Source organism: Gossypium arboreum, chromosome 7 (genome assembly GCF_025698485.1).
Source record: "Gossypium arboreum isolate Shixiya-1 chromosome 7, ASM2569848v2, whole genome shotgun sequence".
Taxonomy (NCBI): domain Eukaryota; kingdom Viridiplantae; phylum Streptophyta; class Magnoliopsida; order Malvales; family Malvaceae; genus Gossypium; species Gossypium arboreum.
Genome location: NC_069076.1, coordinates 1,469,861 through 1,527,040, shown reverse-complemented (window position 1 = coordinate 1,527,040; position 57,180 = coordinate 1,469,861). Strand labels below are relative to the sequence as shown.

At 31.9% G+C, this 57,180-nt stretch overlaps 7 protein-coding genes and 2 long non-coding RNA genes across 12 annotated transcripts; 4 read left to right on the top strand and 5 right to left on the bottom strand.

Moving 5' to 3' along the window:
* The first annotated feature begins 4,919 nt into the window (after positions 1–4,919).
* On the top strand, positions 4,920–5,831 carry LOC128295497 (uncharacterized). Its single transcript, XR_008285951.1, has 2 exons — positions 4,920–5,478; positions 5,564–5,831. It is a non-coding gene; the product is annotated as an uncharacterized LOC128295497 (long non-coding RNA).
* A 2,604-nt stretch (positions 5,832–8,435) lies between these two features.
* On the bottom strand, positions 8,436–11,812 carry LOC108483198 (pentatricopeptide repeat-containing protein At2g13600-like). The gene has a single exon (XM_017786467.2). The coding sequence runs from the start codon at positions 11,574–11,576 to the stop codon at positions 9,390–9,392; it is 2,187 nt and encodes a 728-aa protein (XP_017641956.1). The 5' UTR covers positions 11,577–11,812; the 3' UTR covers positions 8,436–9,389.
* Positions 11,813–16,764: 4,952 nt separating this feature from the next.
* Positions 16,765–23,560, top strand: LOC108485118 (high affinity nitrate transporter 2.7). The gene is made up of 4 exons (XM_053031143.1): positions 16,765–17,545; positions 20,002–20,005; positions 22,287–22,725; positions 23,192–23,560. The coding sequence occupies exons 1-4, from the start codon at positions 16,853–16,855 to the stop codon at positions 23,430–23,432; spliced, it is 1,377 nt and encodes a 458-aa protein (XP_052887103.1). The 5' UTR covers positions 16,765–16,852; the 3' UTR covers positions 23,433–23,560.
* Positions 23,561–24,441: 881 nt separating this feature from the next.
* LOC108481280 (sirohydrochlorin ferrochelatase, chloroplastic) lies at positions 24,442–27,056 on the bottom strand. Its single transcript, XM_017784441.2, has 6 exons — positions 26,855–27,056; positions 26,560–26,777; positions 26,395–26,456; positions 25,771–25,881; positions 25,569–25,661; positions 24,442–24,820 (listed from the first exon to the last, which is right to left on the bottom strand). The coding sequence occupies exons 1-6, from the start codon at positions 26,902–26,904 to the stop codon at positions 24,695–24,697; spliced, it is 660 nt and encodes a 219-aa protein (XP_017639930.1). The 5' UTR covers positions 26,905–27,056; the 3' UTR covers positions 24,442–24,694.
* Positions 27,057–28,971: 1,915 nt separating this feature from the next.
* Positions 28,972–30,136, bottom strand: LOC108483020 (uncharacterized). Its single transcript, XR_001870992.2, has 2 exons — positions 29,733–30,136; positions 28,972–29,174 (listed from the first exon to the last, which is right to left on the bottom strand). It is a non-coding gene; the product is annotated as an uncharacterized LOC108483020 (long non-coding RNA).
* A 4,314-nt stretch (positions 30,137–34,450) lies between these two features.
* On the top strand, positions 34,451–40,039 carry LOC108450549 (glycosyltransferase BC10). 3 transcript variants are annotated; one of them, XM_017748341.2, is made up of 12 exons: positions 34,451–35,085; positions 35,756–35,869; positions 36,528–36,628; positions 36,768–36,839; positions 37,449–37,530; positions 37,670–37,750; positions 38,064–38,102; positions 38,227–38,292; positions 38,561–38,710; positions 39,014–39,142; positions 39,792–39,844; positions 39,913–40,039. In XM_017748341.2, exons 1-11 carry the CDS (start codon positions 34,843–34,845, stop codon positions 39,831–39,833), a joined length of 1,119 nt encoding a protein of 372 aa, XP_017603830.1. In that variant the 5' UTR covers positions 34,451–34,842; the 3' UTR covers positions 39,834–39,844; positions 39,913–40,039. The 3 variants fall into 3 exon arrangements, with proteins under 3 accessions (XP_017603830.1, XP_017603752.1, XP_017603910.1); XM_017748263.2 differs by having other exon boundaries at positions 39,792–40,039; XM_017748421.2 differs by lacking the exon at positions 36,768–36,839 and having other exon boundaries at positions 39,792–40,039.
* Positions 40,040–42,042: 2,003 nt separating this feature from the next.
* LOC108457290 (zinc finger CCCH domain-containing protein 41-like) lies at positions 42,043–49,142 on the top strand. 2 transcript variants are annotated; one of them, XM_017756274.2, is made up of 5 exons: positions 42,043–42,431; positions 43,775–44,578; positions 45,710–46,885; positions 47,220–47,534; positions 48,519–49,142. In XM_017756274.2, exons 2-5 carry the CDS (start codon positions 43,835–43,837, stop codon positions 48,897–48,899), a joined length of 2,616 nt encoding a protein of 871 aa, XP_017611763.1. In that variant the 5' UTR covers positions 42,043–42,431; positions 43,775–43,834; the 3' UTR covers positions 48,900–49,142. The 2 variants fall into 2 exon arrangements, with proteins under 2 accessions (XP_017611763.1, XP_052886609.1); XM_053030649.1 differs by having other exon boundaries at positions 42,111–42,431; positions 43,151–44,578.
* Positions 49,143–49,457: 315 nt separating this feature from the next.
* On the bottom strand, positions 49,458–50,282 carry LOC108466902 (oleosin 18.2 kDa). The gene has a single exon (XM_017767262.2). It carries the CDS (start codon positions 50,179–50,181, stop codon positions 49,675–49,677), a length of 507 nt encoding a protein of 168 aa, XP_017622751.2. The 5' UTR covers positions 50,182–50,282; the 3' UTR covers positions 49,458–49,674.
* Positions 50,283–51,846: 1,564 nt separating this feature from the next.
* On the bottom strand, positions 51,847–56,881 carry LOC108466899 (uncharacterized). Its single transcript, XM_017767257.2, has 16 exons — positions 56,642–56,881; positions 56,445–56,557; positions 56,105–56,213; positions 55,917–55,981; positions 55,186–55,224; positions 54,884–54,980; positions 54,715–54,811; positions 54,529–54,592; positions 54,387–54,463; positions 54,200–54,281; positions 53,730–53,794; positions 53,529–53,613; positions 53,181–53,249; positions 53,034–53,101; positions 52,888–52,936; positions 51,847–52,337 (listed from the first exon to the last, which is right to left on the bottom strand). The coding sequence occupies exons 1-16, from the start codon at positions 56,706–56,708 to the stop codon at positions 51,951–51,953; spliced, it is 1,533 nt and encodes a 510-aa protein (XP_017622746.1). The 5' UTR covers positions 56,709–56,881; the 3' UTR covers positions 51,847–51,950.
* Positions 56,882–57,180: the final 299 nt, after the last annotated feature.

The following is a 57,180-nucleotide window of genomic DNA, read 5'->3' as shown; positions in this document are numbered from 1 at the left end:
CTAGCAAGAATCTCATTTTTAATTGTTTGTTGTTCTTCACATGCTGTGTAGAAACAGAACATTAAACCGCTGAAACCGCTCGAGGGAGGACAGAAGGTTAAAAGGCAAATACCAAATCTAGTGTGCTGTCTATTCCACTAAAAACCTTATATTAAATCCTCCGGGTTGTTCCAACCGGACATCACCATCCAATTGAATCCGAAATTTTGGACAAACAACTTAAATAATTGATTCATAAATTGGTACATATAGATTAAATTGAATTAAAAAATTATTTGAATTAAGTTTTTATTTTTAATATTTTAATATAATTTATTACTTTTAATAATTTATTTAATTAAATTGGATCAACCGATCAAACAATTGAATTGAGAGAATTAATCATTTAATTGGTTAGATTACAAAATAATTTTAAATAACCCAATAAAAATATGCTTAAAATAATTTATTTATAGTTTGTTGAAAGTTACAAAATTATTGTTAATTCATTTATAACATCTTAGTTACTCATCTATTTTACTTGATAGTGATGATATGACATATTTTGTACAGGGTTAATACTTGATTTGACCATTGAACTATAGTGAAAATATACGTTTGGTCCTTTTAAAAATAACAATAAATTCAAAAAAATTTAAAAATATCATAAAATTCTAAAATAAAATATGAAAATTCAATATTGTCAGAGAGTAAAGAAACAAAAAAAAATGGGAGAGCAAAAGAGAGTGTATTTTATTGATCAATCGAAATATTTATAAAACTTCTCCAAAGTCTCTATTTATAGGCATAAGAATTATAAATGAAATAGAGATCTACTTTTAATGACTATTTGAATTTTAAGTACATCAAACTTTATCTTGATCTTAATGGACATCCGCTTAATAACATATTCATAACACTCCCTCTTGGATGTTCATTGGTAGATAATGTGTCTCGTTAAAACCTTACTAAGACAAAAAACTCTGTGGGAAAAAAATTTCCTAGTGAAGGAAATAGAGTACACATATCTATAATACGTATAATATGTTGTCTTATTAAAAGCCTTACTAGAAAACTCAATAGGACAAAACCTCGGTTAAAGAAAAAAAAGTACAACGTGTATTTACTCCCTCTTTTGAAAACATCACATATTTTCTCATATTCTACATATTCAATCTTGAATACTAGTTTTTCAAATGACTATTTGAATGTATTTGCTAAGCATTTATCACCATTTTTTTGAAAGTCATGAGTGAGAGAAAATTTGGAGAAAAATATATTTTGATATCTTCAGAAGTTTCAATAATAATCATAGCAAACTTTAATCATGATTCTTCTATAAAAATACAAATAGGTATTTTGGATCATTTTATAATCCTCTTTCAACTATTATTGACTAAGTCAAATTTACCACATATGTTCAATTATTTCAATTCATATAAATGAACAATTTCCCAATAATTTCAATATATACGGAATTTTAAATCCTTCAAGGATTTAGAATATAAACTTTACTATATAATAATTAATAAAATGTTGTAACAACAACCATTAGACATAAGTTAAATCTTTTATGAACTGTCAGTTTAATAATATATCTAAAGGTTATTACATTCACCACAAAAGAATATTATATCTTTTCATAATCAATATCAGGACTTAGCAAAAATTTCATATTTTTATTTCATTTTGTGAAACTAATTCATTTGTATCCTCACTGGCTTTATACCTTTGGATATTTAGACTGCTGGTCCAAAAACTCCAAGAATTTTGAGTTGCATTTTTCTATTTTAACCAATCTATTCTCAATAGATTTATTCAAGATTCTCTTTTCATTTCAACAATAATATTGCATGCAAAACCATTGTCGACCACTTTTATTATTCAGTTCTACATTTTCTCAAATTGATATAACTTATCAAGATCTCTTATTTTCACTATTTTAACTTTCAGTTTCAGGTACCTGAACTTGGGTCTCTTTTGGAACACCCGCCTCTATTATATAACCATTTAGAAGAATTTTCATCTTGGACACTGATCAATCTATCATTTATTCTAACTAATTGTCCTACTGGGACTTTGATTCAAATTAAAATATTAGATAGTATAAAACACTTGGTTATTTTCATTAAGTTTGTAAATACATCGATAGTTAACTTGTAATAAAGTGAGTTATCCTTTTGAACTTCTGGTTCAAATTACTCTCTATAAGGATCTAGATAATGATAAATAATTACAAGTAGTGATTTCATTCAGTTATTATTTTTCTCCCCATAATATCAAGAAAACTATCAAATCAAAATAGTAATCAGAAATTTAATTGAATCTCCAATACATGTAAAACATTTAACAATACAAGAAGACTTGTAATTAATATATATTCTCAACTTTCTTTGAGTATTCACTAATCTTTGTTGTGGTGGAGCAATTGGAACATATACACACATTCAAAAGTTCAAAGATGAGAAATATTTAACTCTTGACCAAAAATCAATTGTAATGGGGAATATTTATAACTTATTGGTTTGATGCATACAACACCTAAATCAACATAATCTCATGTTGAAATAGGAAGTTTAGTTCTCATAAGTAATGATTTAAATATTAATCAAATGCATTCAATCAATAATTTCTCTAAACCATTATGCGCATAAATAACAAGTTTTTATAAAAGTTTTTCAAACTCAATCGATAAAAGACTGAAATATAAACCCATCAACTTTAACAATATGGTTTGTCTTAATTGTATAATCTGAAATTAATTATTTAGAAAAGCAATCTTGCAAACGACAGGTTGCAAATTGATAACACATATGTGATTATTTTGTAGATGCATCTACCAAAATCATATAATATCAAAACCATCCACAGAGTGGATGAATGGGCTCATATTCATTTCAGAAATGTAAGAAATTAAATCTCTTTAGCTAGTAAGTTTCTCATAAGCAATTTTCATTGAGAACAAGCAACAAACAAGAATTTTTAAATTAAAGAATCTTCTGATTTTTTAATGAATGTCCGTATGAATTCTTAATTAATTTTCGCATCATATATGATCCAGGATGGTCTAACTGGTCACGCCAAGTAGTAAATGCATTTGTATCAGTAAATTTCTGATTTATTTTAACATGCATTTTAATTGTACTAATAATGTCAATATAAATTGTGACAAATTAATAATTTTACTGTCATTCCTTTTACTTTGTATCCACATATAAGTACTATTGTGACATTTACTACTGGAAATGTCTAAATTAATATGAAGTTTATAATGCCACTAAGTCAACAAAATAAATATAATTTTCAAACAGTTATATGCAATATTCGATTTAGGGAATATGCCATAATCTTCAAATATCCAAAAAAATGATGATATAATGAGAATATTATATAATCTTTTCCTCATTCACAATCTCAATATGATATCCATTATAATGAATTTTTTTAAAACCAATGCATTAACCATCACAAATTTTGTGCTTTTTAGATATTTTATATTAACTCTTCTAGAAGTAATTTATACTAGCAAATATTAGAATAATATTTGTTTGTTTCAATATCAAAATATAAGATAAATATTTTCTATTTGTAATGATAAAATTTATTTCTATATTCTCATATCCTTCCTCAAAGAATATTAATTGAAACAAAATATTTGGACATATGCCACATATGTATCAATAATCTTTCATATCATATTGATAACATAAGTTATCTTTAACCCTTAAAGAGTTATTTTGAGAACTCTCATTGTTCTCTTATTTATTACTATGTTCTTACTTTTAATAATCCATGATTATATCTTTTACTTTTTATGTTTGCATTCACTTCAGGGAATACAACATATTTAGTAGGAGAGACTTATAAACATCTCAATAGATTCTTTATTTCATAATCACCATCGCAAACATTCTTAGATTTCAAATCAGAATCTATCTATTCATGTTGTTGTGATTAGTCTCCAATTACAATAAACATGATATAATAAATAAATCATAGTAAAATATACCTGAAGATCTGAGTAGTTAAAGACTCTAATGATTACCCATAGTGCACAAGCCTCAATTGAAGACTGAAATTGCAATAGCTCTAGAAGGCAATCAACAACAACTTGAGCAACAGATTTAGAGTGGCCGTATTATAAAATAAAAAAGAATCGTGCTGATAACGTGTTATAAAATAAATAGATAGAAAGTAAAGAAACAAAGAAAATTGGAGAGCAAAAAGAGAGAATGTATTTTATTGATCAATCAGAATATTTACAAAACTTCTCCAAGGTCTCTATTTATAGACATAAGAAGTATAAATGAAGCGGAGATCTACTTCTAATTACTATTAGAATTAAAAGTACATCAAAACTTATCATGACCTTGATGAACATCTATTTAATAAAATATTCATAACAATTTTTTTGAAATTGTAAAATTATTTTTAAATTATAATTATTCACAAAATTTAAAAATTTATAAAAAAAAATTAGACCAGAAAGAAGTTAAAATGACGTTTTAAAATTGTTAGTTTTAAATGATGTAAATGCATAAAATATTAAAAATTCTAAAACAACCCTTATACTATGAAATTATCCAAAAAAATCTTTAAAAATGATTTCATAAAAATTTTAAAAATATTAAAATTTTTGGAATACCCAAAACCAAACAATATGTATCCAAAATCCAAATCAAAAGAAACATTCATAGTTTTTTTTTTACTGAGAAAACCAATTTCTCAAAAAATGTAGTAGAAAAAAAAAACTGTCCACTTGAAAGGAAGAAAAGTACATGGGATGAATTATAAATAAAATATGATCCAGATTTAGTTTGTTGTTTAGCTAGTGTAGTTCCTTTTTCTTTGATAAAAAAATAATAATTTTTTTTAATGTAAATTGGCATGCTCTTATTTGTAAAGAAAGAGAAAAGTAACGATCATAAAGTAAAGACAATACACGATTTCGGGCAAATAAAGAAAATAAAAAATTAAAGAAAACCATATCCTTTCTTTTCTCTGTCCTAGGGACCTCTCTATACCGATACGAAATCTCAGATCACAAATTAAAACGGTGAACCAGATCAAATATGAGACAACCACTCCTCTTCTAGAGAATGAATAATACATTTTCTCCTTAAGACATCTATTTCGTGACACTCAACTAGGATGATAGATGTTCTACCTCTCTGTCTTAGTAACCTCCTGAACCACCGTCGAAGCTTTTTCAATCCACCAAACATCTCGTTTTCACCGAAATCCTTCCTTGACTAGTAGGTGAGCTACTCAATTTTCCCCTCTCTTTATATGTTGGAACTTGATACTTTTAGAGCCCACAGAAATTTATTTTGCTTCCCAAATAAAATTATTAATCATCAATCTGTCAATGGACATCGCTTTAAACTTCTTTTATCACCACCGAGGAGTCGCCTTCTACTTCCACAGACCGGAAACTCATCTCCTGAGTGAATTTGATTGCTTGGGTGCTTGCTAAGGTCTCTACAGTTAAAACATCAGGTATATAACCATTTCATAAGCAAACTGTGCCCATGATAAATCCTTCACTGTTTCTGATGATAATACTTGCACTTGACACTTCCAGATCTTTATAGAAGCCGGCATCGAAGTTTACCCAAATAAAAGGCTCCAAAAGAGGTCGTCACCCCACTGACTCTATTAGCTTAAGCTTTAATTGTTCCCCTGCCAGTATTTCCAAAAATATCAACAATATTACATTTGCCAATGTATACTCAATGAGCATGAATTTGCCTCTACTTTTATTATTTACCTAACATCAACAGATGATTGTCTACATCCCAACAGCTAAAAGAAACTTTATATATCAAATAAAGCAGAGTTTTGGAGCAAAATAGGTAACTTTTATTCAAAATTTCCAATCACTAATTACTCCATAATTACGCTTTGGCTCTACTTTTATTCTACATGACATACTGTTTATAATTGGAACAAAAAATGTTTTATGTGTATAAAATTTGTATTTACATTTCACCCTATTTATTTTATATTTTGTGATTGATTACGTTCATGATAAACAAAATACTAATTAATAAATTTTAGACAAATATACAAAGCCCAAAAAAGAGACTTGAACAAAAATACAAGTCTACTTCTAATCAAATCAGGCATTAGGTAAAGTTTTTAAAGCCTGAACTCACACTCGCTCAATTGCATATAAAAGATATATTATATATTATAGGCATAATGATAAATTTAGTTCTTACTATATATATTTTCTGTCAATTTGATCCTTATTCTTTTTTTAGCTAAATTCGACTCTTAACCTTTTAAAAAAATAGTTAAATTGTTTTTTTTTAATGAAAATGATGACTAAAACGTTAGTTTTTAACATTTTTAGCATGGTAACTCACATAGCAGTCTATGTACACATTATGCTAATATAATTTCATTTTTCTTTTATGTCATGTCAACAAATAATTCAAAAATTATAAAAAAAAATTCATGCAGGCTGTTGTGTTTAAAATTTTAACATTTTAATTAGTATTCTCGTTAAAAAAAATCATTTTGACTCTATTTCAAAATGTTCATAGTCAAATTTGACTCTTTTCAAAAAGCTGAGGACAAAATTTAGCTCAAAAAAAAAGAATAATGACCAAATTGATAAAATATATAAACATCAAAGACTAAATTTGACATTATGCCTATATTATATTTATAAATTTTTAATATATAAAAATCAAATCAAATCCAAATATTTTTAATCTAAAGTGGGAACCTATCTTAAACAAAACCTAAAACCCAAACCCAAACAACTCCTAAAAGTCCAACGTGGAATATAGAAATCTAAAACACTTGTCAAGATCCCATTCATTTAGGAAAAAAAAAATCAAAACTATAAAACTAGCCAGGTCAAGGGCATGTTTTTCTTTACTTATCAATATTATGATATCTCTATTCTAATTTTAACTTTCTGTTTACAACACAAAAAAAAAAAACCACACAAATTGAATCACATTTACAACAAAATGTTACAAAACATAACGTACTTAATAATACTATTAAATGAATTAAAAAATAAAATATTACTTCATGATATTTAATTATTAAATTATTAAATATTATTTATAAATCTTTATTCTCTATTAAATTAATATTATTTATTTATTTTACTGTAAATTGGTATTCATTTTTTTTTTTTTTTACGTTCTCATTTCTCCACATTTTTTTCCTCTCCCAGGCTTCAACCCACTCATACTTTTGTCTTCTCCAATTAAATTCTTGAAGAGAAATTTATATTCTTAAAGTTCCCCATTGAAGTAATTAGACAAGTCTCTAGACAATTAGATTAAGGAGCAAAAAGAAACTAAAATACCGATTTACTATTTACTGGGAAAAAAAAAAAGAGAGAGAGATTGAAAATAATTATATTAGAATATAATAACTAGACCAAGTCTGTGGCATTTTACATGAACTAGTTATTATGGAACACCCTTTTTGCTTTTAATTTTTTGGGGTGAACCCCCTTTTTTTTTATCATATCATTTTCAAATGGAGACTTGAATCCTATTTCCATGGAAGATTTCGAGAATATAAATTTTATTTTCAGAATTTTAAATAGAGAAGGCAGAAACATGAGAGGGAAAACATAAAACCAAGTCTAGTTATTTATTTTAAAATAATTTAATTAGCTTTAAATTGAATTAAAGAAGAGGTTGTGTATGTTTGTGTATAGTAATATTTATACATCTTTAAAATTTGATAATGTGAATTATAAAAATAGGATAAAGCTTGAAACAACAAACATGACTAGCACGACTTGAATCCAAGCCAATGTATTATTATTTTATTAGTGTCTAAAATAAATATTTTAAAATCATCCTAAAAACCCAATCATTGTTGAAAAGAATCAAAGTTTTGGAGTTTTGATTTTCATTAAATTATTTTTAATTAAGAAAACTAAATATATATATATATATATATATATATATATATATGAGAAAGGCTAATATTTGGTGCACCAACATTGTACTCTCTTTTTGTCACAAATAATTTTAAAATATTACCATGTGTTTCTCTATTTCAAATATTTATTTTTTTTAATATTTCACAAATGTTCTATAGGACACTTGTCAACTCCTAATCCTACTTATGAATCGATTCCATTGTTCCAATTATTCATTCTCCAATTAAAAAAAAAAAAGTCTTTGGAAAATGTATTCCATGATTACTTCGTCCTCAACCTTCCTGAGCAAAGAGATTTAAGCAATCTCAAGACAAAGCATTAGTCGGAATCACAACATTTTGAATAAAAAACACATTGACAATCTATATGGAAGTCAAAGAAACAAGTTCACTTTTCTGATTATTGTTTATTCTGTCCGTAAACCGGTGTGGGAATATGACATTACAAAGATCCTTCAAATAAACGTAAAAAAGAATGAACAAGCCCAAGCTGGACATATATTGTATCCAATACTTATCATGTCCAAATAACATTTAAAGTACTACTTTTTTCTTAAATAACATAAATGTTCCAAAAAAATCATGTGTATCTTTCAAATGTAAAACTTAAAAGAATACATAAATAGGTTAAACATCCCAACTGCCTTTCAATAATGTCACAAAATAACTAGCATGCATTATCCAAGCAGATTTCTAGCTAGACTTGCAGGGTACTATAGAAAAGGAGTATAAAGAGCTCAACAGGTAGGTAATGAAAAGCAATTTGATTTATGCATTGCTAATATGTTGGAAAGACTAGAAATTGCAAAATTTCTTTTTCTTTGTTTCAAGTTCAACTTTTGGCACACCCTAGTTTTTAAGTTATATAAATCTATGTGCTGGACGGCCTTATGATTAGGATTCAGATTATTTTTACCTGTATTGGTTGCAATTGTTGAAGGTGCAGCAACTTCAAAGAGAACTACAAGTTCCCCAGTATGAAGATACAGATGCTATTGCCAGAGTCAGATCACCGGAGTTTTACAAGAATAATTATCAAAATGGGTAGATTCTCGATTCTAAGAGGGGGAAAATCTCCTCCTGTCAGTGATTACGGTTTTTTTCCATGGTCTTCTTCAACTTGTGCAACCCTCCACCTGCTTACTCAGACCGTTCAACCTTGCTTTCTATAATTGAAACCTGGACTCTATTTCCTTTATAAACAAAATTCTGATTACTTCGTAGCTGAGATGAGCCTAAACTTAGACAGTTTTGAGTTTGGAAGGTTTGAGTAGAGAGGCTAGAAATCAAGATATAATGCTCTGATATTGAATCAAGAACTGTCAACCCTTCTTTCTCTCTGATGTTTACGTTGCAGTTGCAACCACCATATATTATGCACCCTTATATACTGCCTTTTAACTGCCTGTACAGCATATAATGCCCATGAAATCCCAGATCATTTCCACAAGCAAGAAAGGGTAAGACTGTAAGTTAAAGAAGTTACTTTAAGAAGCCATCATTTCAGATCTCAAGAGCTCCAAGATATCATAAATCTCAGCTAATTTTGAGTGTGTTCCATCTTCCGAATAAAAAGAATATAGATGGTTTCTCACCTCAACCCAACTGCAGCCACCACTCTTTTTCAATCCCTTCTCCCTCATTAATTTCCTAACATTTGAAACATCAACCCATCTTCCGGCTGAAGCATATATGTTTGACAACAAGACTAATCCAGCGGAGTTTTTCTCAGCAAATTCAACAAGTTTTCTAGCCGTTCTCTCAGCTATCTCCTCATTTTTGTATGTCTTGCAACCACTTAGTAGAGCTGCCAGTGCATTAGCTTCAGGTTGAAATGGCATGGAATTTATCAACTCTTCAGCTTCATATAAGCGTCCAGATCGAGACAGCATATCTACTACGCACGTGTAATGTCTTTCTTTTGGCTTTAGACCATATACTGACTCCATTGCACCAAAGAACTCAAGTCCTTTATCAACTAACCCGCAATGAGAACATGCAAATAAAACTGATAAAAGCATGAACTCATTAGGAGCAACAGAGGAACTTCTTTTCATTTCTTCAAACAAGGAAAGAGAACCATCTGCAAAACCACTTTCTGCAAGGCCTTGAATCATAACAGTCCATGAAAATTCATTTCTCTCTGACATTCTATCAAAGACCTGCTTAGAGCTTTCAATATCACCAGATTTTGCATACATATCAGTTAAGGCAGTCCCCAAGTAAACATCATAATGAAACCCTAGTTTTAAGATCTTTCCATGGATATCCTTGCCTTTTTCCAACGAAGCCACACTTGCACAAGTAGAAAGCACACTTGAGAAAGTGAGCTTTGTTGGAGTTTCCCCAGACAAAAGCATTTCATTGAATACTTCAAACACCTTATCAAATTGCTTATTTTCTACATAGCCACCAATTATAATACCCCAGGAGACGTTACTTCGAGTAGGCATGTTATCAAAGAAATACTTAGCTTCATCCATTTGTCTATTCATACTATAGCCACCAAGCATAGCATTCCATGAAACCACATTCTTCTTTTTGATGGAATTAAAAATGAATCGCCCATCTTTAGTATCTCCACATTTACAGTACAAATCAACAAGAGAACTACTGATGAAAATGTCTCCCTCGATCCCAATTTTCTTAACATGAGCATGGATGTTCCTCCCTGCTTGTAAATTCTTAACGTTAGACAATGTACTAAGAATGCAAGAAAAACAAGAGATAGTCGGCCTAAGGCCTTCTTGAACCATTTGTCGAAAGAGTTTCAAGGCCTCTAGATGATCACCACTCTGACTATACCTAGCAATAACTGCACTCCAAGAAACTTCATTTCTTTCTGGCATCTCATCAAAAATCCTCCTTGCCTCTCCCAAGTCCCCCATCTCCACATACATGTCCAAAATCGCTGTCCAAGAGATGACATCTCTTGTTTCCATGCGATCAAACACCCTCCTTGCCAAATCAAATTCATGCATCCTTAAACAAAATGTTATCAAAGAGTTACAAACCGAGACATTATCCTCAAACCCGGTTTTCACTATCAGTCCCAAAACACTCATTCCCAAATCAAAGTCCCCAGTTTCTATACACGCGCTAATCACAGAAGTAAAAGTAACTTGATTAGGCTTAACCCCAGATTCAAGCAACCTTAAAAAAAGTTTCAAACCACGAAAACTGAACCCGTTTTTCAAGAACCCACTTATCCCAGCGGTCCAGGAAACCACATTCTTGAATGGGTTCATTTCAAAATACCACATTGATTCTTCCCATCTTCCATATTTCATGAAACCTGAAATCAACGTAGTCCACGTAACCTCGTTTCTTTCAGGCATTTGATCGAACAGTTTTCGAGCTTCAACCAAATTTCCCCATTCTGTATTAGCTTTAATCAAACAGTTTTGGACAACTAAATCAAACCCATTAAACTCTTTCACTATCTGATTAGCTTCAGCTAATTTCCTAAAATCAAGGTACATTATTAACATCTTGATAGCTATAAATTTCTCAGAAAAAATACCCTTCTTCAGTAAATGGCTATGAAGGACAGTTCCTTCAGTGACCAAGCCTTTTTCTGAGAAATTCTTTAATAAAGAAGCACATTCTTTAATATAAGAGTTGAAGTTTTGGCTTGGGTTTGTTAAGAAAAGGGCTTTCAATGCAGTTTTCATGCTACGAAATTGGAAGGGGAAAGAGATCGGGAAGGAGAAGTATTTGACGAATTATAGGGGATGGTGGCTATAAAATACCTAAAAATTGTAGGGGAAGGATTTGATGAATATTATTTAAAAAATTACTGGATTAACCCCCCCGCGTCTCTTTTTTCTCCCTATATAATCCCCTCTCTCTTTTAAATTTCTCTCAATTCTCTATTCCATTCTCACTCAATTTTTATTTCTCTTTCAACGTTGACATCAAATCAAGAAGGTGTCCCTCGGTTTAATGTTGGACGACATATCGTTGGTGAGTCAATGTGATTAGTAATTTTCGTATTCGGTCCACTAAAAAATAAATTGACATGATCAATAAAGTGAGTAGTTGGATCTATTAAGGGAGTTGACAATCAAGTTTAAACAACTCACACAATTGAAGCTATCGATTTGACTCGGATTCTTCTAGTTTGTAAAGTTGCCAAGGAATTAAATCATAGACGTTGATTTCAAGGTTAATTTTCAAGTTGCTCCTGCAATTAATTTACAACTATGGAAGGACTGGCGTTTGAGGCTATTCCTCAATCGATATAACTGTTTAATCGACTGGAGGAGAAAATTTTATTATCTAGGATCAATTCAAAACTGGAATCAAAATTATTCCTATTTCTTCAAATGTAATTTCATTATATTTTTTTGTTGAGTTTTCATATTTATTTAATTTTTATTATTTATTTTATATTCAGATTTAACCCTCTTTCTTTTATTTCGTGAGTGAATTCGTATAAATCTTGGTAGTATGAAATCATAAAATAGGTTAGTCCAGTCTCTGTAGGATCGATCCTACTTCATATACTGAAAATTTTAAATTCAATTAATTTTAGGCATAAAATTTTATTTTTGGTGGATTCGACACCCATCAATAAGAGAACAATAATCCCACTGATAAAACTATTGATAGTTACAAAATTTACGAATTAGTAGAATTAAGGAGACCCAATTGGAAAAAAAACTAGTTATTTTTATAACTTGTTGTATACCTAATATAGTCTGATTTTGATTTAGACCTAAGGTTTCATTGTTTTTATAAGCCATAAGGATTGGAATTATGAACTCCGGCATGATAGAAGAGATGTGTAACGACTTGATTTTTATCAATGTCGGAAAAATCTATTTTGGGATTCAAATTTATTAAACCAAACCATCCAAATATTTTTATCGAGCAATTACAAAATGAGTGTAGAGTTAGAAAATTGAAATATGAATAATTAAATTAGAAATAAAATTATTCAAAAATTAATTAAATAGAATTTTTTAGTAATTAAATTGATTAAATTATTATAAATGGTACTGGGACTAAATTGTGTAGTAATTAATCAAAGCCCTTGTTAGCAGTTAAATTACCACATTATTTAAACTAACGGACATAAGTGGTCTTAGCCATGAAATTCCACTAAGAAAGTTGACATTAGATGATGACCATTAGATGAAGATAATTATAAGGATTAATTAAATTAGGAGTCCTTATGTTGTAATTAAGCCAAAAGCCTAATGAACAATTTTATCAAGCGAAGAATTTGATAGTGGATAGCCTGATATAAATAGTCACCATTGATCTTCACTTAAATTACCATTAAAATTATCATCACCATTGGATCCCACTGACAAGAATTTTTTAGCTTAATTAGTAAGGAAACGTAGATAAGAAATTGAGAAAAACTCATTGCCACCGTCTCTCTTATTCGGTTTTTGCAAGAGAAGAAAAAAAATGAAAATTTCATAGTTTCTCTTCTTCAAGCCGAGAGCTTTGCCATGGAAATTGGTAGAGAACTTTCAAGGAATTGCCAAATTTGTTGGTGGAAATTTAATTTAGAGAGGGAGCCCATTTCATCGATGTCAAAATTGTGAGGAGATTAGCTTAGTTAGCCGTGGGTTCTTGGTAGGAAGCTTGAAGGGTAGGCGAATTATTATTGGAAGGTGAGTAAGATTCCATCGCATATTTAGTTAAATTACTTTAAATGATAGCTAGACATGAACTTTCAATAAAAATGATTAATATTGTTAGTTGGAGGTCCGTAAAGTATGTTTACGAATATAGGATGGCAAGTTTTCATTTCTATTTTTGGAAATTTACATTCATTTCTTCATTTAAGAGAAACACATAATCATTCCTAAATGTTTCTCATTGCTCCTTTTCTATCCATTCTGTTCATTTCTATTCAAACATGAAATTCATTTCTGGTTTCAACGAGTTAGCTAGGGGACCGATTGGACATTTGTGGTTGAGGCTCAAATGATTTATAATTAAGTTTCAGTTTTTTACTTATTAATTATAAACTCATTTAGTTATAAAGTCATTCTATTATAATATCGTGACTGAACTCTCCTCAACTTGAGATACCATGACGAAAGCAACTATTCAATGCTCATCTAATGACCTTGTCATAAATGTGTTACCCTCATAGGATATCCTTAATCTATTTGGGATAATATTCGTTCTCTCAATATGATCTATTTTATCTTATAGCAACTATTACATCTTTCTTCATAAAAGTCAATCAACATCAAAAAACGATCAAGTCATCCATCACAGAAACGAACGACCTGCGACCACATTTACTTTCCATCAATCATGTAATGCCAATGAGAGGATATCATTTACCCATGTTTTGAGCTATGAATTTCACTATTGTGAATAACGCTACATACTGCAGAAGTCGTACACCCAATGCACCAGCTTTTGATTCCTTATCTATTTGAATTCAGGTTTTTACTTACATCAAAGTGTACGAGTATGCATGCATAATTCGCCATTCATTCAGGATTTATGTATGTTACACTATGAACGTCACAAGTGAATAAATCCATAAACGAATTTAGGATCTATTCTTCTTGGGTCTTGCCCGATGTATTGTCAGTCTAGTCAATCATATCTATGTCTCTATCTTCCAAGAGTCATTTGCTTTGATACCCAAGACAAAAAATCTCCCCAATTAGACTGATAGACGACATATTAGTCTTTCAATCTGTTTGCTCATTTCTGATTAGACTAAAACATTTTTAGGTTCATCTACTAATACAAGTTGTCTTTCTATACTACGATCTGACTACATAATATCAATTAGTATTAGTTAAACATTAAACAACCAATGAACAACATTTGTTTCCAATTTGCTTTACATGCAAAAATAATGTGAGGACAATATACAAAGTATTAATATAATTCACGAATAATTTTATTAATCAATCTATTCAAAAAAAATTACAATTGTACTTAGACAAAAATATTACACTCAGGGCACTAGATCCAACAAATTGTCCTTGAGAAGTCATTTCCCAACTATTTATAGCATTTCCTGCGTTGTTACCAACCTTATGAGAATCGTCCATAGCTAATTATTAAGTCTTCCATTAAGGAATAGGCTAGTTCCATTCTAACCAAACCAAGTTTGTTTCTTAACCATACCCAATTTGGTTTCCAACTTTCCTATTCCTTCAAATAGAGGTCACCAACTTGCGGTCTCTTTCAATTTAGTCCTCTAGTTATTTCAAATTTCTGGGTTATTAGAAATTCGGGTGTTATAAAAGAGCTGAGAGGTGGCTTTCACCTCCAAGAGAGGCCTATAAAGTAAAGTTATTAGCAGTAATAGGAATTCTGATTAGAGATCATATGAGTAAATTTATTGGTGTGTGCACTTAACGCATCGCACATATTCCATCCACTTTCACAACTTAGGCATATGTTGATTTTTGAGCTTTCCCACTAGAAATAGGTTTTCAAAAGGTTATATTAGTAGGTGATAGTTTAAGCATATAAAGTGTTGGAACATTTTCAAAATATATATAGTGTTCCAATAATTGTAAATGAAAAATTATAAATAACCAAAAGTTATGTCACTTGGTTATTAACCAAAAGTTGTCACTATTTATAGTGATGAGTTATATCTCTTAAATTTGATAGTTTTTTTCTTGATTATTAATAATTCAAGTAAATATCTATTGAATAATTATGTTTACTACTAGATATGACTATCCATATAGTAGTTATGAAGAGACATGAGGCCTCCTATAAATAGGAGTGAACTTTCGTTCGTATGACACTCCCAAAAATATAGAAACAAAGTTCTTTTCTATTCTCCCACCATTTTTTGTATTTCTAGATTGTTCTATAAAGAATCACTACAGAAATTCTTTGTAGAAATTGATATCATTACTATGCTTCGCTCAGTGCTTAGTGCACTATTTTCGTCAGTACAAAATGTAGACAACCATTGGGCACCATTGTATCCTCGAGATTCATTTGATAATAACTCTTTTGCATACCATAACATAGGTGGGGATGAATAGAACCTTAAAGAAAGCGGCATTGATACACGCCTTAAAGCCTTCATTAATTTCTCATAAGTTCATTTTTATCCCACACACCAACAATGAAGCCCTGGTGCTAGACAATTCACTTATCATCGATGGCAGACGACTCATTTTAGGCTTTAGGTATTATATTCTTCATCATGTCCACCGTGAAATCAAACAAAAAACTCATGTTCATGCTAACAAGGTTTATCTCTTATAGGTGATAAGGTTTAGATGGAGGATTACTCTAAGAGCATTTCTCAACTGATTGAAAAGGAGAAACAAGATGGGTTTATGAGTCTTTTAAGTGTAAATTTAAATGGACGGTGTATTTACCTGCAATTAATATAAAAATAATAATAATAATAAAATTAAATATTATAACATTAAATAAAAAGTAAATTAAAATTACCACACATCAAAATCTAAGTTTAGTTTGTTTTCTCACTCTTTCAGTTACCGTTACATGGGCTGAAGGGATAAGAGTTGTGTTTATTCTGTTTCTTCTTTCCCGAGGATTGATGCATTGAATGAAAGGAATAGTCCAGCTCTGTGTTTCTTTAGTACTTTCCAATTGCCTTTCATCATTCCTGGTTTTTTCAGTTGGGGTTGTAACTGTTACCTATTCTTTACTAATGAAATTTTAAATTATATTTTTAAAAGGTTAATCTACAATCATCACTCTCTACTTTATCTATCATAATCAAATAGCTAAATTTAGCAACAAAATCTCCAGTCGAGATAGTTAATTAAACCATTCCAGATTTTTTTTTATAAATTTTAAATAGAGAATCTTTTTTTATTTTTTTTCACAAAAATCCAACAAAATCCATGCCATGCATGACAGATTAGAGATTTATGCTTTATAAATTTAAATTCCATGACAAACCCAATTTACATTTCGACTTTGTGCTTTCCTTTCTTTTCGTCGTCAAGCTTCTGTAATGGAACCTTCTTCCCCAAGAAAGCCTCACTTATCTTCTCTACCTTTAGATTCTGAAAACAAAGCCACTGAATTCCACCCTTTCTCCACTTCACCACCTCACATGCTCGCCTTTCACCTCGCATGGCTCTCCTTGTTCTCTTGTTTCTTTTCCGCTTTCTCAATCCCTCCCCTCATACCTATCATGCGCCAAAACCTCAACCTTTCGGCCGCCGACATTGGCGCCGCCGGTACTGCCGCTTTCATCGGTTCCATCTTTTCCCGCCTCGCTATGGGACCTGTATGTGACCTCGTTGGCCCACGTATAGCCTCCGCCGCTCTCTCCCTCATCACCGCCCCAATAGTTTTAGCCACCGCTTTTATTTCTTCCCCGACTTCTTTCATCCTCGTTCGTTTCCTCATCGGATTTTGTTTAGCCAACTTTGTAGCTAACCAGTTCTGGATGAGTTCATTGTTCTCCACATCCGTCGTCGGCCTCGCTAACGGGTTCGCCGCCGGTTGGGCTAACATGGGAGCTGGGGTTGCTCAATTAACCATGCCCCTCTTATACTCCTTCGTCAAATCCTTTAACGTACCGGAAAACACCGCATGGCGAGTCATTTTTGTTGTTCCGGCGACTTTCCAAGCTTTAACAGCCATAATGGTCTTAATTTACGGCCAAGAACTGCCATGCAAGGACTCCATAAAGGTTTCTGTTAGAATTAAGTGACCCAAATTCTTATTTAAATAAAATACGATGGAAAATAAAATAAAAGTAAAATCCATATAGAACTAGACTTCTTTTATTTTATTTTAGAATAAGGTTTTTAAACCTTATTAAACTCCATCTATTTTATATTGATTAGGATAAGGTGTTTCAATCCTACTAGAATATGGCTTTGCAAGCCTATAAATAGACATAGTCTATTCCTCTTGTATTTGAGTAAAAATTTTTCGACATAGTGAATTTTCTTCTCCTCCGCCGTGGTTTTTTCCGAAAGGGTTTCACGTAAAATTTATGTGTTCTTTATTTTATTTATTTTATTCTATTTTATTTTTCACAAATTGGTATCGAGCTTAGGGTTATTCATCTCGATCACGGTAATGGCGTCTTTGAAGTATGAAATTCATTGTTGGATCGCAACACCGATTTGCGTTGTGGCAAATTAAGATGCAAACAGTTCTTGCAGATGGATCTAGAGGATGCCTGCTAGGATAGATAAGATGCCTTCGACATTAAGAGATGAAGAGAAGAAGCGTAAGGATCGAAAGGCATTAACACAATTACATCGCATTTGTCCAACGAAATTTTGCAGGATGTGATGAAAGAGAAAACTGCATTGCATTATGGAAGAGGCTAGAACAAATATGTATGTCGAAAACTCTAACAAGCAAGTTGCATATGAAGCGGCGTCTTTATGCTCATCGTTTGGAGGAAGGTGCGTCAGTACACGAACACTTAACGGTGTTTAAAGAAATTCTCTCAAACTTGGAGGCCATGGAGGTTCAAGATGATAAGGAAGATCTAGGGTTGATTCTATTTTGTTCGTTGCCCCGTCTTATTCAACCTTTAGAGACACGATTTTATATAGCCATGAGTCTCTCACGGTTGATGAGGTTTATGATTCTTTAACCTCGTATGATAAGATGAAGCATCTTGTGGTTAAACCCAACTCTCGGGAGAGGGTCTCATTGTTCGTGGGAGACAAGACCGGAATGTTGATGATGATCGTGGTAGAACACGAACGGAATCCTCGTGGTAAATCTAAGGGTAGATCGAAATCTTCAAGCAGAGGTAAAACTTGCAACTTCGCAAGAAGAAAGGGCACATTAAATCTGAGTGCTATAAGCTACAAAATAAGATTAAAAGGGAGGCTGCGAATCAAAAGGAAAACGACCAAAAAATTTGGTGAAGGCGATGTTGTAGAAGACTACGCGATGGTGAACTTCTAGTTGCTTCATCAATGATTCTAAAGTAAGCGAGAGTGGATACTTGATTCAGCTGCACCTTCCACATGAGTCCCAATCGGGATTGGTTTACAACTTATGAAACGAAGATCTCGAAGGTGTTGTTTTGATGGGAAATAATGCTTCATGTAAAATCGCGGTGTTGGAACAATTAAAGTTAAGATGTTTGATGGAGTTGTCGAACACTTAGTGACGTGCGGCATGTTCCGAATTGAAAAGAAATTTAATTTCGTTGAGTACTCTTGATTCAAAAGTGCAGATATACACGGTGAAAGTGGGGTTTTAAAGATTTCCAAAGGGTCCCTTGTTGTGATGAAAGGGCAAAGAAAGATTGCCAAGTTATATGTTTCTGTGGTTCTATATCATATTGGTGATGCAATTGTCGCTTCCTCTTCCTTGTCGATGATGATATTACTAAACTTTGGCATATCGCCTAGGGCATATGAGTGAGAATGGCATGGCGTAATTAAGCAAAGAGGACTTCTTAATGGGCAAGGAATTTGCAATCTGAATTTCGTGAGCACCTGTGTTTTTGGGAAGCAAAGAGAGTTCGATTCACTAGAGGAATCCATAACACGAAGGAAACGTTGGAGTATATCCATTTCGATCTGTGGGGGCGCCCAGAGTGCCTTCGAGAGGTGGAGCTAATTATATGCTAACCTTTATTGATGATTTTTCCGGAAAAGTTTGGGCATTCTTCCGAAGCGAAAAGCGATGTGTTTTCCACATTTAAGTCTTGGAAAATTATGATTGAAAACAGACGGAAAAGCAGATAAAATACCTCCGCATGCACAATGGCTTAGAGTTACATTCGATGAGTTTAATAGATTGTGCAAGTCGAAGGGATCATGAGACACTTGACGATTCGTCATACTCCACAAAAAAGCGGTGTTGTAGAACGAATGAACGAACGATCATGGAGAAGGTTCGATGTATGTTGTCAAATGCCAACTTACAAGTCATTTTGGGCGAAGCGACCTCATCTGCATGTTTTTGATCAACCGATCTCCATCCGTTGCCATTGAGAAAAAGACTCCACAAGAGGTATGGTCCGTAATCCTGCTAATTATTCGATTTAAAGATTTTTGGGTGTCTGCGTATGCTCATGTTGATAATGGAAAATTGGAACCGAGATCCATTAAATGCGTTTTCTTGGTTATAAAGCTGGTGTAAAAGGCTATAAGTTATGGTGTCTGAAAATAGAAAAGTTGTGATTAGCGAGATGTTGTTTTTGATGAAACTGCTATGCTACCTAACTTATCTCTTAAAGACTCTTCCAATAAAGAAAACCAAAAGCGGTGGAGCATCGATTAATCTGAATCAACTCCTCAAGCCGGTACAAAAATTGAGAATAGAGTTGCTTCTTCACCGCAATACTCTATCGCCAAAAACAGGACAAGAAGAGAAATTAAACCTCCAAAGAAGTATGCCGAGGTTGATCTAGTTGCTTATGCTTTAAATGTGGTGAAGATATAGATGCGAATCAAGAGCCATTTAATTATTCGAGGCGATTAGTGTGAAGACTCAAAAAGTGGATGTTTGCTATGCAAGAGGAGATGGAATCACTCCACAAAAGCAGAACATGGGATCTTGTAAAACTTCCTAAAGGTAAAAAGGCATTCGTTGTAAATGGGTGTTTAAAAAGAAAGAAGGGACTCGGGAGTTGAAGAACCCGGATATAAAGCAAGGCTTGTTGCAAAGGGTTACAGATCAAATTCGAGTGGACTTCACAGATGTGTTCTCTCCGGTTGTTAAGCATAGTTCGATTCGAGCTTTGCTTGGTATTGTTGCCATGCATGATTTGGAGCTTGAGCAGTTAGATGTAAAAGCGCATTTTGCATGGAGAACTTGAGGAAGATATTTACATGCAACAACCGGAGGGTTTTATAGTCTCGAAAAAGAGGACTATGTTTGCTTGTTGAAAAAGTCCCTTTACGGTTTGAAACGATCACCAAGACAAGTGGTACAAGAGGTTTGATTCCTTTATGACTTCTCATGATTTCAAAAGAAGTAGTTTTGACAGTTGTGTCTACTTTAAGAAAAACAGTAATGGTTCTTTTGTGTATCTACTTCTTTATGTTGATGACATGTTGATAGCGAAAGAAAAGATAAAGAGAGATAAGAAAGGTTAAAGCCCAACTAAGTGAAGAATTTGAGATGAAAGATTTAGGACCAACAAAGAAGATACTTGGTATGGAGATTCTCGAGATAGAAAAGCAAGTAAATTGTACCTAAGTCGGAAGGGTACATTGAGAAAGTTCTTTGCGAGTTCAATATGCAGAGTGCTAAGCTGTTAGTACTCCTTTAGCGACCCATTTCGGACTTTCATCGGTCTTATCTCCTCAATCGATAATGAGATTGAGTACATGTCACATGTTCCATACTCTAGTGCGAGAGGATCTCTCATGTATGCTATGGTTTGTTCACGTCCGATTTATCATATGCGGTCGGTGCGGTTAGCGAGATACATGGCGAATCTGGTAAAGAACACCGGAAAGCGATTCGGTGGATTTTAAGATACTTACGAGGCACTACTAATGTTTCCTTACAGTTTGGAAGAACTAAAGATGGAGTTATAGGGTATGTTGATCTTGATTTTCTTTGGAGACCTTGATAGAAGAAGATCTCTCATGAGTTACGTCTTTACAATCGGAGGTTGTGCAATTAGTTGGAAAGCCACTTTGCAAACTACGATCGCTTTGTCTACCACTGAAAAGTGAGTACATGGCGATTCTTGAGGCTTGTAAAGAAGCTATTTGGTTGAAGGACTATTTAGTGAACTCAATGAAGACCTTCAAATCAAGACAAGATTTTGTGACGATCAGTGCCATCTTTCTTACAAAAGATCAAATGTTTCATGAGAGAACAAAACACATTGATATTCGGTATCATTTTGTTCGTGATATTATTGCTCGTGGTGATATTGTTGTGAGCAAAATTAGCACTCATGAAAATCCTGCAGATATGATGACTAAGTCACTTCCTATAACCAAGTTTGAGCATTGCTTAGACTTGGTTGGTGTTCATTGTTGAAGTTAAACCCTTAAGGGGTTTTTGGAAGAGGTGAAGAACTTGTTTATTGAAAGTTCGCGATGAAGAACTTGTTCATTGAGAATTTGTGTCAAGGTGGAGATTGTTAGAATTAAGTGACCCAAATTCTTATTTAAATAAAATACGATGGAAAATAAAATAAAAGTAAAATCCATATAGAACTAGACTTCTTTTATTTTATTTTAGAATAAGGTTTTAAACCTTATTAAACTCCATCTATTTTATATTGATTAGGATAAGGTGTTTCAATCCTACTAGAATATGGCTTTGCAAGCCTATAAATAGACATAGTCTATTCCTCTTGTATTTGAGTAAAAATTTTTCGACATAGTGAATTTTCTTCTCCTCTGCCCGTGGTTTTTTTCCCGAAAGGGTTTCCACGTAAAATTTATGTGTTCTTTATTTTTATTTATTTTATTCTATTTTATTTTTCACAGTTTCAAACAAGCCAAAGGAGAGTTTTTTACGACTTCTATTCAATGGGTTGATGAACTATAGAGGGTGGATATTGGGTTTAATCTATGGCTGCTGTTTTGGGGTAGAAATGACAATGGATAATATAGTAGCACAGTACTTTTACTACCGATTTGGAGTGAATTTAGAGGTTGCAGGGACGATTGCGGCTTGTTTTGGGCTGACGAATTGGTTTGCACGGCCGCTGGGTGGGATTGTGTCAGATCAGATGGCGAAGCTGTTCGGGGTTAGAGGCAGACTTTGGGGGTTGTGGGCGGTGCTGACGGTGGCAGGTTTGCTTTGTGTATTAATGGGACGAGCTAACTCGGTGGGTGGCTCCATTGGTGTGATGTGTATGTTCTCGGTGTTTGTTCAAGCTGCTTCTGGCCTTACGTTTGGCATTGTCCCTTTCGTTTCCAAAAGGTGACGTTGTTTAAACTTTGAACCACAAACGCCCAACACGGTCACATGGACACAATCCTAAGTTAGATTCAAAAAATTATAAAACGGAATTAAATTATTTAAAATTTATTGAGTTGTTATGATTGTTTTAAGTGATCTACCGATTGGAAGAATAACATACTTTAAATTTAAATTGATCTAATGGTCAATATAGATATAGGAGAAAAAAGTTATTTGAATTTTAGTTAAAATTATTTTATAAAAATAAAATTAAATCATAAAAAAAAAAAAAAGAATAGCTTTCGATTGGTGCAAACAAGTACATATAAAGAAAAGCATACAACAATAATTTTAATAATTCATTGCGTTATTTGAAAACTTTTAAATAATTTATTGATTATTTTATAGTTTTTTAAAATTAAATGATTAAAATGTAAATTTATTGCCTAATTTAATTTCATATATAAAATAATGTGATGTTTTGCAGGTCATTGGGAGTGATATCAGGGATGACAGGGAGTGGAGGGACAGTGGGAGCTGTTGTAACACAGATGCTATTGTTTTCGGGTGATAAATTTTCAACACAAACAAGCATTTCTGTAATGGGGCTTATGATGATCATTTGCACACTTCCAATCTCTTTAATCTATTTTCCTCAATGGGGAGGTATGTTTTGCACTCCCAATGAAACTTCAATAGATGAAGAAGATTATAGCTTGCTGGTTTAAGATTTACAACCAACTGTGAGATAGTAAGGGAAATGCAAAACTATTTATCAATTCTCTCCTATTTGTAATATATTGCATTGTAATATATATATATATATATATATGGTTTTAAGAAATATTTCTTCAAATGGATTGTAAGCACTAAGCATGCAAGGGAACTAAAGAGAGGCAATGTTGGAATCGGACCTGTTAGACTGAAAATAGGTTGGTACGTTGATCTGAATTAAGGGGTTGGACCAAAATAAAAAATGGTTTAGGAGACGATTGAACCGGGTCTAAAAGCATTTTTGAATTTTAATAATTTATTTAATTTAAATCCGATCAACGATCGGATTAAAAACAGGTGACCTAATTTATTAGACCATCGGTTCGATTTTGAAAACTATGAATTAAAACCAATAAAAAAATTTTGATTGGACATGTTTTATTGGTTGCTTCAATGATTAAAAATATTAAATATTAAATATAGGTAATAAAAATATACATTGAGCTAAATATAAAGCGGTCAATCGGTTTTGGTTTGGATTGATCAGGTCAAATCAATTCGAGTTTTAAATTTTTAACTCATTTCAAATTCATTTTACTTTCGGGTTAGCGACATTTCAAGTTTGGGTTTTTTCTTAAGCCATTTTAAGTTCAAATAATTTATTGGATCATTTCAAGTAATTTGTATGTTATCATTTCAGGTTTTAAGTTATTTAAGTTCAAATCAATTTTGGAACAAATCATATTCTAATTCAAATTGACCAGATTCAAATTGTTGACTTAAATGGTGAAATCAAATTAAGCTAAATTTGAATTCAAGTTAACGGGATTAAATCTTCATACTCGAATCATAAAAGTATAATCTTAAAATTCCATTTCATAGCTTAAAACCTAGTTTTTTACCAATCTTCTAAATTTCAGGTTCTACTAGATAGAATAGGCCTGATTCTTGATTCAATTGGTTCAACTAAACCAATTTTATTTTATCCACCAAGAACTTCATTGTCTAGACCAAACATGTCAATTGATAAAAAAAAGGAAATATGTAACAATGAAACTCAAATATGTATTACATCAGATTGCACAAATCATATATTTCGTTTAATACATGGAAAAATGCATCTTGGCATAATTTATGGACAGAACATCCTGAAAGATAAGAAAAACTACTATATATGCAGCCTTTGCATTAACTGTTGGGTTATATTTCATATGCTCAGATCTCAACTTTCGTACAATCGGAACCCTCCGATTCCTACATTCAATCCCGAAAACTTTTAAGTTTTAATTACATCCACGAGTCCGTAGAGCTTGCATTTGCTTGTTCCAGCACAAGCTGCACACTCATCGGCATCTCCAGCTACATGGCTCAAGCAGTGTTTGATCCTATCGTTCATGACATCCTTCAAAATATAGAAAAACAATTAGAGAAGAAAATATCTGACGGTCAAGTAAAGCCAACGTACGAGGAAACAGAAACTATCTACAATGATGTTATTAAAAACCCGAAAACAAGACATGCAAAGAGAGATTGATTTAGAGCCAATCATTTGGAAAAGCTAGCAGAGAAAACTTCATAATTTTAATTGAAAACATAGTGACCAAAGGGGGAAACAAGAGAGTTCATAGTTCATACAATAAGCAGCTCGAGCAGGTTATGGAGCGTTATTATATACGAGACATGTTTGAGCAATAACAAAGAAAGTTACACAACAATCATCAATCCTGTCCTTGACAATGACTTACAGGCTTCTTCATTTCAAAACCCATACGAAATCGACAGTTACCAATAAGGTAAACAGGGTGTTTATATGCAATACATGTTTGGACAATAACAAAGAAAGTTTCACAACAACCGTGCACTTGACAATGACCTATGAGCTTCCTAGTATCAAGCCCGTAAGAAACCGATGGTGAACAATGATGGAAACAAGAGAGTTTGTATCACAAGCAGGCCATGGGGCAGTTATTACATATGACGCGTATTTGAGCAATAACAAAGTTTCCCAACAATCACAACAATCATGTACTTGATACTGACTTACAAACTTCTTAGCATCAAAAACCATATTACTTGAGCTAAATATAATAGCCAGAGAGAACTTGTACGAAATCAATGATGACCAAAGAGGAAAACAAGAGTGTTCATACCACAAGCAGCTCGTGCAGGCCGAGTGGGGCAGTTATTATATAAGATACACCAGGGTGATCCTTTGCAGCATCAGCAGTTAACAATGGGATATCCTGTGAAATAACATAGCGACATTCAGCAAACCAGAATTACCCCCCAAACTTCTATAGACACAACAAAAGTTCTTTGTTGAGTTTATCAAAAGTAAATATATTGAGCTACCTGGTACCAATGCCTTCCAGGGAAGAGAAAGAATGGACTAACAATCACGCGATTTGCTCCTCGTTGGACACACAAACCAAATGCATCTTTTATCGATGGCTCGGCCAACTCCTAGTTAAATTAACTGAAAATGTAAGAATTCAGTGCCCAAAATATGATACTATAACATCTTAGAACCAGTGAAAACATTGACATCTACCTTAAAAACACCAAATACTATATATATATATATATATATGCCTGTGTTGCTAAATACAGTGAACCATTCAAAGCTAAAACTACTGTTATCAAATTGCCTTCAAAGTTCTAACAGAACACTATCAACATGGGATTCCTTGAAAACTCATGGTTAAAAAAAAGGGTAAACTATACAATTAGTCACCCAACTATTAGTCTCTGTTTTGATCACCAAACTATAAGAATTTTCAATTTCAACACTAACATTTTAGATCGTTTCTGTTTTGGCCACTTGAAAATGATGAGGTGGCCTTTTTCTAACTGGTATAATAATACATTTAGTCCTCAATAATTCAATAAATTTAACCTCCACATTTACAATTTCTATCAATTTGATCCTCAAACACATATAATTAATATTTTTAATGGAAGAAAAAAAGGAATTACCATATGAGCTGGTTCAACAATTGGGTACCCAGATTTTTCTCGAAACATGGCTACAAATTCATCTGAAATTCATTAAAATTTAAGTATAATTAGCTCAAAAAAGTGGTATATTTTTAAATTAATTACCAGATTAAGAAAAAAATTAAAAGTTATTTTAAAGCTTACTTAGCATGAGATTGGATTCTTTACGGCGAGAACCATGGTCCACGATGATAACTCCATCTTTTTCACCGACCCCATTTGGGACCTGTTTGAATCCACCATTTTCGAAGCCCAAACTTGACTTCGCTGAGAAACTTCTGATCCTTGAAGGGGCCCTTTGAAATTTTGGGGATTTGAGGGACGCCCAAGTAGATTTTCTTGCAGTTCTGTCAACTGAAGAACTGCAATTCAAAGGACTGAATTGAAAAACAAAGAGTATATGATTCTTCAAATATGAAAATTCAAAAATATATATTACCTTTTAAGAGGGAGAGTTTGAGGGATGAATAATGATTCTATCGACATCATTGGAGCCAAGTTCTCAATACTTGGGTGAACACTTTCAATACGAAGAAGAAGGACCCAACGATATCGTATCGTGTATGAATACTTTAGCCCATCTTAAGCCTGAAAAATGAAATTTTTTTGAGTGATGGCCCAGCTTCATTCATAGGAGATAAGGTAAATTTCAAAGAGGCTGCCCTTAATATAAAAGTTGCTTTATGGTTTATTGCTATAATAAGCCCTCAAACTTTTACCAAAAAATCAATTAAGCTCTTCCAAATTTTTTGAGCTTGACTAAGAGACATTTTCATCAACATTGACCATTAGAAATTAATGGCAGTATTAACATGACTATTAACATATGCCACGTCAGCCAATAAATGTTGATGTTACATATCTAATAAATTACTTTTTTAATAAATTTTATACAATTTATGACTTTTAATTAATTTCTAACAATTTTGATGCTTAATTTTATAATTTTTTATATTTTTATAATTTCATAATGCATCTAAACAAATGATTGTCCCAAAAATAAATGGGTGGCCTCATTTTGTGTATTTATTTTTAAAATATTTTTTATTTTTGAAAAAATTATTTCTTGTTTTTCACTGTGTACTTATTTTTATTTGCTCATATTCATTGTGTCCATTTATCCTTGTACTCTTTGTAAATTTAGAATTTAATACATGTACTTTTTATTTCTATGAATTTAGTCTTTTACTTTTCAAGTTTCAAAGTTCATGTCCAACTATTAATCTTTGTTAAAATTGTTTTGTTAAATTTAAGTTTATTACAACGTCATTTTTTAGTTACATAATTACGAGTTTTTTTTTCAAAATATCGCACCAACAAATTTAAAAAAACAATGTTAACAATTAAACCTAATTTTGAAATTTGAAAAACAAAGTGATGAATTCTTGAAAATAAAAATATCAAAATTAAATATCAAAATTTGAAGATTAAAAGGACCTATAACATATTTTAGCCTTTCTTTTTTAACATATCGAATCCAAGTTAATTTGGTACCTAAACTTGGCTTTTTTTTTAATTTTGTACCTAAATTTATTAAATGTTATACAAATTACCAAAATACTAACGATATTAAAAATTTTATTATGCTACAAAAAATTGTCAGTATTAGAGGAAATTCATGTTAAAAAATAGATATTGAGCTATGCTTAACTAATTAATATTAAATAAGAAAAAAATATTTTTAAAACTCCAAATTAAAAAAATTCTTTATTTTCAATTAATAATTAATTAATTAAAATAAAAGTAATTGAACATATAAAATACAAAAATATATCATATCATCTATCACATGTCGGTCATACATTGATTATTTTACTACCTCATAAAAATAACATTTTTAGTATATTCGAGTAATTTGTAAAACTTCGACAAGTGCCAAATCAAGCAAAAATAATTAAGTACCAAATTAGAAAACAGAATCAAGTTTAGATACTAAATTAGACCCCAAAAAGATTAAATACCAACTTTAAGAAAAAGTGTCAAATTTAAACACCAAATTACAAAAACGTGACAAGTTCAAATACTAAATATTATATTAAACCATAATAAATTTCTTCATGTTTCAAATTTCATTCACATGTTTAGAGTACACTCCCCATGTAAGCTAATATTTAATACCCAAATTAATGGAAGAGTCTAATTGATATGATATTAATATTTTAAAATTTTAATTATATTTTTTAATTTTAAATCACACTTTACTTCCAAATTAATATTTGATACCCAAGCTGATGAAACAATAATATTTTATATAATTAATTATAATTTTAAATTTTAAACCATTGAGGACATGTGTTACACTTAAATGAAAGAGTTAAGTTTAAGGTGGCCTTTACCTTAACCTGGCTTACTTTTACTTGGAAGTGTATTTAATAAAAGAGTGTGGCCATTGATTCTTCCTTATTAGAGTTGTCCATGAACCAAGTCGAGCACAACCAAAATCTTAGATTCGATTAGTAGGTTGGGCTCGACTCGGCCCAAACAAAAGGCTTGGATTAAGGCCTCTGTCCTTTCACTCTATTTAGATAGATGTTCATTTCGTGTTGATTGCAGATGTTGTCTGAATGATTTCTATGAATATTAACGGCAGCAAAGCTGAAACCGTAAAATAATGATCCAGTAAATGTGGTGTTGCAGTTTCTATTTAAATCGGCAGTCCATCAATATTAATCCAACAAATGCCATAACAGTCTCGAAGAATTAAGGCCTAGATTCCATTCTTGCAGCAATGTGGGTGTTCCATCTTCTCCCATTAAACACTGATAAAAGCAAATAAGATTATGTTTCAAGAACTTACATCCTCCATGAAAGTAAGCTTGGTAAATAACATGACAGTATATCAATTAAAAGATCTAAAACAAGAAGATACATTCACAAACAGATCTATAACATGAAGATATATACCACCGACACTCATACCCCATATCCATATTGTATATAACTAGTTTCTTCTCCAAATTTGATCATTTTACACCAGAAACAAATTATCTAGACCCTAAATCCCAAACATGGATGAACATTAATGTTCATCCATTAAGAAAAACACAAATGTATGCATAACATATACCAAGTTAATAGGAATATAGATCTGAATCCCATCAGTTTTTGAATCCAATACACAAGAATATACCAAAAAGGATTTATCTTTAAACAATAATCAATTAATTAATTACCAGAAAAACAAATGCGATATGCAAATCATATGGAAAAAAAAAGTCTTGACTAGATTTCAGGGTCAATAACAAAATATGAACAAAAAAAAATCACAATAACAAGAAAAACCCAGAATTTGAAACACACAGAAAAAGAAACAGAACCTGATTGAAGCTTGACCAGAAAACAGAATGAGAATGTTCTTTTCTTCTTCGACTTCTCCGTCTTCGTATGAATCTTGAGAAGAAACCGAAACAAATCTTAGATTGGTGAGGGGGTGTCGTCTCTGTGAATAAGTGATTAGGGATTGGGAAGGGGAATTAGGGGCTGGGAGTGGCAATGGGATCTGGTAGGGGGAAAGGGATAATATTTGAGTCGGGCTCGAATTAAAAAAAAAATTATTCAAAGTTTACATATTTTTAAAATGGATTTTATTTTTAAGTTGAAACTTATTTTTGAATTTATAATTTTATTCAAACATTTTCATATTTTAAACGAAATGTTGGAGTTGGTTCAAGTAGCATTACCCATGAAAAATTGTACATTTGTGGCATGTGAGTGTCAATAATTGCTTAAACTCAATCTTGGCAACACAATTAACATATTCCAATTCATACGTGTGAAAAAGAAAAAGGTTAACGGTAATTTTCATCCTTATTAAATATTAATTAAGTAATATCTTTACACTTTTGCAAATGATAAATAAAGTTATTATTATACAATATATTAAAAACTTTAAAAAATATTTTAAGACATTTGTTAAATAAACTTAAAAAGTGAAAAAGAAACACAAGGTTTGGCGTGGTAGTTCCTCACCTCGTTTTTAATATTGTGGTTGAGGGTTCAATTCTCATTTGTGAGAATGGAGTACATTCTATGGTCAATTGTTTATCTTTTTAGTTATTGCTATCAGTAGTGGATATTCTAATTTTAAAAAAAAAAGAAGATAAATTACATTTAAGGTCACTAAATTATTAGTAAGTTTACATTTTGGTCATTTAACTTAGAAAATTTATAAAATTGTCATTGAACTATTCAAAAGTTTTCATTTAAGTTATTGAACTATTTAAAAGTTTTTATTTAAGTCATCAAGCTATTAAGTTTTTTTTTTTCTTTAAAAAGCCCATATAGCAAGCTCCAATCTATGATTTGATGACCAAGACAATGGATCAGTATCTATTGACAAGTAGAATAACATAGCGTAGATCCAAATTGATCTGACGGTCAATGTCGAAGATCAAATAAGAAAGTTGCTTAAATTTTTGTTTGTGGATTTGTGAAATTTAAAATTGTTTCGTGAAAAAATGAACTATAAAAAAGAAAGAAAATGTGTGTTTTAGATCAATTCACGTGGTGTGAACAAATAAGCTTATATAGCAACAATTTTAATAGCCTAGTAACTTAAATAAAAAATTTTAATAATTTAATAATAGTTTTTAACAATTTTCATTAAAAGATTGCAAAAAGATGATGATTCAAAGAGACAAAAAATGGTGTTATTGTCTAAGGTTGTTGAAAGAAAAGGATGAAAATGGAGGTTGATAAATCACTATTTTGGCATTGATCTCTAATGATTTTAGAGAAGACACATTGCTTAGCCAATACCCCACTTTTAGTAGTTGCATTTCTTTAGGATTAATAAACCACTTTTGACCCCTTTTTCATTTATTGTTATTTTATATTCAAGTCCTTATAATTTTATAACAACCAGTTAGTTAGCACTTCTTTTTCTCAAACCATCCTATTTTTTATGTTTATTTACTTCTTCTAGGAATATCATAACATTTCCCTTTTCTTTCATCTGTATTTCTCATCATATCTAATCAAAAGTCATAATTAATGCCATTTAATTTTTGCTTTTTAAACCATGTTTTTATCAATTCATTTTAATTAATTTAAGTATATAAATATCACATGTTTTTAAATAAAGACACATGATAGTTTTTAAATTTTGTTTGGAAAATTTATACTAAATAATTTATATTATTATTAGAAAGCCATTCCCTAATTATTTAGTTTGTAGTAAAAGGGAATAAAGGGATTTTTTTAATTTCATTGCAAAATGATGAAAATATAAAATATATATATATTTTTGAATTTGGATTTTGGAAGCCTTTATTTGATAATTGCCTTTCAAAAATTTGAAAATATATATACTTCTTTTCTTGATTGAAGCAATAATTCACTATAATTATTTTCAATTATTGAAAAAAAAAAAGAAGAAAAAAACATTCCCATTATATTGATCTGTTTAAGCTAGAGAACATGAGATTTTAGTGCCACAATGTAGGTGAAGCATTCCACTAGCAAGGTAAATGGATAATTAGACATGGTTTTTTTTTTTAATGGAAATTATAATTAATAACATGCCTATTTTTATTGAATTATTATTTTATACATTCCACAAGCAAGTGCAAATTGATGTTACCTTAATTTTTATACACTGTTAATGGAGTTTTTTAGATTCTATAAGCAATTGAATGGATTATTTATAATTTTTATCACACTTTATAATACACTTGTTAAACCCTTAATCCGTTTATAGAGTTTTAAAACTTTCTTGACAACGTATCAAATAAATTTTTATAAAATAATAATTAAATAATACACTTGACATCATTCTAGACCCACTTGTAAATTTTATTACTGCACTGTTAATGAATATAATAATTACCCATTTTTATTTTCATGTACAATATATATTACTTTCAAGACTAAGTGTTGAACTTATATTTTAAATAATTCATAGTAATTTTTTGTTTGTTTGTTGGGATTTTTGGTGGATCAAATCTTTAAAATATTATTCAATTGATTTATATTTAAAAAAATAATTGGCATCATTTTTAATAAAGGTACTTGTGTCTTTTAATAATTTATATAAAAATTTTAAAATAATTTATTTAAAAATACAGTATTAGGTTTTAACCTTAGATTTAAAAGTAGAAAAACCCCGACCACTATTTTAAAAAATATTGTTTCTTTTTAAAGTAATTTAAAGATAAAATATAAATCTATCTTTTTTAATTAATTTCACTTACATAATAAATATGAAATAATCTAATAGTTTAGGTCCAATTTTTTTTCGAATTCCTTAATTTAAAAAATTACAAGGTAAGAGATGATAGAAAAACACAAGCTAAGAAGGAGATAATTTAGATTAAGAAAATGAAAAAAGATTTAAATAATAAAAGAATTTTAAAATAAAAGTACATAGACATATTAAAATTATATATAGTTTTGGAATTTTATTAAAATTATATTCTATAAAAAAAAGTAAAAAGGTACTTGATAAAAAAAATTAAAGTTGAAACAAGAGCGACGTAGGAACGATTATTCTTAGTTTGGGATAAAGAGTTTCATAAAGTTGAAGTTGAGTGTGCTAATGCTTTGTTGGTTGACTTATTCTTGTCTGGTGGAGGAGCTAGTAGTAGTTTAGTGGAACTACGGCTGTTACATCAAGTTTTACATCGGAAATGGGATATTCGTATCCAACATATTCCGAGAACTTTTAATGGTGTTGCTGATCACATGACTAAATGTACTAATACAGGTAGCTCTTTGATACGTTTATTTAGATCCCCATCGGCTTCAATCATGAACTTATTGGGAAGAGATCGCAACATATCTATTTACTTTTGATTATGGTTTTATCTAATGTAATCGCTTAATGCTATCATTTTCTACCAAAAAAAATTTAAAATATGCTTTGAGTTATTATATTTTTCGCAGATTTTAAATTTAGTCCATACTTTTATTTCAAGGAATATAATTTCCATTAAAATTATTTTGTTAAATTCAGGTTTGTTACAACATTATTTTTTTAGTTATAAATCAGTAATTTTTTATTTAAAAATCAGGGAGAGTAGGTAGTCGCCTTGCCCCTCTTTAATGGTAAAATTTTCATTTAGATCCTTTAAATTTTAGGAAATTTCAAATTAGTATAATGGTAAAATTGCACTTTAACTCTTAAAAATTCATAATTCAACTCTAGCCATCCTTGAAGTAAATTTTTGGTTTCGTCCCTATTCAAAATATCACACCAACAAATATAATAAAAAAATTATAGTGTTAACAATCAGACCTGATTGTTGAAATCTAAAACTAATGGGACTAAATTTCTAGAAACAAAAGTATAAAGACTAAAATTTGAATTTATAAAAAGTACATGAACTTATAGCATATTTTAACCTTAAAAACACAATATGAATAATTAATGGTTAAAATATGCTATAAATCCATGTACTCTTCCTAAATTTGAATTCAATTCTTATATTTTTATTTTTAGGAATCTAGTCTTTTATCTTTTAATTTTCAAAATTCAGATTCAATTGTTAATCTTGTTAAAATTATTTTGTTAAATTTAGGTTCATTGCAATGCCATTTTTTAGTTAGGCTACCAAGTAAATAATTTTTTTGTTTCAAAAGGTCACACCAACAAATTTAACAAAAATTAACAATATTAACATTGAACCTAAATTTTAAAATCTTAAAAGTAGAGTGACTAAATTCTTGAAAGTCCCTTTACTTTTATTTCTAGGAATTTAGTCCCTCTACTTTTAGATTTCAAATTTAGGTTCAATTGTTAAGGCTGTTTTTTTCTCTTTTTTTTTTTGGTAAAATTGGTTGGCGTGACATCTTAAAATTAAAAAATATTCACTTGGGAGGCATGTAACTATAAAAAATATGTTGTAATGTATCTGAATTTAACAAAACAGGACAAACAATTGAACTTAAATTTTGAAATTTAAAAAAATATAGGGACTAAATTTCTAAAAATAAAAATATATAGACTAAATTTTAAATTTATAAAAAGTATAGGGACTTATGGCACATTTTAACCATTAACCAAAATAATAAAAATACAACAGGAATAATTAAATTAAGAGGAAAAAAGAAAAGAAAAGAGTAGGAAAATGAGAAGGCAACTGGAGTGGGATCTGTGTTGAAAAGGGATCTGATCTCCTTCTTCTCACGCAAACTTTACTGAACAAAAAAAAAAAAAAAAAACCTGTCTTCCCTTTACGACTCCCACATTAGTGGGCGAATTCGAAACGTTCTTTCTTTTCCTTCACTTTCATCATCACTTCACCATTTTCCTTTCAAACTTTCTCTCCAACCAAACAACTACCGGAATCTCACGTCAAATCCTCTCAATTTCTTAACTGAATTCAACTCATTTCCAAGAAAAAGAAAATGGTGTTTTCGTTGTTGTCTTTCGAGTGATAGAAAGAGAAAAACACATAAAGTAATTAATTAAGTAAAAGAAAGAAAAGAATGAGTGCCATTAAGCGAAAACCGGTTCAGCAAAAATCACAGATTAGATGGAAGAGGAAAGTTTTGGCGGCGGCTTTAGTGTTGCTTTGTTTCGCGAGTTTAGTGTTAATGGAGACACAGTACCCTCAAGTTGTTTCTTTGTCTTCTTTACGACATCGTTTCATCGTTAAACCGAAGATCGCCTTCCTTTTCATCGCTAGGAATCGGCTTCCTCTTGATATGGTTTGGGATGCTTTCTTCAAGGTACTTCAATTAATTTACTTAATTATTCCTGAATTTAGTAAATCCTGCTTAATATGGATGCTTTGTATTTTGCTTTACTATGTTTCTAATTTTAGCATATGTGGATAAAGTTGGTATCTTTTCTTTTTAGCTACATTTTTTCTTAAATTAGTTACTAAATATTTCTATAGATTTGAAAATTAGAGAAATTATTATGCCTCTTTCTGAATTATGATCTTGATCATCATAATCATGAAGTGTTTTTGTTAATCTCTTTTTATATCCTTTATTAATTTATTTTTGCAGGGAGAAGTGAACAGGTTTTCAGTTATGTTTTCTTTTTAGCTAAATTTTCCTTAAATTAGTTACTAAATCTTTCTATAGATTTGAAAATTAGAGAAATTATTATGCCTCTTTCTGAATTATGATCTTGATTATCATAATTACGAAGTGTTTTGTTAATCTTTTTAAAAAATATTCTTTGTTAATTTAATTTTGCCGGGAGAAGAGAACAAGTTTTCAGTTATCTTTTCTTTTTAGCTACATTTTCCTTAAATTAGTTACTAAATATTTCTTTAGATTTGAAAATTAGAGAATTTATTTTGCCTCTTTCTGAATTATGATCTTGATCATAATAATCATGAAGTGTTTTGTTAATCTTTTTTTCTTTTTATTTATTTATGTTTTTCAGGGAGAAGAGAACAGGTTTTCAGTTTATGTTCATTCTAGGCCTGGTTTTTTATTAAACAAGGGAACAACGAGATCCGCTTGTTTTTTGAATCGGCAAGTTAATGATAGTATTCAGGTTAATTTTTGGACCATTTATTAAGACTATAATATCTTTTTTGTTACTATATAAGAAATTTGACTTGCTTTTTTAATTGTCAGAGTTCTTTGTTTTGGTGTCCACTTCCGTATAAATGTGTTCATGTTATCCCCTTGTCCTCATTGGGGTGCTTATGTTGATATCACAATGGTAAATGGCATTTGGATCTTGATTTTCTGGGGCCACAACGTTCCTAGTGCTTCCTTAATGTCACTGTGTTGTTGCATGGACTTTGTATACATGCATATATGTGCACGCATCTTTTCGTTAAGGGTATATAACTATACTATATATGTTATTAAATTATCAATTTGTTTGCAGTCCTTCATCCGTGGAGGAGTTGTTAAATTGCTGAAGGATCTGACTCTTCACACTTAAGATGTAGGATAGCTAAGCCTGAATATCTGAGAGTAGAATATTTCATAACCAATAGAGTTGTTATAATGACGAGTTTGTTGGTTTAAGTTTTGCTGCATGTATCTGAGATATTTGTGGACCCTTTGGTCTGAAATTCATTCATGCAATCAATCATAAATAGTAGCCTAGTGCATTACGAAAATGCTGATGATAGATTGTGAACTATCAAATTTTAGTGTTTCTTGACATGAAAAGATTTCCTTCATGTGTTCTATTTCAGGTAGATTGGGGAGAAGCGACTATGATTGAGGCTGAGCGTATATTGCTTAGACATGCGCTTACAGATCCTTATAATGAACGCTTTGTTTTTGTCTCGGATAGGTGAGGATTGGTTTCTATGATGATTGTGCCGTTAAGACCTTTCTTTATTTGCATTATTTTCAGTTTTGAAGCTAAGAGAATGCTACTTTTTCGAAAATTTGGTATCTAACAATACTTCAGTTACTTGGTTTCTTCTCAGCTGTATACCAATTTATAACTTCAGTTACACATATGACTATATCATGTCAACATTAACCAGTTTTGTAGACAGGTTAGTGGACCTTTGAATTTTAATTTGTAGATGTATTTTTTGTAGCTCACATGCCATCCATTATTAATATCTATTTGGACAAATTGGCTACTAAATATCGGACCGTTCAAATGGTCTATTGACATAGTTTAGTTTTAGGTCACCTATAGAGAGAATTGGTGATTAACTATTAACTTTTCAGCTGCATCTATATTTCTTATTTATCTTTGCTTGCATAAACATTGTGATGCTTCCTCAACAAGCTACAAATGCTAAAAACCTGGTTCTTGACTGGGAAAGTATACCCTATACGGACTTATGTCATTCTGCCCATGCCTATTATACGTACTTTGCTGACCTCGAATAGCCCCTTTTTCTCAGTAAGACCTTGCTCTGGGGAATAGATACCAAATCAAAAATGAGTTTGAATGCTTAATCCTGAACTAACTTTAAGATATGCCGATATTGTCGTTAAATGATTCAGTTTCCTGTTAGCATAAACTGGAATCAACTGGTATAAACTTATATGATGCCTTCTTAGATCTTGTAATATTTTGCTATGCACCAACCTTTAAGTTAAAGTGATTTTAAGATTCTCTTTCTCTGAGTGCTCCAATTACTTGTGTGCAGCTTCGCTGATACAAAAGAGGGTCGCTACAACCCAAAAATGGATCCTGTTATTCCTGTTTACAACTGGAGGAAAGGATCCCAGGTAACAGTCAGGTTTTTTGTGGTTGACATCTCCTTATCTTTTTATTGATATAAAAGAAAGTAAAATAGCATTTATTTTTGCTGCGGAACTTTTCAGTTCTGACAACTTATAGTCACCTTACAATTTGCTTATCTTGCAGTGGGTTGTGCTAACAAGAAAGCATGCAGGGGTGGTTGTAAATGATACTACAGTCTTTCCCATGTTTCAACAACACTGCAAGGCAAGTTGTCTTGTATTTATGACTGCTGGCCCTTTTATTAATTTAAAAAAATCATGATCTTTGTAGTCACAGAATGGCGTGAACTTAAGAATTTCAAGCTAATGTCAGTGCTTTCTTCACATGTTTTGAGAATAAATTTTACAAAATGGACGGTTATTCTGACTCCATTGCAAGTTTAGCATGTGAAATTATGGTTTCTTCTCTCAACAGGCCGAGTTTTTTAGAATACACTAAAGCAAATTATCTAAAATGATTTTCGTGGTTGTTAAGGATCTGCTATTTTCTCATATTTTACCTAATCAATATCATGCAGAGGAAATCATTACCGGAATTTTGGCGAGATCGTCCATTTGTAAGTATGAATATGTCCTTTTTATGTATTTTCAATATTATTTCGAGTCAATTTGGAGGAAGTTTCTTTATACTTTTTAAGTGTTTTAATAGATGAAACGATCTCATGCATTTATATTGTGCAGCCAGCTGATCCAGCAAAGGAGCACAATTGTATACCAGATGAACATTACGTTCAAACATTACTTGCGGTAAGAATTTATCTGCAATATCGCCCTTCTCGACTTTTTTATTCAGCTCTTGAGTTGATATAAAAAGTTTCCTTTTATTGGGAAAAGACATTCAAAATTGCTGTTCTCATCTTCATACTCTTTTAACCAGTGAACATTTTGATTTTGCACTTGAAATTTCTTCTAAGGCTTTGAACTAAAGTGCTAATCATACTGCTTTTGTCATTCTTTCTTTTGTTTTTCAAATTATTATATCTCTTTGAATACCAATCTTATTCAAAATATTCAGCAAGAAGGCTTTGAAGGGGAAATTACGCGCAGATCATTAACCTATTCTGCATGGGATCTTTCGGCCTCTAAAGATCGTGAACGCCGTGGATGGCATCCTGTGACTTATAAGTTTTCTGATGCCACTCCTGTGCTAATCAAATCCATAAAGGTACCTTTGCCCTTCCTTTGCGCGCCTAGATGGTAATAGATTATCGATCTCCTATATTTAAAGCTAAAGGAACAAGAATCATATTTGATAGGCATTTGTACCGGAAACTAATAAGTTTAAGTAAAAACTGTTCTAATTCTTCATTTTTCTTGAACTACTTGTATCTGACACTCCAAATATATGGAAATCTTGAAAAAGAATTGAATGTTCGCATGTTGTATGCTCAGACCTGAATCTAAGTAAACATTGATTGTATTTCATGAAGTGATCGGGAAAACTAAAGGTGTTTAATGACTTATGCAGGATATTGACAATATCAATTATGAAACTGAAAACAGAAGAGAATGGTGCAGTAGCAAAGGGAAGCCAGCCCCTTGCTTCCTTTTTGCGAGAAAATTCACCAGACCTGCGGCTCTCCACCTTCTTAATTTGGTAAGTTCTAATTTTACCCAAATCTTTTTAGCATATAAAGATGCTGAGAATAACCCGGATGTCTTTTGAAATGCATGACCATTTTATGTAACTCGGATTTTGCTTTTGGTTGAATACCTTTTTTGGCCCCTATACTATACCTAAATTATCACTTTGGTACCGGTACAATCTTTTATCAGTTTGACCCCTGTACTATCATTCTGCATACTTCGTTAGCCCATTGTTGATTTCCATTTAAAAAAAAAAAGGCTTGTTACCTCTTTTGGTTCATGTACTGTAACTAAATTATCACATTGGTACTTGTACACTTCTTTTATCGGGTTGGCCCCTGTACATCGTTGTGTATACCCCGTGTGGAAATTAAGTTGTCCACATGTTGACATGTGATAGACTTTAGGGTTTTTTTTAACAAAAATGAACAGTGGGGTAGCGGGTATACAACATGATAGTAGAATGGCTAGAGCGATAAAAAAAAATTGTACAGATACCAAAGTAATAATTTAGCTATGGTACAAGGACCAAAAGAGGTAATAAACCCTTGTTTTTTTTTTCCCGAAGTACCTTCATCCAATACATATCCATATCCAAAACTCACCTCATAAAATAACATCTGCTTTTTTTGTGGTTCTTGGTTTTTGTTGTTGAACAGTCAGTTCTGGGAGCTCGCCGAGGAGCAAAAAGTGAGACATAACAATACAAAGGGTAATTTTCTGTACTTTGGCTAATGTTAGGTAGGATTTGTTAGGCTTAACCTATTGTATTTTTTGCAGTAAAAAATAATAGAGCGAGCTGTAAATTTAGAGAGAGGGGGAAATGAAATCCAATGTTTGTTGTTGTATAATAAAAATATCATTTTCTAAATAAAAATATACATATATGAGAATTTTCATTATTTTATCCATGGATATTTAATTTTTATTTTATTATTTTATACAATGTATGTTTCTGCTCATACCCTCAACTTATTAATTGGAAGAAAAGAAACGGTGCAGTTAAGCGGGTTTAAATAAACCTATGTTCTCGTAGATTTTAATAAATATATATCTGTAATAATTTATTTTAATTTATTATGTACAAATTAAAATATTAAAAAATATTTTTTGTAAAATCTGTAACTAAATTTACATAAAAAATTTGTTTATTATTAAATAGATAATTTGAGATGATTGAAAATTTTAAAAATAAAATGTCGTTGGGTTCTGGACCTTCGGGGCCTATCGAGCTGGATAGGTAATGGACATATATATATTGATATTGAGGTAAATAAAGGGATAAATTTAATTTAATTTTTATTTTATTTTATTGAATTTCTTTTTGATGTGAAACAAACAGAATAATTAAACGAAATTAACTAGAAATATTTAATGGACGCTGTTTACTCTTATTAAAAGTCAATTTAGTAATATCATCTGCTTCAATTCTAAACAAAAATTTTAATTACAAAATATTAAATAGTTTAAATATATTAACTTTATTAAATAATAAATAAATTTTTTGAGTCGTATAAGTCGATCTTAAATGGTGGGGACCCGTTTCAAGCAAAAATAAAAGCTAATTTATTCATTGTTTAGTCTTTCGGGGGTTGAAAGGAAGTGGATGTACATGTTTGCTGCTCCATTGTTGAAATTGCAAATACGAGAAATAAAGCCTCTACCGCATTATTTTGTTCCCAGCAGCTAGATTTGTTATGATGTTGTAACAATTAAGTGGATGGTTAACACTGTAAGGGATGCAATTTGTTCACACTGTTATGAAGAGCTACTAAAATGGGAACTGTTCAAATTGCATATGATGTAAAGAGCTGTTAGGATGATGATTGGAGAAAATTGGGTTTAAGTTTAAGCATAGTATAGATAACATAGCTTATTTGTACGTCTTATCCTTACTCCTTTCCCCAGTCCTACGAAGGAATATTTAAAGAGAGAAGTTTACTCAGCCTATACCCTAACTAGGACATCTTCCTCATATATCTTTTGAGGATTGTGTGCGCCTACTTAGTGTGACAGGATATGTAAACAAAATTTGTTACTCTCTTGGCAAGGCCGTAAGGTCAAGCTTTGCAATGTTCTTGTGTCACAAGATCATTATCCTTTTCTCAAAAGAAAAGTTTGGTAAGATGTGTAGCACACCCATTTATATACATCAAATCTAATCTTTTTCTTGTCGATTTAGAATTAATACATCTTACCTACTTATTTAGAGTGCTTGATATGACACTCAGAACTATTAAATAATTTGAGGAGGTATATTGTGGCGACCATATAAAAATTATAAATAGGAAATGGATTAGGTTAGGCCATGTTAAATCCCAAGCTATATTGATATTTTAAATATGTTTTTTTTTAACCAAGCCTACTTTAAAGCTTATTTGTGTACATCCTTTTCGATTCAATTTAACTTTTAAATTTAGACCAATAATCCGATTCTTAGACCAGTTTAATAATTTATTATATTAACAAATTTCTATCTTTCAATTTCATGTACCTAGCAATTTAAGAAACATAAGAGAGTATCAAAAGAGAAAAAAAATACAAGCGAATTTTGAAAATAAAGAGAACATAAGGAGAGAAATGTAAATATACAAAAATTTAATCCGAAACAAAATTTTATGGGACAAATATCAAAACTTTACATTAACTTTAATTTAATGTGCAATGTAATATATGAACTTTAATTTTGTGCACTTTTATACATAAAATTTTAATTTGATTCAATTTTCACAAATCACTAGTAATATTATAAATAATACCATTTTATGTTGATATATTATATACACAAATAATTATATTAATCCGATATGAAAATAAATATATATTTATTTTTTAAATGTCTATTATAATAGATTAAAATTAAAATTTCATATATATATATATATATATATGAATCACAATTTAAATTTTATATATATAATTACATTAAATCAAAATTTATAAATCAAATTGTAGAGATTAAACCAATTTTTATGTATAAATTTTATATTTATCCCAAATTTTTTCAGCCTTTTTCGTCTCTTTCCTCGTCTCTCAAAAATCTCATTTCCATGTATTTATATTTGTCTTTTTTTAAATTAGAAAAAAATTATCACTGCTTCTTCAAACCCTCTAAAATTCTCTAATTACCCCGCTTTATTACGATCCTGACCCTCTCTCCGGCCGACGTATTCTTTTCTCTTTTTCCCGAAATACCCCTCCGTCGCCTCATAAAGTACCTTCTTCACGATTTCAAGGTCGGGCCGGATTCAAATGATAGCTCTGAAGACATTCCTCCTTTTATTCGTCTAGAATATTCTGTAAGTTCTTTTTTTGTTAACTACATATATAGTTTGTTTCTTTTTTTGGCGAAACAGGGATTATTGATTTTTTTTGGTTAATTATTCCAATTTCTTGGATTTAAACTGTGAAAATATAGGTTTAGGAGCTTAATTATTATTATCTTTGAGAAATTTTTGGGATTAGGTTATTGTTCTTGATTCTTGTTTAAACTTGTGTCTAGATTTTCGTCGATTTTAGCTTTATTGTAGTTTAAGTGGAATAAATGGTTTTAAGCAGTTTGGAGGTTGTTATTGAGCTTGGTTTTTTTTAGGTTTGAAAATGAGAAATCACAATTTATGACATGCTCAAGGAGTAAAGAAATGAGTTATGGATATGTTGCAGAATGATATTTGAGTTTAAGCTGACTGACATGTCTTAGGGTTTAGATTTACCTTGCTCGAGCTTGATAGGTGGTTTATTATTTGGTTTAAATTATTTTTTATTGATGCCTGGACATGCTTGATTTGGTATGTGTTAATATGATAACTTTGAAATGTGCGAAAAAACAAGTTCCATAGACGTTATGCAGTAGTTTTTGCTGTAATATCAGCTTGCTATGAGTTCATGGATCATGAAAACCTCATCGATGTTGAAATAATGGTTTTCTTAGATGCATTTAGGTTAATCTGTATGTTCTTTGGTATTTATGTTAGTGTTAGCTGTAGGCAATTGATTGGCTTGTTTTTTTGAGTGTAAGGTCCTCTTTGGAGTTTATGCTGGTCATATTTTGTAGAAAAGTTAAACTCAAAGGTTGATCTCCTGAGTTCGTGACAAAATGCTTTTTGATGGAGACCGAAGAGTATGGTTAGACGTCAGTTATTCTAACTACCCAAAGTCAAATTATAGTGGCAAAGCTGTGGATCTGGTTGGTTTGTGTTCCATAGCATTGATAGATGGATTTCAATTTGAAATGACTTCTAATGTGGGATATGGATGGTTTCTGTCATAAAACTAGGGAAATTTAGTTTGTTTGCATTTAACTTTATATGCCTTAATTGACTCGTGGGGTAGAACATGGATTTATTGCAATATCAGAAACCTCATTCTGAGGCATTAGAAATGCAAGCAAGTTGTATATATGCTAGCTTATTAGGCATGCGGCCGGAGATTTGTTTATAGTTTTGGGACCATTGGTTATGTGAACTTCCATTTGGACATGAGGTTGCTGTAGTGAGTGCATAAGAATTTATGTAAAAGGTCTATTTATTGCTCTGTCAAGTACTGTTTTATGTTGTCATTATATACCTTAAACTCTTTCCGTTAATCTTAGATCTTCCTTCAAATGGCTTCTCATGTTGTTTGACTGCTGCCATTTTGATAGAGATTGAAACTCTGCATGCGGTAAGGAACAATTGTTTGTTATTTATTCTGAAAGGATCCAATGGAGCTGAAAGCTTCATCACCTAAGCTTGGTGGTCTTTCTCCTCCTGCTTATGTTAGTGATCCTGAGGATAAGGAAGTCAGTGATGAGGAGGATGATGACCGCAACCACAAGCATCGTCGGCGTGATACACGTTCTCAATCATTAGAGACAGATTCTGTGGATCCAGTTTTTACAAGGCCATACAAAAAGCACAATAAACCTTTTGAAAATGGGCATCCTATCAGAGAAAATGAATCTCGAGCAGGTGAAACCTGGAAAAATTACAACGGTTTGCCACTTGACAAAGACTTGGCATCCAAGTTTGGCAAAAGACGCCCTGTATTTAGGTCGAACCAAACATTTAGTGGAGATTATGGTCCTGGTAGGGCAAGAGGAAGGGATAACTCTTCTTGGAAACAATGTGATCCTAGGTTTAGTTCAGTTGACATTGCTTCTCAGATGGTTCAGCCAGGATCTGTTGCTCCAAGTCTCTTTGCAGGAAGGGGATTACCAAATGTTTCAAATGCACAAAGCTCATCATGGACTGCCTTTGGACTTATGCCTGGAATACCAAATGGCGGCCTGGATACTCTCCATCCCATTGGCTTACAAGGTCCGCTCAGGCCTCCGATGAATTCTTCATTGAATATGGGCATTCCTCGACAGCGTTGTAGAGACTTTGACGAGCGTGGATTTTGTCTAAGAGGAGACATGTGCCCAATGGAGCACGGTGTCAATCGCATTGTTGTTGAAGATGTTCAGGTATGCATTTTTGCTGATGTCCAACTTAATCCTGACATGTGCCTTATACAGTTGTCCTTGAACATCATACTGTGATGCAATAGAGGTGTTCACCAGTTGACCTAGCCTGCTTCAGGCCGGGCTTGGTTTTATTTTTTTCAACCTTGGGCCACCTGGCCTGTGCCTATTTCCTGTTCAATAAATAAAATATATTAAAAAAATTATATTATATAAAAAATTAATATTAATATTAATATATTTTTATAGCGAAACAGGCCATTTGGGCAGGCCAGGCTCAGGCCTGGGCCTGGAAAAAATTTTAGAATCAAGCCTAGGCCTGTCCGAGCCCATGAACACCTCCAGATGCAATAGGTTCCTATGTTCATCTGGATTGTCTTATCTGGCTACCAACAAAAAGTATAGGATGGACAATGTGCTAAAAAGGTTTTTCGGCTGTTAATATTTCCTTTTTAACACCTTTCAAAAGCTTGTTGCAATGTACCTTCATCTCAATGCTGCACTACCACCGAAAGCTAGGCTTTTTTTCTTGTTGCTTTAAGTTCAGTTACCTAGGTTTTGCTGCTATATTTAGAGTGTAAATATGCTATATTACTACAAATTATTCTCATGTTACTTTCTAATATATTCATTTGATGTTTCCTTCCACTTATGTTGATCCTATTTATTTTTTAACAACCTCCTAGCCAACTAAAGCATGAATACCAGACAGATTTCCTGCTTTGGCTCCTTCTGGTAGATTAGCTTCAACTGCTATTGATTTTTAAGTATCTTCTTGAAGGGAAGCCCCCTGGATAGTATAATGGGGTTACACAAACAAGAAATTTGTTCCTATAAAATTTTTTCTGCTTTAATCATTGACCAAAAATATACTACATGAATTAGAGATCTCTGCAATTAAACTTATTTAACATAATCAATATTTGCTTCATGGCCTATATTGACTGGTGGAGTTGCTTCTTTTCGAATTTATACTGTCTTCTAAATGAGGATCTCTTGCATAATGTGCATGCTTCTGAAATCCAAATCGCCTTCATAGGAGAGTTCCTTCTTCGACTTTGATTCTTTATTATCACCCTGAAACACCTGGCATTCCTCATGTATTAAAGTTAACAGTTCTTTTCTGATTTGCAGAGCTTGTCACAGTTTAACCTTCCTGTAATGGTTTCAAGTGCACAGCTATTGTCAACCCCTGCTGTACCTGGACCACTGCCTTCAGGTGTTCCTTCTTCAGCCTCTTTAATGAACAGTGATGGTATTTATAGAAAAAGTAGCAAACCTGGAATGACTGGCGATGCCATAGGTTCAAATGGCACATATACTGTTTTTACTAGTGCTAGTGAGGCTGATTTATATGATCCTGATCAGCCTTTGTGGAATAACAATGGCTCAGAAGCAATGGCAGCTCTCTCAGGTCTACATTCACCCAAGGTTCATGAAATGGAACCCTTGCACAATAATGAGTTTCCAGTTAGAAGCACTGGGTCACAGGGCACAAATTCGTCTGTTTGGGGTAGAATTGCTAGCTCAAGAAATAGAATAGATACAAAACAGGAAACTGATCTCACACGGTCGGACTATCTTGAGAATGAAACCAAGGGAGAACAAAAAGAATTTCCCAGCTCACAAGGCACTTCCTGTCAGGTAAAGCCAATCAGTACTGAGGGTGATGGCACCAAAGTTATGGATTTGTCACTCAAGTCACAGACTGATAGTAGACATAATAGCAGAAAACCAACTCAGAAGGCACTTCGTACACTGTTTGTCAATGGAATTCCCCAAAAAAGCAACAAAAGAGAAGCTCTTTTTTCTCATTTTCGTAAGTTCGGACAGATTATTGACATTTATATTCCATCAAATAGCGAGCGTGCCTTTGTCCAGTTTTCAAGGAGGGAAGAGGCAGAAGCTGCTTTGAAGTCACCTGATGCTGTAATGGGAAACCGCTTTATTAAGCTCTGGTGGGCTAATCGAGATAGCATACCTGATGATGCCGTAAAAAGTGGCAGCAGCATAGCAGTAAATCCACATGGTCTAACAGCTCCTGCTTTTCAAGTACAACTTGTTGCTACAAGAGGAAAGGATAATCTTCAACCAACTGCTCAGAAAAGCAATGTTGTCCATGATGCTGAGGTGCCGCCATCTCTGAATTCCCCTAAGCCTGTCAATTTGAATGGTCCCAAGGCTTCACCTCCATTGCAGAAAAAGTTAGAGACTCTGGAGCAGATGAAGGAGGAGCTCCGCAAGAAGCAGGAAATGCTGGAGCAGAAGCGGAATGACTTCCGGCGCCAGTTGGACAAACTTCAGAAACAGGTACTGAGAATTTTCTCTACTTTTAACTTTTACTTCCAGAAAACTGTCGTGTATAGTAATCAGGTCTAGAGGTTGCATGTTCTATAGTATGGTACTTTTTTTAATGAACCAGAATTCTATATCCAAGTGATTTCAAAAACGTCAGTGGGCATGCAGCATTTCCAGTTTTCCGCACATGTATCCTCGTTATTTTCCAATAGTTCAACTACATATTACATTCCATGCTGTCACAAGTTGAGAGATAGCAAAACAGAACATCAAGGTTATAAATATAGATATGGGATAATTACTTATAATTTTAAGTTGATTTAACGTGTGTTTCAACCTTATGCAGTCTAGTGCTGCCAAGGGCGACCTACATACTGAGCAAGCTGCTAAGAGGCAGAAGGTGGGAATTGTGACTGACACTGCAAAAGCTTCAACTTCAAGTTCCTCCGAACCAGCTGCTTTTGTAGCAACACCGTGCACTGTAATGACAGATAAAAACAAATCAACGGAGAATCTTGCATTGCAGGAATCTACAAGCTCAAAGCATCAGTCTCATCCATCAGCGGTGGTAGGGCATCCAATCATGATAAATAAATACAAATTGGACAACCGACCTACTGCTTTTCGAGTTATTCCACCATTGCCTGCGGGTTTTGCAGATGTGAGTATCTGTCTCACCTTTCCTCTAAGAAACATATTTGCTCGGTCATTTATGATGATAGATTTTACCAGAATTACTCTTTTATTCCATTTTGAAAATGATAAAAATAAAAAGAAGCGCATTTCACTATAAGACTTTCTTGGTATGTCTAGTACTCTAGTTATTTGTAATGATGAATTATTCCAAAGGTGAAAGGCATAACATAGCATGTGATATTTTCTTACTCGCACAAAGAGAGTTTAATAAAATATACTTGTGCTGTGTTGCTAAGACTTGAGTACGAGTCTGATGCGAGGATGTATTTGATTTTGGTGTATTCTCTAAGTTTTTCTTTTTACGTCAAGGGTGGAGTCGCATGGCCATATGCATATCTAAAAGGTCAAAAAATGCTATTAGTCAGTTAAAAATTAAGTCCCCTCTCTTTTCTGATTTAAAAATCTCAGTTCAATCATTAACATTATTAGTATTTCTGTCAAGATTTGTCAACTTGGCATGTTCGATGTTGCATATAATTGACAGTTGAAAATTTTTGACAGAAATTGCAAACAAGGATAATGATTGAACTAGAATTTTTAAATTAAAAAAATAGGATTGAATTTTTAATTTTTAAAGTAGAGAACTAAATCTCAAATTTTGTACAGGAACTAATAGCATATTTAAACTATCTAACGTGTATGGGATACGGGTACTTTACGAAAAAGAATGGTCGGAGCAAACATAGCAGGAGCAACATAGTATTTATATGCTCTTTAGTCTTTACATTATATTTAACTGAACTAAATTGTTTTACTTCGTTTTCTGAACCAGAACATCTTGATTTAGAACATGGTTTCATTTTGATGGCTCATGTTCTTGGCCCCCAAATTTACCTAAAAAATGTGTAGCTCCATCTATAAATAAAACCATACCCAATGTCATAAACTCGGTATTTAATATTTTTCTTTGTAGTCAATGAGAGGTTGCTGAAATCTGTGTGTCAATTAGGTTGATGTTTTGAAGCGACACTTCTCACAATACGGCGATCTCGTCTCTGTGGAGCTGCAAGATGTGGAAAAAGATGATAATACGGGATCAGAGGCATCGCATAATTGCTCGGTTCTTATAACTTACAGCACACACCGCTCCGCAGAGAAGGCGTATGCAGATGGTAAATGCTGGAAGACACATAATTTACAGTTTTCATGGCAAACATCTAGCAATGACCAACATAGTAGAAAGGAAACCAATGTGGAGACCAATGAAAAGTTAACAGCATGCTGCAGTACTTCGGGTAATTGCGAGCATATGGAATGTTTAGTACCGGAAGATTCAAAGCATAATCCATCCCAAATGTCTAAGCATGAAAGAGTGGCTGAAAAGGCTTAAGGGCTCATTTTGAGGCTGTTTTGGGGATTTGTATAGTTGAGGTAAAATGTTAAAAAAACCTATTGAAGTTCAAAATTTTGTGAAAGTTAAAATTCCATTTTCTTTTTTACAGTATAATGTTTGCTTATGATACTCGTATATTAGTTGTTGCCACCACAAGGATGATTAGGGGTGGCAAATTTGTTTAATTTTAGGGGACTAACATTCTCCTTTTCCATGAATATTTGGTAACTTCCTTTTTTACTCTCTTTGATTCTCCTTATAATTCAATGGTTAATTTTTATTTTGCTTTTGTTACTGCTTATGGTTGTCTAATTTCATCTCTTTTCTTTTTTACATTTTATTCATTAAAATCGAGAAATATATATAACTTTCCTATAATCTTCTTACTGTTTTAAGATAACGGTAAGATTAAAATTCTATATTCGAAATACAGATTAGATACAGAATATAGAATTTAAAATAATAATAATATTTTTAAAAATAATTTAAATGAAATTTAGGTTCTTTTTCCTTTCAATATATTAGCCATGCTCAAATGTTGCATCTCGAAACTGATTTCCTTAAAAGTAGAGTATATTTTATTTAGAGTAAAAAACAAGCGTGATTAAGACATAAAAAGGAAACATACATGGAATTGGAGCAAAACGCACATCATTCACTTAACCACACATGCACACTAACAACATAATACAACCCCACCCCCACCCCCACCCCCCAAAAAAAAAAAAAAAAACCTACATTCTTTTTATTCCCAAAAGCCTTGTTATCATCTTCAAGTCCTTCCAACTTGACCTTCATGTGCCTTGTTCTCAATCTTCTGCCCAACTTCCTTTGTCTTTTGCCCCACATACTCTGCCATGTCCTGTACTCGTCTCTTTGCATGGTCTAAATCTAGCTGCTCCGTCCCTGTTGCATACCTCAGCCGGTTAAGCACGTAACTCAACGACGACAACCCTGTTAACCCAAACGCCCCGGACGACAAGAACCCCGTCACTGCCATGGCAATGGCAATGGCAGCTGGGACAAGAACTGGGCTGAAGATGATGAACAGCGGTGTGGCTAGCATCAGCCCAATGACGGTGCCGGCCAGTGTTAACCCGGCTAATGCAAGCAGTGTACCACCAATCGGGAGAAGTGTAAGGACGGCTAGAACTTGGCTTGTTGATGGTCCACTGTGATAGTTCTTTGCACCGTAACCGCCTCCGGTTGTATTGTCGAAACGGTACTGTGGGTGAACTTGAACTTGGTGTGGCAGGTTGCGGTCACGGACTTCAGCCATCGATACAAAAGCTTATGAACTTCAACAATAGAGAGAGCGAGAGAGAGAGAAACTTTGACAGTTGACAGTAAAAGAAAGAGATGGAGAGAATAGGGGAAAAAGGGGAGGGTTTTATAAAGGAATAAAGAGGTTTAATGGGAAGACACGTAGGGGATGACATGGTGAGTCGAGGCTTTGCATGGGGAACAAGTTTCATTGTGATTCCTTAGCAATAAAAATTAAAAAAGAATCTTAAAAGACAAGATTTAAAGAAAGTTTTAAAATGTGTAATAATTTCTTGTATTTTTTATCAATTTTTAAAAAATAAAAATTGAATTTCTAAAATTAAAAATATGGAAAGGAAAACATTGCTGGAATTGACATGGTTGTGCAAAATTGTTGCGTTGTGGTTTTTGTGTTGGGACATGTGGGTTTGAACTTTGAAGTGGCCATATGCCCCCTTATGATGTCTTTGCTAAAAGTCATTTCCATGTTGTCCTTTCCAGGTCTTCTTAATCTCTTGCACCAATTAACACTTAATTCCTTCATTAGAAATAATGAATAATAATCTTAATAATACTCACTGTTGTCCTTTCCAAATTATAAACAAGGTTAATTTTTTGGTATTAGTATTGTAGTTTATGAAAATTATAGATTCAGTCCATATACTATACAGTTTGGTTATTTATAATTTATGTACATTTTAAATTATAAAATTTTAATTTTTATTGAACAATAACTGTTAAATTTATTAAGTTTAGTCATGTTATTTTAAAATTTGATGCAACAAACACATTATCATATGTGTAATGTTATGTCAATTTGTTATTTCATATATTACTCACCAAAAATTTAATTAACAGATTAATTGTCATTTGCAGTAAGATCAAAATTTCAAAATTTAAAAGTATAAAAACTTAAAATGATCCAATTGAAATATATAAATCAAATTTACAACTATACATATATTATAAGACAAGTAATTAAACTTAACCAAATAAATTTAACTATTTTATTTAGATCAAGACTAAAATTTTAAAATTAAAAATATAAAAATTAAATTTTTACTCTTGCTAAATAGCAAAATTTAACCTTATAAAAATGTGTTCTTAATCTATACAACTAAGGACGGCCCACAATGAACACCTGTCCATCTTTTACCTTTTACATGAGAATATTATGGGTAAATATTAATTCCAATCCTCTACTTTTTAAACAATATGAATAGTTAAATTTCAATTTGATTCCTATATCTCACTTAAATTTTAACATAATTTAATACCTCAATTTTATAATACCATTAATTAATCTAAATATTTTACTCAAATTAAAATAATTATGTAAACTTTTAAAATTAACATCACTAAATTCTTTATTAAATTTAAATATATTACAATATTATTTTTAATTATTTAAATACAAAGTTTATTTTATTTTTTCAAAATATTACATCAACAAAAAATTCTTACAATATTAATAAATGAGTCTAAATTTTTAAAACTTATAATAAAATTAATATTAAAAATTTTCATATCCAATTTATATAATTAAAAATTAAATAATTTATATAAAAATTATCTTTAGTTTAATTAAGTAAAATTCCCCGGCATAGGGCGTAGACAATCGTAGCTAGGTTTAAATTCGGTAACCAATTTACAAAACCAGAATCTATACCCATTAACCAAGTTATTGGTGTTTAAAGTGAAAGGAGGAGTTTGAAGAACTTTCCTCAACACTACTATTTTTTATACGAAGCCTTTTTCCTCAATGAGAAATTTACCGCCAAAGTTTCATGGAGCTGCTACAAAGTAATCTTTAATGGTTTTTCTTTTCAAGGAAGAAGGTGGGTTTAAAACTGAAGATGGGCTTTTCATTGCAGGTTCAGGTGTTTGTTCAAAGCTGCTTGGTTCATTGGTGTCTGAAATTGATGCTAATAACTTTTTCTTATGCCCTTCTGGTGTACTAAGCAAAAATGTAGTGGTTATTGGGTGTGATGGTGAGCTCACTTGGATTTGGTGTAATGGTTCATTTGGTGAATCTGAGCTGCCGCTTTCTTCATTATCATCCATCAAAACTTTTCTACTTTCTGTGCTTGGAATCGCATTTACTCTTCTTCGGATGCTAGATGGTGATCTTGAGGTGGAGCAATACTTGTTTTCAATGTTCCATATCCTTACCTGACATATAAATTCAGATTTGAAGAATGATTCAATAATTCCAACTGGTTGCAATGGGAAACACTACTTTAATTTGACTCATTTCATATAAAAAATCCTTTAAATTCGATAAAGATTGCTAGTCAGATTGCATTTCCTATACTGTAAATTAAATAACAAACAAGTACTTTTTATTAAAAATTCTATTTATTTCTACTATTAAAAATTAATTAAATAATTATACAGAGCATGTTACATATACTTCATGCTAATATATATGAACTAATTTTAACAGTAAAATAAATAAATTTTTAACAAAAAAATATTTTCATTTAATCTATTTTTTTAGTAAAAAGACAATGCAATCTAACTCCGTAATACTCTTACACTTTAAATTCATGTGAAGAGATGTATACTAAAGATTGATACCCCTCAAATTCTAGTAACATTGAATACCCTGCTCAACTGTTATGTTAGACATCCAAAGACCCTAAAAAAATGAAATACATTAAATACATTTATAGACACTCACACTCAAATCTAAATAACAAAGCTTAATTCCGACACATACCGTGAAATCATCTGCAGTAGTTGCTATCTTTCCTATCTCAGATGGGCACCTGCAAAGTACAAAAAATATATATTAACGTTTAAAACCTAGCAAACAGCGAATGGGAAGCATAATAGAAACTACGGTTGCAGTGAAAGGAAATTTACCAATCTACTGCAGTGACTTCGCCGTGATGATTTTTCAAGATGATAGGCTCCGCTTGAGGCTTGTTTACCTGGTTTCCGTTGCTAACTAAATCATGTTCATGTATCAACATAGAACAAGAAAAGTTTGTTTTTAAGAATATAACCAACCTTCCATATATGAGCATTTCCATTACTGGAACCACTTAGTATGTGATCTGCATCTGGACTGATTGCTGCCTACAATTGCATATAAATTCAAAGTTAGGAGAGATTATCAATATAACAAAATTAATGGTGTGCATGAGCTCTATGTTACTTGAACTTGAATGTAAGTTTTGGAGGCAAATATGCAACTAATATGTTCAATTTTTTCCCTCAATTTGAAAGATCATACCCTTGTACCTAAAATATGTTCGGATGCAAATACTTGAAGAAAAATGAGAGTCCGAGCAAATAGCTTGGGCTTATTAATAACATTTAAAGGATGAAGAGGACATAAAATGAAACAGAATATACCTTCACATAAAAAGACTCTATTTGGCATCCAGAGAAAGTTTGCATAGGTCCCTTATCAAGCTGAAGTACATTATACAAGTATACTCTAGTAAAAGGAAAAACAAAATGAGATATATAGCAGTAATTAATGACTTTTTTTGTTAGTTTACAAACCACCAAAACAGAAATTTTGGCTCTATAGTTAATCTCGTCGATCAGTACCTATTGTCCATGCATGATGCTGTGAGGAACACTCCTTTCGAATCCTGAGACAAGCTAGATATACCCTGAAATCAATGACAGAATTAAAAGAAGCCATGTTAATTAGATTTGAGTGTAAGTGTCACATGTTGATATATATATCTAACACCAATTTTTTCATATATTTAGGATCATGTGCTTGTATTCATATTGAACAATGGTTTAAGTTTGGATATTGCGGTTAAAATAAAGAACTAGAGCAACATTAGCATAGTAAAAAAAAACGCCATGAGACATGCATGATATATGTAACTCTAATTAAAGCTCTAGATTTTCGGATCAATGTCAACCCTCATGCATGCATCTGGACCATTCTGCAGCAGATTATCGGATTGGACAGAATACTCAACTATCAATGAATGGCTTTTAATTTCTCATAATCTCATGCTAAAATAATCATTTCAACATATTCTGAAGGAGAGAAAGGCAACCTTTTTAGATGAAGACTCTGGCTTGGAACATGCCCGAGTGACATGAGATTTCAGATTTCTGGTATCCCAGAACTTCACAACGCTGAAATAACCAGGGTTGGAAGGAAAGGATATTAAGTACACATGAATTTATGCTTAAGTACTCAAAACTTAAACCTTAGGAACCTCAGAGGTGCTTCTAATTTACCTGTCTGCTGCTCCAGCTGTAGCAATGGAAACTTCGTCTTTGAGATAAACAAGTGATGTAATGCTTGCAGCAGCAGCCTGACAAGATTAAGGTATTAAGAATTGTTTATGAAATTCTGAAGAAACCTCAGCAGTGAACAAACCTTGCCATGCCTACCCCGCCTTGCTTGAGATGAAGCATGAGCTCCTTTGACCATGGAAGTTGCTCTGAATGAAGTGACAGTAACAGTAATCAATGAAGTGACAGCTTATTACCAAATATTAAAAATACAAAAGGCCGACATATTGAGATATATATGTATGTGTGTGCATGCATAGCGATAACTTACGTAAGGCAAACCCCATCATATCTACTTCGGGAGTTAATCTTGCATCTTAGATCCCAAATAGCAAAGGACCCATCTCTCGAACCAGAAACAACAAGATCTGTTGGAAAATTAATGCTTAAAGATCATATCTTTCTGCACCAAAAGAAAAAAGGTTTTAAGAAAACCTTACCAGAATTTGTTGGATGAGAACTCAAACATTTTACACTTCCTGTGTGCAACATCAAGACTCCAATGCATTTCTTTTCCAGAGCATCCCATACTTTTATCTGCAAAATGTCCAAAAGAAAAGGCAATTCATTTACATCCGTCGTTTCTCTCATTGAACTGAAATACTAAAGATGCACTTTTGAAAGAAAAAGTGAAGCCAATTTTATAAATAAATAAATAACTCAAAATAAGGGACACGTAGCACAATGTAAAAGAATCAACTAAACAAAGCCTTAAACAGTCTTTTTATGCATGGCTACTTACAGTTTGATCTCCTGAAGCTGTTAAAATGTGACTATCTTCCTGCAAGAAATATTCACCGGCGTTAAGGGAAAAAGAGGCATGGAGCATAGAACCATTGACTAGAATAGTTTGCAGGGCAATGATGATAAAGAATTGTATTAAACAATTAAATCACGTTAGCTTTATCTTTTTTCTTCAAATCATGACACATAATTCATCAAATAAGAAATAATTGGTTTAAAATCTATGGCATAATTTGAATGAAAAGAGATATAAAATGACGTGATATATAACAATTTCATGCAATCATTTATTTAGCAATGACCTCTTCATATTGTTTAAGGTAAACCAAAAAACTGACCTAGATAAATTTTAAGTTGATAACAAATGTTCTTAATTCGTTTCTATTGTGTTCAAGAAGTCGGTATGCACAATTATTAAATAATGTTTCCCCAACCAATGCACTCTTTTCAACCATCCACACGAATCTAAGTCCTCATCACAAGCTCAAACAGCATCAAAAGGATGAGCACTTCTGTCAAAGGGTACAATTCCACACTAGTGCCAAAGTGAATATGTTTTCACTCGCATTGTGTTTACAAAAGTAATAAATACTATCATGGTCGATTAGACCGTGAATATCAAAAGCAAAGGGAGCCAAAACCACTAAAAAACAACTAGAGCGTCACATTAGCACCGCGATTTATTCGCGTAATCTTCTAAAAGTCAAATGCAGAAAATCGTGGGATTACCTTTATCCAGCATACATCAAATATGGCATTTTCATGAGCAACCCAATCACTGATTCTTGCTTTTTCTGCACAAAATTTTTTAGATTAAATACATACAGACAGACAGACACATATACATATCACTGTTAATAAAATTGAAAAACGGAAATTGTCATTCTGAAAGAAAATACAAAATTAAACAAATGAACCTGCATTTTTCTGGTGAGATGCAGCGGAAGAAAGCTTCCTACGAGAATCAAACAAGCTTACATATCCAGCCTCATCAGATACCGCAAAAATATGAGAATTTTTACTCGCCTGTAATTTAAGATTTCACAAATGAAATTTTTAATGCAATCCATAAAACGAAGGCACACACAAAAATGAATGCAGATACCAAGTCAGATTCAAAAGCCAGTCAGACTTGAAACATAATGAAATACTAATCCAACTATTAAAACTAAAAAATTATACCAACGTTGTTGTAGAATAAGAAACTTATTTATAATATATTTATATGATTGATTATTTTTTAAAAAAAACCAGCACCTTGCAAAAAGAGATGGCCAACGGAGGAGTCGGGTCAGCATCGTGTTCAATGGCGACAGCGCCGATTTCAGTAAAATCCGAAGCTAATTCATCAATAAATGGTCGTTTTCTAACTGAAAAAAAAAGAAAGAAAAAATATATTAGATAACAAAAAAAAAAGGCAAGTAACAGAGCGAGAGACGGAGAATGTGAGTTACCTCGAAAGCTACTGAGTTCTCTGGAACTGATGCCATGGAAACAAGATTTTAATTTGGAGGAATCCATTTGGATTTCTCAGAGAGAAAGATTTGAAAATCGAAAATATTAAAAATTTAAAATTAAAAAATAATAATAAAGAATAAAATGAAATGAAATGGAGGGGAATGTTTATAGATTTCCTTTGATTTGGCGCGAGGAGTGTTTGGCTGTTTTGAGATGACGCGGGAAAACTCAAATTTCTTTCCTTGTATTTACCGGCGGGGGCATCTTTACTGAACAATAAAGTTAATTGTATCAAAAGTGACTAAACTATTATTAATTTTTTTTAATTTGGTTTTTAAATTTCAAATTTTTTTAATTAAGTCCTTAATTTGTTATTGTACCAACTAAATCTACACTTATTCATAGGCCAGGCTACTCACTCAAATTTCAATAGAGTTTGGGTAAAATTATTAGGTTTTCAAGTTTAGGTAAAATAATTGGACCCGTTTAAAAATATGGTTCGGACTTGGACTTTGAGTTCATGCTCGAGCTCGGT

Excerpts from the sequence above, each read along its gene's own strand:
- LOC108483198 (XM_017786467.2), bottom strand. The coding sequence starts at position 11,576 with ATGAAAACTGCATTGAAAGCCCTTTTCTTAACAAACCCAAGCCAAAAC.
- LOC108485118 (XM_053031143.1), top strand. The coding sequence starts at position 16,853 with ATGGAACCTTCTTCCCCAAGAAAGCCTCACTTATCTTCTCTACCTTTA. Across the intron at positions 22,726-23,191 it reads GTCCCTTTCGTTTCCAAAAG|GTCATTGGGAGTGATATCAG; the intron begins GTGACGTTGTTT and ends GATGTTTTGCAG.
- LOC108481280 (XM_017784441.2), bottom strand. The coding sequence starts at position 26,904 with ATGATGTCGATAGAATCATTATTCATCCCTCAAACTCTCCCTCTTAAA. Across the intron at positions 26,457-26,559 it reads AGAATCCAATCTCATGCTAA|ATGAATTTGTAGCCATGTTT; the intron begins GTAAGCTTTAAA and ends AATGAATTTCAG. Across the intron at positions 24,821-25,568 it reads GCCTGCACGAGCTGCTTGTG|GATGTCATGAACGATAGGAT; the intron begins GTATGAACACTC and ends TATATTTTGAAG.
- LOC108450549 (XM_017748341.2), top strand. The coding sequence starts at position 34,843 with ATGAGTGCCATTAAGCGAAAACCGGTTCAGCAAAAATCACAGATTAGA. Across the intron at positions 37,531-37,669 it reads ACTGGAGGAAAGGATCCCAG|TGGGTTGTGCTAACAAGAAA; the intron begins GTAACAGTCAGG and ends CTTATCTTGCAG. Across the intron at positions 39,143-39,791 it reads CTCTCCACCTTCTTAATTTG|TCAGTTCTGGGAGCTCGCCG; the intron begins GTAAGTTCTAAT and ends GTTGTTGAACAG.
- LOC108457290 (XM_017756274.2), top strand. The coding sequence starts at position 43,835 with ATGGAGCTGAAAGCTTCATCACCTAAGCTTGGTGGTCTTTCTCCTCCT. Across the intron at positions 46,886-47,219 it reads TGGACAAACTTCAGAAACAG|TCTAGTGCTGCCAAGGGCGA; the intron begins GTACTGAGAATT and ends AACCTTATGCAG. Across the intron at positions 47,535-48,518 it reads TGCCTGCGGGTTTTGCAGAT|GTTGATGTTTTGAAGCGACA; the intron begins GTGAGTATCTGT and ends TGTGTCAATTAG.
- LOC108466902 (XM_017767262.2), bottom strand. The coding sequence starts at position 50,181 with ATGGCTGAAGTCCGTGACCGCAACCTGCCACACCAAGTTCAAGTTCAC.
- LOC108466899 (XM_017767257.2), bottom strand. The coding sequence starts at position 56,708 with ATGGATTCCTCCAAATTAAAATCTTGTTTCCATGGCATCAGTTCCAGA. Across the intron at positions 54,464-54,528 it reads GGCGGGGTAGGCATGGCAAG|GCTGCTGCTGCAAGCATTAC; the intron begins GTTTGTTCACTG and ends TAATCTTGTCAG. Across the intron at positions 54,282-54,386 it reads ACAGCTGGAGCAGCAGACAG|CGTTGTGAAGTTCTGGGATA; the intron begins GTAAATTAGAAG and ends TGGTTATTTCAG.